This window comes from Tauraco erythrolophus, chromosome 27 (assembly GCF_009769465.1).
Source record: "Tauraco erythrolophus isolate bTauEry1 chromosome 27, bTauEry1.pri, whole genome shotgun sequence".
NCBI classification, from domain to species: Eukaryota; Metazoa; Chordata; class Aves; order Musophagiformes; family Musophagidae; genus Tauraco; species Tauraco erythrolophus.
The window spans coordinates 4,863,132-4,933,261 of NC_141491.1; the positions used below are offsets into that span (position 1 = coordinate 4,863,132).

General features: G+C 47.2%; 3 protein-coding genes across 5 annotated transcripts in view; all 3 read left to right on the forward strand.

Annotated features, from left to right (window-relative positions):
- Positions 1-254: 254 nt before the first annotated feature.
- On the forward strand, positions 255-26,388 carry MAPK14 (mitogen-activated protein kinase 14). The gene is given in 13 exon segments (XM_086627185.1): positions 255-530; positions 7,472-7,601; positions 11,082-11,140; positions 11,480-11,591; positions 12,460-12,489; positions 12,929-12,976; positions 13,423-13,495; positions 13,498-13,536; positions 14,558-14,629; positions 22,328-22,407; positions 22,954-23,032; positions 23,335-23,508; positions 23,961-26,388. Coding segments are annotated over 13 exon segments (1,080 nt in total). The 5' UTR covers positions 255-414; the 3' UTR covers positions 24,029-26,388.
- Positions 26,389-28,908: 2,520 nt separating this feature from the next.
- MAPK13 (mitogen-activated protein kinase 13) lies at positions 28,909-40,650 on the forward strand. The gene is given in 13 exon segments (XM_086627184.1): positions 28,909-28,930; positions 28,933-29,026; positions 32,705-32,834; positions 33,203-33,261; positions 34,327-34,435; positions 35,475-35,504; positions 35,932-35,979; positions 36,850-36,964; positions 37,314-37,385; positions 37,893-37,972; positions 38,461-38,539; positions 39,864-40,040; positions 40,391-40,650. Coding segments are annotated over 13 exon segments (1,095 nt in total). The 3' UTR covers positions 40,471-40,650.
- An 8,969-nt stretch (positions 40,651-49,619) lies between these two features.
- BRPF3 (bromodomain and PHD finger containing 3) overlaps positions 49,620-70,130 on the forward strand; it is a 26,578-nt gene continuing 6,067 nt past the window's right edge. The window contains exons 1-11 of one of the 3 annotated variants that reach the window (XM_086627403.1): positions 49,620-51,702; positions 54,065-55,467; positions 56,498-56,654; positions 58,093-58,224; positions 59,482-59,610; positions 59,983-60,295; positions 61,404-61,670; positions 61,831-62,334; positions 64,576-64,669; positions 67,087-67,184; positions 69,063-69,160. In XM_086627403.1, the coding sequence (XP_086483529.1) occupies positions 51,577-51,702; positions 54,065-55,467; positions 56,498-56,654; positions 58,093-58,224; positions 59,482-59,610; positions 59,983-60,295; positions 61,404-61,670; positions 61,831-62,334; positions 64,576-64,669; positions 67,087-67,184; positions 69,063-69,160 (3,321 nt within the window). In that variant the 5' untranslated portion in view covers positions 49,620-51,576. Of the gene's footprint in view, positions 53,121-54,064; positions 55,468-56,497; positions 56,655-58,092; positions 58,225-59,481; positions 59,611-59,982; positions 60,296-61,403; positions 61,671-61,830; positions 62,335-64,575; positions 64,670-67,086; positions 67,185-69,062; positions 69,161-70,130 lie in introns of all 3 variants that reach the window. The other 2 variants (XM_086627404.1, XM_086627405.1) reach the window with 2 other exon arrangements.

Consider the following 70,130-nt stretch of genomic DNA (forward strand, 5'->3'; position numbering starts at 1 on the left):
TCTCGCCATCCGGGGGAGGGACGCGGGGGGCCGGGAGAGAAGCGGTTGGGGTGGGGAAGGCGGTGACGGGGCCCCCGCGCGCCCCGCTGTTACCGCGGCTGCCCCGTGAGGGGAGGTGAGGGCGCGAGGGGGAACTGCCGCCGCCCGCGCGAGGGGGCGCGCGCGAGCGGGCGGGGCGGGGGCGGGGGCGGGGCGGGCGTTGCTGGTGCAGGGCCGCCCCCGGCCGCGGGAGAGGCGAGAGGAGAGGAGGAAGGAAGGAGGAGGAAGAAGAAGAAGAAGAAGCCGCCGCCGCTGCTGCTGCTGCTGTCGTTGTCGTTGCTGGTGCGGGAGGAGGAGGTGGCGGTGGGGCTGCTTCAGCCGCGGGCAGAGCCTTCCCCTCCCGCCGGGCCGGGCGGGGCGGGCTCCGGAGCCGACATGTCTCAGGAGCGGCCCAAGTTCTACCGGCAGGAGCTGAACAAGACGGTGTGGGAGGTGCCCGAGCGCTACCAGAACCTCTCCCCGGTCGGTTCCGGGGCCTACGGCTCCGTCTGGTGAGTGCCGGGAGGGGCCCGGGGCTGTAGATGCAGTGAGGGGGGGCGGGTCGCGACAGGTTGCGACCTGCGCCTGGAGACCGGCCCCGGCTGTAGGGACCCGCGGCGGGGGGGCTCGCTTGTCCTCCGGGGGTTCCTCTCCCCCGGCTTTTGACCAGTCTCCTGCAAGAAACACTTTTCCTCCCGGGTGCAGAGCGGTGCTGCCGGGAAGCCGCAGTCCTGTCTTTGGAATGCGCCGGGGATTGCACCACATGGCAGGTGGCACTAAAACATTTTTGCAGGGGAAGATAATCGTGTCCCACCCCCCCCCGGAATGATCTCATGTAGGCATATCTCACCGTGCCGCCGTGCAGTCAGGAGGTGGGGTGGAGAGGGATGGAGGCTGGCAAGGCCTCTTGTCCCAGTTTCCTTCTGGACTTGGAGGATAGATTATATTTGAGGCAATTATATTTTTAACTGGAATCTGTTGATAGGGGGGAGGGGAGTCCATGAGGCTGTTTTTGCATCCCTGACGTGTAACAGTGGGTTTACAGGTATGGATGGTTTTTTGGCAATAGTAGATCAACACCGGAAAACTTGTTTTATTGCTGTAGAACGACAGAATTACTGCAGTATGCACTGCCTGGGAGAGTAAAGTCCTGATATGAAACCTGCAGAAATACAGAGAGCTTGAAGATAAGAGTTTAGGTTTTGGTGCTTACCTAATAGGAGCAAAACATGCTGTGTTTCGTGTGTGTAGCCTGTCATACCTCCTGAATTTGTAGTTTCTCTGCTGAAGTGTGGTGGATCATTAAACATAAATTAATTGGACCGCATCCATTGTTTAATCTTAAAGACAAGGTTGCATTTGAATCAGTTTTGCTTCTAGACTTGAGCAGTCATATAGTAGAGCTGTATAAAAGTGTTCACAGATTGCTGTGTCCTCTTATCGAGAAATGGCTTCCACGTGAACATCGTGGGGTTTATTCTCTGTTCTTTGGCTCTGTCAAAGCGTGATCAGAATTTTCAGATACGGGTGCGTAATGATTACACGTCTGTTCTGCTGCTGTGTTTGAGCAGGCATGCATATTTTTTCATTAACATAATGTGCAAATTTACATCATGAATATCACAGATGTTATATCACAAGGAGGGATGCATGCTGCACTCTACCAGTAAAGACAAGGAGTTGCTTTGCACGTGCTGCAGTTTTAAAGAAAGAAGATTCTCAGGTGTTCTCAGTTGCAAAATTGTTGACAAGTTCAGCTTAAATAACATATATTTCTTAAAACTGCTGTGCCTCAATGCTTATATTTCTTAAAACACAAAGGCTGGACAATTCTAGTAGCAAGATTAGCCAATGTATGTGCAGAGTTTCTTTAAATTGAAGAGTATAGTTCTGGTGAAAGAAAGGCCTCGCTGCCGTGGCTGATAAATACCCCTGTAAGTGCCACGGACTTACGTAACTCCCCACATGTAATAGGAAATTAATTTGCTCAGTGCCTTGTCCATTGTATTTTTAAGGTTAGCCCTACACTGTCCAGTCTAGTCCTCTTGTTTTCCCCCTCCCCACAGTCTCCGTTGTGTGTGTAATACTTCCAAAGTTTTTTTTCACGACCGATAACTAAAAGAGTTTGCATCATGAATTTCCTGTTTTGCTGTGTCAAAACTTACAAAGATTGTGCAACTGTGTTCAGACCAGATGAAACAGTTTTGTATTGGAAGCGATTTCAGACATGTGACACACGAGTCCCAGGGCAGTCCCTGTTAGTGGTTTTCTCTATGTTCTTCTAATTTTCTGTATGTTCTTCTAAAAGTGTCTTTCAGAAAAGATACAGTTCGGAAAGGCTAGGCATAGGGAAAGTATGTCAGAATTAAAAAACCAAACCAAAACAAACCAGTAAAGAAAAAACCTTGCATATATATGTAATTTTATTAAGCTGTAAATGGCGACGCATTAGGATATTCCTGCAGTGACTCGTGCTATCTGTCCCTTCAGAGATTTTTCTCTCCAGTAAAACCAGTTACCTGGTTTCATTTGAGACTTTTGAGTTTGATGTACCTCTGTGCTGGGACAGTAAATCACAGGGTTTTAACCACCCTTAAACTGAATGATTAAATACACTTCTGTATATGCCTGCTGCATTATTACATTAGAATGTAATAAAATGCTCTGTTTATTTAGTTGTCAAGATGAGGCATTTAAAAATGAGGAATTTCTAGAAAGTGACGGGAAAAACTAATAAAAAAGAAAGAATTAAGCCAGCAGATGAATCATTTAGACTGTGGAGCTGTCTGCTGTAGGCTGCTTTAAATGTCTAATGCGAGTGTGACTCGGAACACCCTAATGTAAGAACCTGTCTTCATTTTGTAGTCAGTGGATGGAGAGAGGGAGGCGTTTTCTGCAGGCAGCTTAAGGCACCTGAGGCTTAAAGTCAGAGCAAATATTCCAGTGTTCTGAAGTATTGTGTTGGAAGAACGATGTTCAAATGACTGACTTGGGTATTTTTCAGGATCTGTTTTTAAAAACTGGAAGTGTACGGAGATGCAGGGAGGGATTCAGTTCCTAAACTTCGAGAGATGTCGATATGTATCCTCAGGTTGATTGTTACTAAGTCATTTAACAATTGCTGTGACATCTGTTGCGTGAAATGCAAGAATAAATGACATGGCAACAATTTTGTGTATTCATACGACATAGTCTTGTGCATGAAAAAGACTTTCTAACCAGGTCTGCACAAAAACACGTGAGGATTCCTGAAGTTATCAGCCTTGTAATCCTTCATGTAAGGAGAGGGGTCGGAGTCTCACATAAGCATTTTTTAGCTTTTTTTGTTTGTAGACTGTCAGGTTATATCGAAAACCTGTGATTTCGTCCCATTTTGACCCACAGTTGTACCAACACTGACTGAATTCCCTGGGTGTTACAAAGATACCTCTTTTTAAACTAACAGAGAAATGCGATGGATTTCAGAAATTTTAAAACATTAGGCTCCAGAGGAAAGAAAGTAACAACCCTAAATGTCACCTTTGTAGTAATAGTTGCTCTGTGGATTGTTTTTTTACCAGTATATGTCTTTAGGCTTACTAATCGCTTATCAAAGCGTGCAAGTGCCTCCAAAGTATGTGTGCATTTGGAGGGACAGGTGCCTGCTCCTCCAGGAAGGTGTGGTAGATATGGGAGGAGTGATATGAAAAGGACTATGGGACTGAGCGGGGCGAAGCAGCTGTACAGGTAGGATTAGCAGAACACGTATGAGGAAGGGGGATGGAGTAGGAGGTGGGCATGCACGGAAAAGCCATGAGCAGAGCTCTGAAAGCGAAGGCAAGTGGTTTGAATTGCATGGGATCTTCATCTGTTAAGAAACGAAATTAGTGTGAGCACATCTGCTCTATGGGGAGGTTTTTATCGCGACATTCTTAGAAGCAGAAGCCAACGTAGCAGAGGAGAAGTAAGATTTACAACTTGTTGTAGTGTGTTGAGAGGATAACTGATTGAAGTGCATGTATATACTGAGCTCAAAAGTGACTGCTTTTGTAATGCTTAAATAAATTGCACTCTTAAGAAATTCTGTGTGTACTTCAGTTCTTCAGACCACTTCATATGTTACTTCTAAGAAGATAAGTGGAATCAGTGGCTAGGTTCTCTAAAATAATTGTTTTATTCTAGCTCTTACGTTCTGGATGTAGTTCAGGTTGGCTCGGAATTGTGGTTTTAGCTCACTTAGGGCGAGGTGGATGCAGTTTGCGTGCCACAGCGCAGTGCTATGCAAGAGGTTAAAAAACGTGGAAGTGGTGAAAAATTCTGAATTTTGCTGATCTTGTTTTAAAAGGGATTTAAAACTGTGGATCGTGCAATTTTTTTCCCAGTTGGGCTTTTTTAGCTGAAATATGGTCAGTGTAACGCAGCTGTTTTACGGCTGTGATGAACGGCAGCTTTAAAAGGTTCTCCAACATGACAGCTGTTCCGTAGCTTTGTGTTCCGTACTCGTGAAGACCATTAGGCAGCTATCTGTACTGGCAGAAAATTACTCAGCATGCCTTGATCTGTAGGGAAATAGTCCTTAGGTCTCAAATATGACCGAACTCAGAATTCTTCTGACTTGAGGAGTAACTCTCCATTGCGAATGTGCAGTAATAGAAAACTTTTTTCCCTGGGCTTGTGCACAATCTCATTGTGCAGGTTGAACAGTTTCTCAGTTCTGCTGATGGCAGTTCTCCTTGGAGGTTGTACTTCTCCTATAGCGGAATGATGACTTGGTACCACCCCCAGAAACTTCCCTGGAAATACAGTGAAATTGAATTTCCTTTGGACTCTGAAATAGCCTCTGTTCTGTCTGGTGGCTTGGAAATCTTCTCTAGAGGGAATCTTGTGGAAACCAAGAGAGGAATCTGACTGTAGCTTTGAAGGTGATCGATACGCAGAGGGTCCTGTTCTTTTCAGAATGAGAGAAATGCTGATATATGCTGCCTTTTGTACCCGAAATGTTTGAAAGCTGGTAAGGATTCATGACTAATTCATAACAGCATGTGTTGAGTTGTGATGACTAATCTTATTCTTGCTCTAAGTCCTAGAAAACACCTTGAGTATCATTAAAATATTGTCATATAATTACAGCCTGAATTAGGCATGTTTGTGTATTGCAAAATGGTGTACGTGAAGCTTAAAAAAAAAAAAAAAAAAAAGGAATTCTATGTTTCCTGAAGTGTTGCTGCTTAAATATCGATGTTCTAGTGGTGTGTGAAAACTGGCTGATTTGCAATCAAGATGAAGAAATGAATGCTTACTGGCTTCCTTGTCCGCCCAGGCTGAGTGAGGTGTAAATAACTGGTGTGTGAACAGGGTTGGTGGTGGGCGTTCTTGAGGCAGTATGGTGCACCTTGAGGAATTCAGCTGTGGTGGTTTGGTGCTCCTGCCATCTATCTGGCTGTATTTTCGTGTCTTTTCCTGCTGTGTGGGTGCAGGTGCCCATTTAGAGAGGAGGAGATACTCTTCCATCGTGCACAGTGGTGTTTTCTTTTTCCATTCTCTTGCAGGACCTGGGGGAAGGGTCACTGTTCATAGAAACAAGCTTGTATTTTGTTTTCTATTTCTCATAAACCTCATAGCAAGTTTCTTGGAAACCTAGCAACTTTGAGATAAGGAGTATTTTTGCAAGTTAATTCCAGTTAGCTATAAAATAAATTATTTCAGATAGGTGCTCTGACTCGAGTGGAGGATGAGGGTTGTGTATGCAATTGTGGGTTTGTTTGAGGACAACTTTTGTGATTGGTTTGGAACTTTCTGTTAATTAAGCTGCCTCACATCTGTAAATGTATAGCTTTCCTTTTCACTTGATGTTTAGCAGAAACTGGTGCATATTCACTTTTAAATCAGGAGTTCACCCTGAATCAAGATGCAACAGGAAAATAAATGTTGTCCTTCTCTGTCTTTCTCCATGCCATACTTTCCTCTTGTTTGTTATATTGAATCAAATGTAACCTTGATTTCACGTCCCCTCTCTCTCTTCCTCCTTACTTTTTGACAAACCAGAGCTGTTCTAGATAAGAACATCAAAGAAGAGAAGAAAGAGGAGTAATTTAGTTCACAGTTAAATACCTACATTTCTTTAGTTCCTCGCATATAAGCCTTAAGCTCTGGAAGATTTTATGCAGTGTATCAGAAATGTAACATGGTTCTTCATGTGTTAAATACTCAGTTATTTCAAAAGTATCAGACTTTTGCTGCTCAATATTATAAATAAATAGGTCGTAATAGGACTTACCTCAAAAGATAATTTGTACAGTACAAAATAACAACTATATATATATATAAAGTTACCAAACAGGATGGAGTTAGTCTTCATGGGTTCCAAGAAGAAACATTATTAGATGTATAGGTTTTATGTGTAGGCTTCTGCTCAAGGGACGAGTTTTAGTACAGCTAAATATCAATTATTCACATGTATTTTTGCATAACAGGAGTTTTGTATTAGAAGTGGATTACCAAAGAGGTTTGATTTCAGCTCCAGTTGTGTTTGACAACCATCATAGTTGATTTTGTTAGACATAGGCCTTGGATTCTTGTGTGGAGGTGAACTGTAAGAGATAGTATCTTGAGCATAGCGTTTTGTGATGAAGTTGAAAACTTCAGGCTGAAAGAGTTGGGGCTGTTCAGCCTGGAGAAGAGGAGGCTCCGGGGTGACCTTATAGCGGTCTTCCAGTACCTCAAGGGGGCCTACAGGAAAGATGGGGAGAGGCTGTTCAGGAGGGCCAGTTATGATAGGACAAGGGGTAATGGTTTTAAAATAGAGGGAGGTAGGTTCAGGTTGGATATTAGAAAAAAATTTTTACTATGAGAGTGGTAGCACACTGGAACAGGTTGCCCAGAGAGGTGGTTGATGCTCCATCCCTGGAGACGTTCAAGGCCTGGTTGGATGAGGCCCTGAGCAACCTGATCTAGTTGGAGATATCCCTGTTCCTTGCAGGGGGGTTGGACTAGATGACCTTTGAAGGTCCCTTCCAGCCCTAACCATTCTATGATTCTATGATGAAGTGTGGTCTGTGAAAATAAGTTTAGGAATACAGGTAATATTTACAAATACTCTTCCTATGTCTAGGCTTTTATTGTCATATTTATGTTTAAGAGCACAACTGGTTTTACACAGAAAAATCATAAACGTTTCTTTTTGTCTACAAAATTTCCCTTTACTGTGTAAACAAGACTCATCTTCTAAACATTTTCTGTAGGAACCAGCAGTCATGTAAATAAAATACATGGGGATTTTTTTGGGGGGAGGGATGGCGGTGGGTGATGCAGGTTGTGGACCAGGATGCCTAGAAATTATTTTCATTGCAGAAATGGAGAAATGGGGTTGACCGTGACTCAGCGTCCAGATAGTTGCTATCTGGAGTTGCAAAGTGGGGATTTGAAGGTGTTGATAAAGAATTCATTTTGATAATTTGCTTACTTTTTATTGTAGTTCTGCTTTTGACACAAAAACGGGGTTGCGTGTGGCTGTAAAGAAGCTGTCCCGACCATTTCAGTCTATCATCCATGCCAAACGGACCTACCGAGAGCTGCGGCTACTTAAGCACATGAAACACGAAAACGTAAGTGGAAGGAGGTGGTACGAAAAGTTGGTCTGAAGTTGGGCTATCCAGTGAGCATCCAACATGATTGCCTTTGAGGATCTTGTTGCATAGGTTTTTCTAATACAAACACAAAGCTTGCAGTAGTCCAAGGGATTATGGTTGTAGAAAAGCATGCGGGTTAAAAAAAGGCAAACCCCACATAACCAATTTTGCATTAAAAAGTCGTAATATTTCCTAGAATAATCTGGAAATTACTGCGTAGTAGGTTCGTGCTGTCTCAAGGATTTAGGACACAGGTGATGTCATGTTCTCCTGCTTGCTTGCTGTAGTAAGGTGTAGTTTTTGTTATATTAAGAATTTATGTTAAAAAAGAAAATTTCCAAGTTTGTTTGTAGTGTCTTGTGGAGGGTTTTTCGTGTGTGTTTGTTTTGGCTTGCCAGTGTCAGAAGGGTGTGGAGTATATGTTCATGAGATTCCTGTAGGTAAAACAGGGAGGGAAAAGAGGGGGTGGAGGTGGAAATCGGGTGACTTTTCGTACAAGCTATGCCCTAAAATCATCAACAGGGAAACAACATAGGATGTGACAAATATTACGTTGAACTATTTTTTGGTATAACCTCCATTTGGTGTAGAAAAACAGTTGGTTGACCAGTTCTGTGTGTTTGTGGCATTAACACACCAAAGTATTTCTTATTGCCTGCTGTTTGGAGCAAATATTACATGCAATAGAGCAAAAAGACTCATAACCTGCCCTCTGTAAAGCTGTCAGAGTGTCAAGAGGAAAGGCAGGCACTCAATTTTTTTTTTTTTTTTTTTTTTTTTTTCTTTTCTGTTCAAGCAAACCCCAACTTAGCAGAAGGGAAATACTGTTTTGGAAGTGGGCTGAGCAAACCTAGGACCTTTATCTAGCTCAAAAAGCCAAGCAAGCCTAATTTCATTGGAAGGTTCTCCTTGGATGGTGTGTTCAGAACATCTTCTGTTGTGGTGGTTGTGTGTTGTGGCTTCTAACCACTGCAGCCAGCAGCTGGTACCCCATAAATCATCTCGGCGTTTTTAGCGTGGCTGACATAATTGGAACTCCTGATGCCCGTGGGTGCTATTGTCAGGAGCGCTTCCTCAGTGCCCCTACACGGTACCATTGTCTCAACAGCAGAGGTGGCATTTGATCCTGCTTAATATCCATCCTCTGGAGTTTTTTTCTGGACCTTTTCTCATAGCTGAGATATTCTCCAAACAGGAAAGCTTTGAATATCTGTTACCAGAGGGAGGGGGAATAAGTCAACACGTCAGTCTCTTTTGTCGAAGCTAATAAGATTAAGCAATGAAAATTAGATTGTGACTGGTGCTACAACAGTTCTACGTCTGGCATTCATTAATATTTTTGGATTAGTATTGCAAAGAGCCTCTACAGCTTCAAGAGTAAGAGATAAAAGGAAGTTAAGTTGTTTATATATAGAAATATTTATCAGTTCATCGTACCGTCATCTATCTGTGGGTAGTTTATCTAGGTTGTGGTTTAAAAATCCTGCAGAGGCAGAGATGTTCGGAGCCAGTTCAGATAGTGCTGCTGTCCTGACTAGTCAGATCTCGGTTCGGAAGCAAAACACTTGGTTTTGTGTGGCACAGAACCTACCAGCAAACCTGGCAGGCATGGCAGTTAAGGAGCTGGAGCATGGGGTGGTTTTCTCAATCCTGTATCCAGGCTGGTTCATCATTATCTTGAGCAAATAAATGGACCTGCAGAGCAGTCGAGTGTGTCTGCGTTATGTTTGCAAGTTCCAGGAGGCCTTGTTAGCTCACATAAAGTACAACACTGAGCAGATGGGAGAGCAAATGGGTTTGTTGTCAGGTGAAGAAATTAATAAGCTCTGTGACATCCTGAAATGCTGGGAGGGAAATGCAAAAAGGTTGTGCAGGTTGGGTTCTGAATCTGCTTCCGTAGAAGTGAGTCAGTGATGTGCTGCAGAATAACTGTATTTGAGCATTTGTGGAACTTGATGAAAGATATGGATAGCTTGATGCAGTGCTTTACAGTGTGGCAAGATAAAAATGATAAATCAAGAAAACCTGGAGTCTAGATAGCAAAGTCAGCTTTTGTCTTTCTGTGCTAAACTGGGTGGATAGTGTTGAATTTTTCTGTAAAAACTGATGCAGAAGAGTCTGCTGCAGAAAGAAACCGGAAGCATGAGAATTATTGCACAGGTTGGACGTGAATGTGAAGAGGTCTGTCTAGAAATGGAGTTGCTGCGAGGTGTATCGAGAGGCAAGAGAGCATTCTCTCCGTTTTCCTCAGTAAAATGTCATCTGCAATGTATAATACAATTTAGACACGAGGCTTTTCTTTCCTGCTCATTTGCTCTCTTTTCCAAAAACATAGTCTAGTTCCTTAAAGATTTTGTCTTTGGTTCTCTGCGTAGTGATAACTCAGCTGAGTTTGTCTTTGGCAAGTGTAAACAATGGGATAAAAAGGATGGTGGGACGGGGAACATGGGACTCCAGCTCTTGGTTCCGCTCGAACTGAAGTTGCTGAAACGTGTGTGATGCTTTTGTATCTGAGACAAGTGGGACGCTGACTTAAAAAGGGAAGAGGAGTTTTTTTGGAGGTGGATGAAGAGAACCTGTCCCTATTTCATATATTAAAAAAATAAAATATTATTTGTTATTATGAGAAGGAAAATAAGGTTTAAAAACACGTTTCAGTGAAAATTAGAACAGTCTTTGTCAACCAGATGGATTTTTTTTTTTTTAATGCTGTAAATGCCCTAGAAGATAATTAGGGGATAATGAGGTATGGTTATTCTTTTCCACAAGATAACACATGCACGTCCACTTGCTCTCTACTGATAGAATGGTTCAGCTGTAACATGAAAGGTGGAGTAGCAGCTCTTTGGGCAGAAAACACAGATGACAGTGTGAAGCTGTTTGTGAAAATTGGGTCTTTGTAGCGTTGCACTGTTTTCCTGACTTATTTACTAGTGTGGTCAGTATTGTTCACTGCTTGTGTTACAGATCCTTGAATTTTTCTAGCTGTTACTCAGTGCGAGTGAAACAGTCTCCCAATTCTGATTTTAATATGTAGTCACCAGCATAACTAATAATTGAGCAGGAAGGAAACAGTTTTGTCTGGTGTTCAGTTTTTTTGGTTTTCTCATCCATTTATTTCGTGAACAAACTCCTTAATTGGCTTTTTAAATAAGGTATCTAAACCAGTGTTTACACCTGCCTTTTCTACGACTCCCATTTGATGCTTTAAGTGGGTGGCTGGTGTGAAGAGCCAACTGTATATTTTTAACCTTTTTTTTTTTACACGAGAATTAAAACGTTTGTTTCTGATCATCTGTGAATACTAATTTGTCTACATCTGAGTGATTCAGATAGTTGGAAGTGAAACATCTACTGGAATGACTGGTTTCTTTTCCACAAAGGATCTTAGTAACTGTATCGTATTATAATATGAATGTATTTCTCAGCTGTTTCACTTTACTCTTTTCTTTCTAGGTGATTGGTTTGTTGGATGTGTTCACTCCTGCCAAGTCATTAGAAGAATTCAATGATGTGTAGGTAACTTCTCTAAACAACAAAACATCCTCTCTATCTTCCTTGCGTTTCCCAGATGATTATAGAAATATTTGCCACCTTAATTTGCCTGCCATCTTTCCTAAACACAAAAGATACCGGGACATCTTAAACTATTGGACTTTTCAAACTTGTTCACTTTATTGACCGGTACTGTAGGAGTCGGCATACTAATCCACTACGTTATTTCAAGTGTTGTGAACTATATTTCATTCAGCTTTGGGACAATCAGCCCTGCTACTGGAGCTTCATAGGGAATTTTTATCCTAATCCTGTGGAAGGGGTTGCTTCATAGTCTGTGTGTTTCCGTTTGTTCGTAGGTACTTGGTGACACACCTTATGGGAGCAGATCTGAACAACATTGTGAAGTGCCAGAAACTCACCGATGATCATGTGCAGTTCCTCATATACCAGATTCTTCGGGGACTGAAGGTACTTGCACTGTCCTACCTGGGTGTTGGTAGCTTGTCAACAGGAGGTGGAAGTTCTTGATGAATATTGTATCCTCAGAGATTCATAGGAGTACATAGTGGGGCTTCTGTGACTTTCCTAACATAGAATCATGGAACGGTTTGGGTTGGAAGGGACCTCAAAGATCATCCAGTTCCAACCCCCCTGCCATGGGCAGGGACACCCTCCACTACACCAGGTTGCCCAAAACCTCATCCAGCCTGGCCTGGAACACTTACAGAGATGGGGCAGCCACAGCTTCTCTGGGCAATCTGTGCCAGTGCCTCACCATCCTCAGAGCGAAAATTGCTTCCTTAGATCTAATCGTAATCTCCCCCCTTTCAGTTCAAAGCCATTGCCCCATGTCCTGTCACTACACGCCCTTGTAAAAAACCCCTCTCCAGCTTTCCTGTAGGCCCCCTTTAAGTACTGAAGGACCAGTATACCATACAATAACCTATTATTATTGTTCCTTCGTTTCATACCTCTTTGGAGCTCTGTATCAGTAAAGCTATGGATCATTTAAGAAGATATTCTATACTTTCCTATGGGTAGAGTCTGGAATATTATGGAATATGCTGCCCTCTCACCTGCTCTGACTCTGCATCTTCCATTTCTTCAGTTTTGTTTACTTGTGGTGTTCCACTCGTGGTGGCAGTGCTCCTGGGTGTTCCTGGGGAGAGACAAAGTGAAACACCTGCCTGCCTGAAACCCCTAGACACACTGGATTCCTTCTGCAGACAAGCTCTGGCATTGGAATTGTGTGGGGTGGGGTAGGGCAGTGATGTCTAGTGGAGAGATGAGGAGACTACTTGCACTGTTATATAAAACTTGTTGTCTTGCCTTACAGTACATCCATTCAGCTGACATAATACACAGGGTGAGTATTTACCCCGAGAGTATTCCTGTACTGAATCAATGTCTTTAAAAAATGTAACACAAAATCTTAGTGTAGCACCTATAGAAACAGGAACAAATATTGTGAGAATTATTTCGGTTAAACATGGCAAGTGTCTGTCAAGATCCATAGTTTCTGTTCTGCCTGTGCTTGACTTGTGTCTTTGTGAAATAGGTTCTCTATTATTTAAATACGCATCTACAGCACTGGTGTTGCAGTGAGCCTTTGTGTATTTTTGTTTATATGTGACATCTCTGAAGACCACAGAAGAGGCAGCCAATAAAATAATTTTCCCGAGTATGGAGATTTGATATTTACAGCCAGTCAGAATCTATTTCCTGGCTGCATTTACATTTTTCTTGACTTTAGACTTGTGAAACAACATATATACCACTGTTAATGCTGATGTTTCATTTTCTAGGATTTAAAACCTAGTAACCTAGCTGTAAATGAAGACTGCGAGCTAAAGGTAATGTAATCACAAGGTCTGATTCGTTCGACTGATTTGAATGAATGCCTGGTGGATGTCCCTTGGAATTAGAGACAAAATAATTCCTTACGGAAGTACTCTTGTGGCCCAAAGTAGTAGCGTTCTTTCTAGCTGTAGAGGGCTGTAAGGAAGGTTTTTCTGTATCTGTTTAAGGGTTTTTAATGAATCATCATGAAAGCGAAGAGTTAACAGGTTTAGTTTGGGTTTAGTTGTTTAAAGAGAAGATATCCAGATGTAATTCTGCTGTTGAGTCCCGTGCTGTTCTAGGCTAGTGTCTTTAACAGGTTGTGAAATTTCATTTCATAATCGGCTTTCGCAGTTGCACCACCTCTCCTCCACCCAATCCAATAACTCCTAGTTATTGCTCTAACTAGTTTGCATTGTTTCATTGCAGTAGTTGGGGGATGTCTTTTTCTGTTCTGCAGATCCTGGATTTTGGCTTGGCCCGACACACAGATGATGAGATGACCGGGTACGTGGCTACCCGGTGGTACAGGGCTCGGAGATCATGCTGAACTGGATGCATTACAACCAGACAGGTAATGCATTTAACTAACACGAGGCTTTTCAGCTCCTGAACTGTGGAAAAAAGAGGTTGTCCTTCGGTCATGCTCCTTTCCATTGATTGAGTAGTTGCCAGTCGTGGTAATTAGACTTAGTAGGGGTGATTAAGAGAAGGAAGGCATAGATTAGTGCTTGAACCACAGCCTGCCAGGTGTAACTTAAGAGTCACTGTGATAGCATACATGAGACTTCTTTGAACTTGAATGTTTGGAATTGCGATCAACAAAATATTGTCAGCACTTCGCCCTTAGTTTTCCTACACAGTGATTTTTAAAAGTGAGTAGAACGTGTCTGGATGAGGAGAGGTGTGTTTCTAGGAAGCTGCTGGGAATGTGCTGAAAAATGTCTGGAGTTATGGTGTGAAGAAATGCTAAAAAGTATATAAATTTCCCTTCCTCTCCTCTCCTCTCAGCCACTTCTAGACAGTTACATGTTCCTCACAGTTTCCAGTATCTTCTCAGCAGCACACCGTGCTTCCCTACAGTACTTCCAGATCAGGCACGGAGGAGAAAAACAAATTCTGAGAATAGTTCTTGTAGAGGAGAACATATGGGTCAAAGAAAATAATGTGTTACTCTGATTTCATACCTCACTGCTTTTTCTTCTTTTCTCTTCTTGCATGTATATGGACTCATTTGGTGCCTGTAGTGTAACAGTTGGTGGTTGGTTGGGTAGAATTTATTTAAGGCCATATGCAAATTCGTTCCTCAGAGTTGCCTTGAACAGGTTTCTTCGTCTTTGTGTAGATTCCTCCCCTGCTCTTTGGTGTTCAATGCATGTTTTGCTGTAGAAGGAAAATTTGCCTGATGGAGTATTGTTATTTGGACAAGTCTGAGGTGACTGGACAGTATCAGCTTGCCATGTATCTCTGATTGTTTCAACACCGTAAGACTATTTGAGGATGAAGTTGCTTGTACTTGTTGGATAGAGTGATTCTATTGAGACTTTATTTTTCTGCATTACGTTGTTTTGTTTTTTTTATTTTGTTTTGTTCAGTTGATATTTGGTCAGTGGGATGCATTATGGCTGAACTGTTGACTGGAAGAACGTTGTTCCCTGGTACAGACCGTATCCTTTAAAAGTAATATATTTTTGAAATGGAAGTTAAATATCTTCAGTTTCGTGTGCTTCAGAAGAAAAGAAGTTCTGAGTTTGGTTGTGGGGTTGCTTTGTTTTTAAATTAATGGCTTCTTTTACTCACAGTACGATGAGGTGAGTTCTTGATTTTGCTGCACATGAAACAATCACAATGTGCAAGAAGGCAAATCTGTTCCTCTTTGTTGTCTGTTAGTACCATTAGAATTACTCACATGTTGTTTGTTTCTGAGAGTTACTCTCCTTTACGTTTATTTAAATTCATTGCTCTTTGAGTTTGTAGAATATAACTGCATGGAGTAGGCTGACTCCTCTCACCCTTCAGGTTTCTAGCAAACATGAAACATCTTTTCTGGCCTCTCTTCTGGATCCTGGTGGCATGCTGTGAAAGCAGTGGGTTTGCAGATCCGTTAGGGCCAAGGATCTCATTCCAAATTGCTCTGAAATGTTTAGGTTCCGCTTCCATGCCCGAGCGTAAACAGACTGTGAGCCTCCTTTCACTGTGCGCTTGTATTGATGTGAAAAACCAAGTGTGAATAACATCTTTTGAAAATTTATGTTTTTTTGCTGCACCAAGTGGGCTGGACAGGACACTTGGACAGATTTGTGAGAGCGCACTTTGTGAGAGTTGGTCACGATTTCCCCCAGGAAATCAGAATTGAGACTTGATGCAAATTGTTATACTTAAAACTTGCGTTTATTCAGCCAAACAACATGTGGGGTAATTTACTGGCAAGATTTTTCATTGCCTAGGAATCAAACTTGATTTGCCCACCTTCTACCAAAGTTTATTCTTCCAACCATCGTTTATGTTAATACCTTTTGTTAATTTATTAGGATTTATATCCGTTAACTGAAATACTTTACGATTTGCTCAAAAGGAAACTCGTGTTGGAAGTGCTTGCCTTCTGTGCACGACACGACTTCTGGAAAGCATCTAGATTGTAAAACTCTTTTTGCTGAGGGGGAAGGCTTTCATTCACAGTTTCATCTCCCGTTTCAATGTGCTTTAACTTCATCATTTTTTCTCTTTTCCTGCCTGTCTCCATCTCATAATCTCTCTCCAAATTTGTTGAACTTGCTGTACTCTACTGTTTAGTCATCTCTGCCGGTTTTTTCCGTTGTCAGAAGCAGAACTAACACAAAAGTGGCTTAGAAGCTAGAAAAAAGTTGCCGTATTTCTCTCTGCTGATTTAGCATGTATAATTTGGCTGGGCAGTTTTTTCTTTTCTTTCAAGAAAAAAATGAGAAATCAAGAATTGTTGATTCAAACAAAGCAAAAGTCTTTAAGATGTTGCCATTATTTGACCCTGGTGACAGCGATTCTTCAGATCTTAAAAGTCTTGGTACATTTGCTAACAGGATTTGTAATACATGAGAAGTGCTTCACGATGTGTTCTTTATGGGAACAAACCAGTTATCTTCCAAGCCTGAGAAGTGTTTTTCTCCAACTGTATTCTTAGCTGTGAATAGCCAATATTATCCGCAATGCAAAATAAAGTTTGCTTTTAGGATCTGAATTGTTTGCTTTGTCACATTAAGATACTTTACTAATTTGTGTCTCCCAAAAGGTGCTTGTGATTATCTTAAATGCTCAATTTCTTTTGCAAACAGTAGTAATGCTTTTAAATTGAACACTCTTTCTGTTCTAAGTTGATCAGATTTTAAGAAAAATAAGGCCAAATCCTTTCCCATTGTAGATAAAACTTTGTAGTTCTGTAGTTCTTACAGCTTATGTGTGTGGTTCCCTGCTTTGAGTAATATATGTGCTGCTTGATCATGAGGTTAGAACTCTGAGGGGGGTAGGGTGTGTGGTTATCAATCTTGTTTGTGCATGTAGCGCTTATCCAAGGATCTAGAAAGGCACCAAACTGTCAGCTTTCACTCCAGTTTTGCTGACATCTAAAGACAGCAAGCAGAAGTAAGATAACGATGGGTTCTCACTTCTTCCTGTCTTGGAAGGCTCTGAAATCTTTATATATGCATGGTTTTGGGGAGAAAGTTTCAGGAATTTTCCAGATGTAGATCTTGTTGGGTACCTCTGAGCTCTTAATTTCTTTGTACCCACAGATTTGCTGAGATCTGTGTTCCTCCTGCAGTGTCACTGTTGCTGACTTACTGACTTTGCAGTTAATATTAACATGCATAATTCAAGGTTTATTTACCGTGCTTCTCCTAGCCGAGGATACAGTATATCCAAACCCACTGCAGTTCTGGGGAATTCACATTGCAGTTGGCAGCAATGTGCTTATGAGTTCTGTGTGTTCAGGAAGCTGAAAACTGGTCCTGTTGGACAACTGAAAAAATTGACGTTCTTCTTGCTTTTTTGTCTCAAGACCTTAATTTTCTGAAGTATATAGCTTCGTATTTCCAAAATGAAATAGCTAGTGACAGAATAGGTAATGCCTGTTCAGTATGTCCAGGATGATCACCCTCCTGTTCAGATGATTCTCTTCCTTGAAATATTGGTCCTGTTCAGCGGGGATTTAGCAGAAATGGTGTGATGTTATTTACAGTCCATCAAATATTTCTTTATATGGCCAGATGTGCATATATTACTTGTAAGAGGCTTCAGTTCAGGAAAGCTGTACAGTTAATTTAATCTGGTAAGTAATCAAATTGTATTCTGAGGTGATTATCTTTGATGATATGATGATTATGCCACTGATAAACTAATGCTGAATTTAGTTTTCAGTTCTGAAGAACCTAATCTATAGAGATTCTGAACATGTCTGTCATTGTCTTAAAGCAAGAACTGTAGGTACTCTTGGAATAAAAAAACATGATTATATGGGATTAGTTCTACAGGATTACAATATTTCCAACATAAACCTGAATGTAAGCTAATTGAATTTTTCCTGTTGTAATCTATGGGTGGAAATATTTGGCTGAAAGATGGATTTCTAATATTGGTAAAACCTCTGCTAGGAGGTGGAGAAGGGGAGCAAGATTGTGGGAAAGACTAGTCAGAGACACAAAATTGAGGTAATGAAAATGACAGTCCTTCAGGAATTTCGTGTGAGGCGTAGCTAGAGGTTTTTGTTTTGTTATTCTCATGTCTGTATCACGCCAAGATCTGTTTCTGTTAAAAATGTATATTCCTGTTTTTTTTACAGCTCTTGTAATACGAACGATTCATACAAATAAGTAGAAAAGTTGACTTTAAGTTTGACAGTTCATCTTGTATTAAAGTGGTATAAGGAACAAATAATATCTTGAATGTTTTGTACTCGCTTAGCCAATTTTCGTTTTCTGTACGTTTGAAGTTGACTGTATTCCCTTTAAACTCTGAAGAGCATTTTTATTTTTCAGTAGTGTGGTGCTTCCATGGTAACTAACCAGTCTGAAATTGCATATTCTTCTGATCCACTTACTCTTGCTCGTAGTGGCAGCTAAAACAACTTCGGAACGTGGCTTTGCCTGGATGAGCCCTGCTACTGATGGTGATGGCAGGGTGTCTTCTGAATTTTGGAATCACTGAGACTTGCCAGTCCTTGGGGGTTCATTGGTGGTGGCATTTGGGGTTTGCATGCTGCGCTTTCCTTCTCCATGCACATGTGGGTTTATTTTTTTGGCTTTTGCTTTGTATTTACTGAGTGTTTTTCCTGTCTTTAATTGCTTATGGCTCGTTTCTCTGGGACGTGGTAGGCCCTGTAGTTAAATGAAAGCTGAGATTCAGCAGGTTATAGATGGCAGACCTAAAACTAGAGGCAGGGCTTGGGTTTGGGCATGCCTGTGGCAGTGCCAGTTAGGCATCCTGTGTTTTCTCTTATCTGAGAAGATGCTGGAGTGTGTTACACAAGTACGCTGTTCCCTGGGAAAAGAGCTGACAGCAAACTGGGCATCAGTATTGCTGGCACACCTGCTGCACGTGATCTCAAATGCCTTTAAAAGAACTGAAATATTTAAACTGAGGCATGGCCTGTGACTTCTGAGGCACGTTAGCACTCCGAAATTTGCACAACTGCTTCTTGCACAAGAATGAGTGAAAGGTGTGAGGGCTGTTTTGAATGGCACTGAAGAAAAGGCAACTTAAATGAGCCAGTTGTGGTTAGTGTGGCACCCTTTGCTTGTTCTCCTACACCAGCAGATACACTGACTTCATTTTAAGCATTAAGAGTTGGCAGTTCAGCAGCTAAGCCAAATCCAACTAGGGACCTTGGATTTTCCAGGGCTTTTAATTCATTTCATCTGTAAAACTTTTACCTAAAGTTTACACCAAAAGATAAATGTTTCAGCAAAGTATTGGTGATTTCCTTCATGCACACCTTGCCAGTGCCATAGGAACTCTAGGCTTTTTTTTAAAAAAAAAAAGACAATATTTGAAGTTCTTAACAGTATTTGAATTAAAAGATGTTCTAACAAGGAATTGTAACTGTATCTTAAAACATCAGGATGACATTGATCCCAGAAAAAACATTGTCTAGTAAGTAGATGACTCCTGTTGAAAGGAATATGTGGAAGTAGTTTGGAATAATTCAAAGGGCAAATAAAAACTTTACACAGTCTGAAATCGCTAGTTGGTTTTGAAGGGCAGCCTGGAGGATAATTCAGAGAAGAAGGGAGATTATTCTTTTAATGGTTTTAAAAAGATACCTGTGTCTCCTTACTATTTTGAGTTTTAGACATAAAACTATGTCTTCAGTGGATTTTTTCCCCTCAAGCGTATGTTTTGTCACTTACGCCAAACATTTAATTTTTCTGCCTTGTTGAAGAGGACACCTCGCACTGGCACATGGCCTGGTGGAAGCTCTTTTCTGGGTAAAACACTTTTTGCATCTGCAGTGTTACGTCACGAGAGCTTTCTACGTAGAGATTTTAAATCTGAGCCCGTATCCTGCTCTCTCTGGTGCTGGGCAGCGGGGAGGTGCAGGGGGCGAGCACCCTCTGCCCCTGCAGCACCCCGGCTGCTCCAGGCCTGAGCAAGGTGCACCCCATGGTCAGGGTTAGGGATGTGCTGTAGGTCACCAGCAGGGTCCAGTTGGTTTCTAGCTAAGTTTTAGAAGTGGCTGAATTACCTTGGAAGGTGTTCACAAAAGGCCTTGACTTTTTTAATATTAGTGCCTACACTTTCCAACCTTCCACTTTATTTCCGTCTGTCACTAACATAACCTAATCCTGCTAACTGCTGCTGCCTTGGTGTGGGGCCTGAAAGGGTGAAGTGAGCATGTAAACTGGTCCTCTGCCAGTGGGGTGAAAGCTTTGACTCCTCCTCCTCCATAGACAAGGATGCAGCGACCCACTCAGTGCATGTGCTGTGTTCCCAGGCAAGCCCTTCAATCTGCCGGATGCAGACAGAGCTGTGTTACAAGGGGATGTTCAATTGTAAACGAGAGGAATGAACGTGGTTTGCTTAAAATTAGCTTTTCAGTCGAGGCCTTGGCAGGCATCAACTTTCGACGTTACCAGGCTGATATGTCGCGCTTTTCATTTTGATTTGTCCCAGCATTTTCCTTTATGGTCCATCATTAGATATTGATCAGTTGAAGCTCATTTTGAGACTCGTTGGAACCCCAGGGCCTGAGCTTTTGAAGAAAATCTCCTCAGAGTCTGTGAGTTTACACTTTGATTGTAATATCTGCCCTTTTGGAAGTCCCAAGCTTGTGTGTTGCCCTCCTGTAGTCTATCTGTAGTATGTGTTGGGATTTATTTTCTGTTATTTTTCTCCCTTTGTCATTCTTTGCTCTTGGATGGCTTTGAGTTCTTATGCTGCGTGTATCTGATCTTTATTCCTCTTACCTCTGCCTGTGGTATGATTTCTTGCTTCCATGTTCTCATTTTACTGCTTCGTGACTTTTCTTTCAGTTTGTGGGTTTATACTTCGTGATATATTGTATGATCAGATGCTGCTGGAGAAGTATTTTTCACAGCTAAGAGCTTGAGGCTCATCCCAATTATTGTTTCTCCAGATTGCCTACCCAAGGATCTTTCTTACCAGGAGCAAGTGTGTTATCCCCTAAACACACACACAGTCCCTGTGTAGCATGATTAATTTCTGAAACACTGCTGCCACCATTTTTTTTTTTTGTAGCAAAAAATCCAACATGCCTTTTAGGTGCTTTATGTAGCAGCTGTTTCTGGGGCACTCAGTGTGTGTATATATAAATATATATATATAAAAAATATAACTAGCTATGCAAAGTATTTAAAGGGAATTGCTGTATGGAGCCCTTTTAACAAGGTAATAGCAAAAAACGTTCCACAGTCTCCTTTTTAAAGGGTGACCTCTATTTTCAGCCATACTGCCATTTCTGCGTTGTCCTCAGCTTGAGTTGTGAACTTCTGCAAAAATAGTATTAAATGGCATTTAATTGTACCCGTTTCTGAAGGTGAAGGGCATGAAGTTAGAGCAAGAGACGCCGTAACAGTACGGATTAACAAGCACAGTGAGCAGTGAGCACGCATGGAGGTAACTCACAGCATACCTCAGCGAGGCACTCCGCTGTTTCTGATCCGTGATGGAGGATCAGCGTGGTGGAGAGTGATGAAAAGGTTCTTTTGTGCTGCAGCTGATGTTCTTTTTCATGTAGCAGTGATGGGGAATGTGAAATGTCAGGTTAGCTTTGAGTTACGTGCGATGTGGTGCAGGTTGGAATCAATTGGTCAACTTGCTGAGTATCACACCTGTTTAAAAAGCCCTGGGATGTGCCACCCTTGGAAAGGGCAGAACTGGATAATGCAGGTGGCTTCGGGTGCCCTGTGAACTGACCTTAAGGGTAGTCTGGTATTTGAAGTACGGGGGATCAGCAGGAGAGAGAGGCTTAAAGGTTGACTAGGTTAAGCAAAAGATTAGTTTGCATACGTAAGATTGAAGTGGGTCTCTTCTTTTACTGTGCAATGTTTAAAAAAAAACCCAAACATAATTGCTCTTAGCCAGGTCCAAATCAAGAGTCTGTTTAAAAAAAGAATGCAGTAAAGTACTGTTGCTACTAATTTTTTCCATTGTATGGAGATAGAAAAGCTATTAAGTGTTTGAGGGCCTTCAGTGTGTCACTGTCATGAATTCTGACTTTCTACTGCATTCCTTTACTTGCTTTACTTTCTCTGTCTGTTCACTGACATCAGCTAATTCTGTCTTATGCAATGCTAATGCTTTTCTAATTTTGCATTTATTGCCTTCTGTCACCTCGCCCACATCTCAAAGTGCATCCAAAGCTGTTTTGAAGGAGGTGTCAGTTGTGAGCTGATTTCACTTTGCACCACAAGGACTTCAGTACGTTCTGTGCAGCAAGAAAAAAAGCTGGTAACCAGTGCAGAGGATACAGTTTTTGTTTCTGTGTTAATTTTTGTTCATTTTCCTGAGGCTGTTTGTAGCTGCAGCAGCCTAGGAAAATTTTTGAGGAGTAGCTTCAGCCAAAGGAAACGTCTCCTGTGGTGGCTTAAAACTGTTGGGAAATGTGAGCGCAGCCGTGTTGTAGTGTAATGCCACTCATGGCAGACAGAAATACTTTCTGTACTGACCCCGTTACCAACTGATCAGTAATTCTCCATCGGTTCAAGTGTTCACTAGTGCAACTGCTGAACTTTTCACAAGCGTTTGGAAAAGCAGCGGACCCTGCCTGTTTGGCTTTTGCCTTGTGGTTTGCAGAAGAGATGCTTTGTGTGCAGCTGTTCTCTGTTTAAAATGGTTTTTGCACTGTGTTTAACAAAGCCCTTGACGAGGCACTTAAGATATTAACCAGCTTCAGCAGATCATGCGTCTGACGGGAACACCCCCTGCATATCTCATTAACAGGATGCCCAGTCACGAGGTGAGGCCTGAGCAGAGGAGGGGGGGGTTGCAGGGCAGGTCTTCACTTGCAGCGCTCGCTGCTTCCATAAATGATACCCTCGCATGTGGCATGGGGGGGGCAATGAACTGCCTGCTCTTCAGCAAGATTTTTTGGACTAAATGAAGACTTGAGATGTGGACAGTGCGTACTCAGCCACAGACTTCTGAGACTCAGGAGAGCCTGGGTGTGAGTGGGTTTTGCGTTGTGTGCCACGTTGTGCAGCTTACCAGCAGACACCGTACGGCATGCAGCCTTACTGGGACTCCGAGGCAGCCAGCTCTCGCAGCACCTCTTTGCTTTTCAGTCTTGCATGAACCCCCAGTAATGTCAGCTCTTCCTCTGCTGTCTCCAGTGGCCTTTAGTTGGGAAGGGATAATGCTGATGGGCTTATAAGTATCGGAATAAGTAACAAGAAGGCAAAGCAAGGAGGCAGACCATAATAACTGGTGCTTCAGGATGGTTGAAATGTACTTTGTCTTGATGACTGGGTTGTATTGTACTTCAACAGAACATTTATTTCCACAGGCAAGAAACTACATTCAGTCTTTGTCTTACATGCCGAAAATGAACTTTGAAAATGTGTTTATTGGTGCCAATCCACTAGGTAAGGCTTGTTTTTCAAATGTGCTCCTTCTGAAGCTGAAACTAGCATGTCCTGGGATACCAAGGCTTTTCCCAAAGCTTTGTTGTGACTGCAGAACTAGTTCAGAACAGAGCTACATACCATTTTCAAAGTTTACAAAGCATCTGTGGAGTGTAAGAGGAAGAAATTGTGGATGATGGGGTGGGTCCTGAGAAACTACAGATTCCTCATATACATGGGGCTTTTATGAGCTTACGTTCCAGAACAGCGTCACACAGCTCACGGTGTGAAATCCTGCCTTTTCTCTTGTGGTGCTTTTGCAGCTGTGGACTTGCTGGAGAAGATGTTGGTACTGGATACTGACAAACGAATTACTGCAGCAGAAGCGTTGGCTCATGCCTACTTTGCCCAGTATCACGACCCTGACGATGAACCAGTGGCAGACCCCTATGACCAGTCTTTTGAAAGCAGAGAACTTGAGATTGAAGAATGGAAAAGTGAGTTTGGGGGACAGGAGAGAGGGAGCCAGCCTGCTTCCTTTGTGGTCCGTTCCACAAGCTGCGGTTCAAAAGGAGGCACAAAAGAAACCGACAAAAACACGGGCATTCTTTTCCTTCTGAGGTCCTTACTCTGAACGAATCTACCACGTGCTGTGCACGTAATTAACATAATTCCTGGTAACTAATTAACACTGCGAGCATACAAACGTGTAGGTGACCTAGCTGCTCATGTCTTTGGGTTTTCAAACTTATTCACGTCTCCTCAACACTCTGGAAGTATCTCTTGTTGTGTGTGTTAGTCTCAGAATGGTGTAGTCATTCTTTTCTTAATTGAACTTTGTTTTTGATTTAAAATAGTGTTAGAAGCTTTAAGATTGTCGCAGGTTTTCTTGCATGAGGGATGTCTTTAGTGCTGCCCATTAAGTTTCCGTCACGCTTTTTCCCACCAGGTCTGACTTACGATGAAGTCATCAGCTTTGTGCCACCACCGCTTGACCAAGAGGAGATGGAGTCCTGAGAAACGGCGCTCTCCTGTTTGTCCCACTTCACTGTGAGGGGAAGGCCTGTTCCTAGGGACTCTCCAAATATCGTTCAAGTGCCTCGTCACAACAATATTCTCCTTGGTGGAGGGGTTTTGTGTGTGTTGAGTTGGGGAGGGTGGGGGGAGGGAAGGAAGCTGAGTCTGTGTAAACATGCTGCATGCTCTCTTGTGTTCTGTGTACAGCCCGGGGCGAGCCTCTGAAGACCTGTTCTGACTGCTCTTCAGTCCTCCCACAGCAACAGTGCTCAACCAGTTTGCACTGCTGGGGCGAGGTGGGGAAGTTGACGTTTAGAGTTTTGGTTACAATCGTTGCCGTTTATCAATTCTTCTACAATTAAGGAACCTCAAAATAATGGAAGTCGTTTTGTAGGCTGAGTGTCCTCTGTTTTCTTTAGGACTGAAGGTGGGATTGAGGGATGTCCTTGTTCGATGCCAGTTGGCTGATTTACACCCAGATCTTCCTGGTACAGCAGAATGTACAGGCCTCCTAATGTCTGATTTTTTTGGAACATGAAAAGGTTTTGTTTGAAACTGTAAATATGTTTGTGCCTTAAATTGAATGGGGAGAGAGGGGAAAGGAAGTCTGGAGTGGAAATCTTTGACCCCGCTGGTTTTCAGGGGGAAGGCTCCCAGATAGCCAGGCACGAACTCGATGTAATCAGGAAATAACTTTCTGAGGCAACAGCCTCTACCCCTGGATTGGTATTCCTGTATTTTTCCCTTTTCCCCTCCTCTCCTTCTGAGGCTTCCCAGCATTAGCTCCCAGGAGATGGAGGCTGGAGAAGATTCTTGCTAGCCACACGTTTTGTGTGTTTTGTTCCTTAAAAGGTGGAGTGTTTTTGCATGTCATAGCTGTATGTGCATGTAGAGCTGCCCGATTTCTGTCGTTACTTTTTTGGGGATGGCACTGGGGCAGTTAAATCATCAGTGAACTATTTCACCGAGTACCTCAGCCAGTGCCATGAAATCACAGCGTCCTTCCTCTTGTGCTGCAGCTCCTTGGGAAACACCTGCTGTTCTGGAGGCTTTGAGGAAAGGATAAAATAGATGGCGTAGAAACATGCACCTTTTTTCTTTGTGTTCTGACCTTCTGGCTGTAGAGGAGGAGAACTTGGGACGGAGGGGTTCTTGTGAGATCAAATGTAAAAAATGTTTGTCAAAGAAACAACTACGGCATCTTGTGCCAGAACTTAAGTTATTTCCTGAAAAGAAGTTTTTTAGAAGTATTGGAATCCAAAGCAAAGAAATAAGCATGCATAAAACCACAATCCCCCTTTCACTGTCTATATCTATAAATAGAAATATTTATATATGTATAAAAAAATAACATTAACTAGGGTTGGTTTTTTGCCCTCTCAGATAAGAGCTGCTTGGCTGTTTTTTAGCAGGTTGATCTCTGCCTGAGGAAACACAGAAAGGGAGTATGTTTGAATACAAACATGGTTCAAGTATTTTGTATTTTCCAGGACTCTGCGTGAACGGAAGGCCCAGAGTCAGAGCCTGGCAGCGGGGAGGTTTCTCAGCGTGTTTGGGTGCTAGAGCTGTACCTGGGCAGCTCAGGAGCCCGGCTTCAGGACTTGTGGAGGAGATGTTTTTAGGAATTTATTTGTTGCAGGCATCCTGTGTGGGCAACGTTACCTGTGTATGTGAGGAGAAAGGCTTTTGCAGTATTTTGTATTCTTGTTACCTAGGGGACGAAGAGGAGCTGTTTGTAGTGTTTTTACCCCGTGTTTGAAGAGGCAGCACAAAGGGACGGGACACGGATGACAAAGCCATTGATTCTTCCTAGGCTACTTTCCAGTGATCTCTTCAGGTCCAACGCTTACAATAAAGGTCTGGGGTGAGATGAAGAGAGCAGTTATTTCATGCTCTGGGATAAAACTCTCCTCAGCCCAACAGAATCAAGACAGAAAACCTCCCTTTTCTGCTGGACCAGCAGTCCAGGTGTTCAAATGAAAATGTAGATATACTGTGTAAACCTCCAGCAAGATTATTTTTATTAGCCATTTTACGTGTAGATGCTACAGTGTGATTTCATGCAGAAATATTGCTAAAGATTTTTAAAAATATAGACGTTGTGAGTGCCTGTGTGTGTCCGTGTGTGTGTGAGTGGGAATGTTCCATTCGGAGGCCGTGCTCCGTCGGGAGCCGTGTGGCATGCACTCCCTGCCCTCGGTGCCATGCTGCTCAGCTGCCCGCAGCCTGAGCAGGACACCGCACTTCAAAGAAGAGCTCTGCTAGTTTGTTTCTATCCATGAATTTTGCTGTAATTGGTTATGCCAGATAAAATGTCACAATACCACTGGTTAAAAATAAAACCTATTTTTCAGATTTACTGCGCTGATGGTGCTTAGAAACCTCTTGCACTAAACAGTTGGTTTTACCACAGTGTGAGTTTCTCCCTCGTGTCGTATGGGATCCGTATGGGATCCATCTGGGAGGGGTGGGCAGGGCCGGGTGACTCATTGACTGACTCTGCTGACACTGGACTTGTGTCCTTACGTGTCCCCAGCGAATTCTTTGCTACAAAACCAGCTTAGAGTCTGACCGTAAGTACTGGACGCAGGAAAAAATACTTTTATTTTCTGTTCGGTATAGGAAAGCGCTTGTTCAACACAATGGACCAGCGTTCTGCTGCTTGCCCAGACCTGGGGCCCTTCCCCAGTAGTACTGGTTTGTGTGTGTTTGCTACTTAAAAGTGATTTAGGTTTTTTTTTTTTTTTCCCTTCTTCAGCTGCCACTTGGTTGGTGGGGGAAGGGTGTTTGTGGGAGCAGGAGCATCAGTGGAGATTCTCTGACTGCTGCTGTGTCGGTGCCATTCACTCAGCAGCACGATGGAACGGAGCTGTGTTCCTCACGCTGCCAAAAGCCTCTAACTGAAGTTCCCAGGCCCTGGTAAAGCCAGGTGGCTCGTGCTGATCCGAGTCAGGTAGCCAATACCCACAAGGTGTACGCTCCCGTCGCGGGGCTGTGCCGCAGCTCGTTTGAGAAAGAAGAAGGAGAAGCGTGGGGGTGTTCTCTCAGCTGTGTGGGAGCTGCCTCCCTGTTCTCACCTTCTGCCTGCCTTGGTACAAATTTAGAGGAGAGGGAGAGGAAAAAAAAAAACAGGGCTTGTTGTTTATTGTTTTCTAGAAGAAAAAACCCACACAAACATTCAAAAACCCCAAGATACACAATTCCTGAATGTGCTTAGTTACAATATATCCTGGTGAGCAAGAAAAAAATACCAAAATCAATGAGAACTGAATTGGGGGGAAAAAAACAAACTACAGCTACAAAATGAAGTTACTTAACTTGAGGTTTCCTATTTGATTCGAATCGCTCACTCGAATTAATTCACCTCTCTACAGCCAAGACGTGCCCTACATATTCAGAGTCCGGAATCGCGTGCTGATGACCTGCGTGTGCACGCGTGGTTGAGCAAGAACTGTGTTCCTGGTGACAAAGGAGTTGCACGTCTGCTTCGGCACCGGGAGCTGTTGCTGCAACACCTCTTGCTCACAGGTGTATTTATAGAACCAAGCCCATCCTTGGTTTATTTTCTGCCTCGGCTGCTGCTGGAGCCAGGGCTTATGTACACGCGTGTGCGTAAGGGTGAAAAATTGCCGTAGCCTTGTCCCTGCTCTTGTGTTCCACAAACCCCAGACCCTACCAGAGCCGTTTGAAGAACGGAAGGGCCACCACTAACCCCAGTGGCAGGAAAAACGAGTCTTTCCTAAAACCCTGATGGTGCATTTTCAGCAATTCCTATTTATTAGGTAACCTGGCTCTTGTCCTGCCGCACAGCTGTGCTCGGAGCAGGGCCACCTTTGCAGATGACATGGATGGAAGGAGCAGGGGCTGTGGGCAGGGTTGGGGCCAGTGGGGGAAAGCACAGCGTAAGCAGCTGGGCCGGCTCGGGAAGGCTCAGCTTAGTCACTTCCTTCGGAAAGTATGTAGGATGCACCCACCTCCTGCACGGGAGCCCCACCTGAGCCTCCTAAAGTTGGAGCAAAATGTCGAGGTGTTCTCTGCTTACCAGGAACGGACCTTCTCGTAGGCTGGGTTTGCTGGTCTGGCGTGGTCCCTGCAGGCACAGCGGTGAACTTGGGCTTCGCACTGTCCAAGAAGACCTGAGAAGGGAGTTAGACCTGCTGCAGGAAACGAAACCAAGAGCCGGCAAAGCCTGGGGCACCAGCAGCTCTCAGGATGGTCCCACCTCACAGCTGCTCCTGAGCCTCTGTGCAGCCACCTGGATGAAGCTGGAGAACCTCAGCTGTTTCACCACACCCCTGCCCTGCTGGGGAGCCGGGCTCGGGAGAAAATCCCTATGGCTTCCTTTTCCTTCTGGGGATGTAACACCCGGGTGTCCTTCGTCAAGAGCCTGGAGCTGTGTCCTCCACCAGCCAGGAAGAAGAATGTCCCCGCTTGCCTGACGAGGCGCTGTGGCTTGTCCCCCGGATTCCCCGGCTCCACAAGTCCTTACTCATCCGCTTGTTCAGAGCAGGGATTTCACGAGACCCCTCGCTCCGAGCCCCATGAGGACATTTCTGGGCCGGTGGCCCCGTGGATGCAGGAGAGCAGGAGCTGTGGGTGCCAGCCGGGCAGCCGGAGGTGTGCCTGCCCTGGGGAGGGTGCTCAGCTCCAGGAGCACCTGTCCAAGTCCGAGGCGTGTCGGGAAACCGATGCCTCACCTCCACCGATGTGGAGGCGGAGGGAGGAGGGCCCAAAGACATGTCCCTTCACGCTCGCCACAGCTGAAAACAGAGAAGAACCTTTTTCACCCGCGCAGGAGGCTTCGCTGTCCCTGTCTCACCCCAAGAGCCCTCCCGCGCGCCAGTACTCTGGGGGGGTGGCAGTCCCGCACCCGCCGGGCGATGAACATCGCAAGGAGAAGAGGCTTTACAGACAGGAGGTGAACAAAACCCTCTGGGAGCTGCCCAGGAGATACACGTCCCTCCACCCCGTGGGGTCCGGAGCCTACGGCTCAGTGTGGTGAGTGGGGCCGCGGGGCGAGTTGGGGGTGTTGAAAGCATCGCGCCGGGGGGGGAAACGAGGAGGTGCTTGTTGGCACCCCTCCATTAGGAAAGACCGTTCGCGTGGGTGATGAAGGTGGTTTGCCTCCTGCTCTGGCAGCAGGCAGCGGGTTGGAGCCTTGGAGATGTTTCCTCCTGTGGTCACCCCAGGTGGGCAGAGAGGGGAGAGTGTCCCATCCGAGCTCGTCTCGGCGGGCATCCTCGGGCAGCGGCTCGAGGACCAGGTGGGTGTAGGGCTGCTGGGTGCAGCCAGGCAGCTTGGGGTGTCACACCCCCGTCAGGGGTCAGGCAGCTTCCGAGCTGCCTTGGTCCCAAGCTTGTGTTGAGGTTTGTGTCTGGCAGCAAAGGACGAGGGGGAAACATCTGGGTGTCTGAAAGCAATTTGTAGGTAACAGGGGTGGCTGCAGCGTGTTCTTGCTGCTTTGTCCGAGGCAGGTGATGCTGGGCTGCCCGGGGAAAGCAGCTGGACAAGGTGACCCCCACCTTGATACTGCTTCCAGCTTGAAATCATCAAATAGATAGAAATTCTTGTAACCAGGATCAGCAACAGACTGACACTTCCTCCCTGGCTAATGATAAACCTCAACTTACGAGAAAGCAGCGAGAGCTGCTGGTAATTAATCAGCTGGGCAAAGGTGCCCGCAGCGGGAGCAAGCAGGAGGCAGATCTTGCCTGGTTTACGGTGGTGAACTGGAGGAGACGGGTGACTTTTGGTACCATCTGAAGGGAGCCCTTGCTTCGTAACACTTGGAGCTAAAAAAAAAAAAAAAAAAAAAAAAAAAGGGAAGGTGTGTCCCGTTTTTTAGGAGACGGGCAAAGTCTCTCTGCCAGCTGTCATGGCACATATCCCGGAACCCTGGGGCCCAGGTTCTGTCCTTGTCCCCTGGCTGCTTGTTTACAAAGAGGGAGTGGTGTTTCCTTGTCCCACTCTGCTGTCCAGGTGCGTTGGAGCTTTTGAGATGTTTAAATGAGTCCTGCAAAATCAGGCAAGACTAAACTTGACTTTTTTTTTTTATATCTGTGCAGTGTTTTCTGGGTTTTATCATAAAAGAAAGCAGGAAGACTAAAAGGAAATAAAGGCAGGACAAAATGGAAGGGAGAAATCCTTCCAAAGTTTCCTTGCCCCCACCAGAAAAAAAAAAAACAACACAACAATAAGACAAATCTTTTGCTGGTCCCAGGGAAAGTTTCGGCTGCTCTGGAGATCCCAGAGGGAGGGATGGGTGTTAGAAGAGCCCCAGGGTGCGGAGGGGGCTGGTGGTATATCGCAGGGAGGGTTTGGTGGCGATGTGGAGTTAGGATTTGGTGTCCTCTGCTGGGAATTGCTGGGAAACTTTCCTGGTTCAGCATTATTCGGAGCCGCCGGCTTTTAACAGCTCCTTGAGCAGCTGACAAACTAACTCAGGCAAAACAGCAAAGACGTGTTTCTTCCCTCGTTAATTTTGCCAAAATCTGCAGTGATTTGGCTTCCAGCTGAACGCAAATGTGGAAGAAGAGTCTTGGGACCCCTCCTACACCGGTCCTGCTGATCTCTGCCCGCCGAGGCAGGGACACGGCTCTGCCCGCCTGGTGTCATCCCAAAATTCAGCCGTTCATTAAATCTGTGCTGGGAAGAGCGTGGGAGGCTCTCCTGGCTGCATCGACTGAATTAACTCTTAGCTTAGGCAAGGGCTGTCTGTGCTGGGTTGGGTGGGCTGAAGCTCCACCACCCCGCTCTCCTGTGCCGAGCGGTGGGGTTCGATGCTCTGCAGGCCAGCAGCTGGGGAGGCAGGTAAGAACATGCACCTTCAGATTAGGAAATCTGCCTTAAGTTCTGCTGAAGCTGTTTGACTACCTGGTCGCAGTCCCTTCCTCTTACTTCCCCGGCTCCTCAGAAAACTTTCCGCTGTGCTGTCCCCTCTGCCGACACCTGCCGAAGTCCTGAAACTGAGACGACCCTTCGCTGTCCGCCTAAGATATCCCACGGCATCTTCAGCGCTGAAGCTGCTGCGTGGAGCTGCTCCTGAAGGATGTTTTTTGCTCTCATCATGCACAACTTGGAGCAACTGGAAGGGAACTTAGCGGCCGAGAGCCCGGAGATTGCCTGATGGTGTCAGGGAGGTTGATGAGAGCTGCTGATAGCCCAGACCGCTGGAGGACACACCTCAGCTGATCACTTGTTGCTGATGATCGGAGAAGACCGTGCAGAAGACTTCCAATATTTGGAGAAGAAACTGATAACCCCTCCTTGGCATTGAACTAAAGGGAAAAGCCACGCGGAGTGGGATATTCCCACCTCTCCTATTGCAATCAGCAAAATGGACCATTTGATTGCATCATCATAGATGGCATTTCCCTGCTTATTCCATTTATGAAGCCTTGCCTCTGAGTGACGGCCCTGGAGGTCACGGTAACATTGTTTTACAGCTTTATGGTACCTGCCCCTCCTCGTCTTGGGTCCTCCAAGAGCCTGGAGGAAGGAGTGGTGCTGGAGTCTGGCAGCCAGGCACCGTGGCGGGGTGAATCACGAGCCCCTTCGGAGAAGGAAGCAGGAAAACTGTGTCTGTGCGAGGCTGGAGGACACACACGAAGCACTAGCGCCTGCGTTCCCGTGGGCTCGGTTACCCTGTGCAGCTAAAAGCCGTGGGGCTAAAGACGCCGATTTATGGCCCCTCCGTTTCCCCGGGAGATGAGATCAGGATTTACAAAGCGGCGGGGAAAACTGCTCTGGAACCCCACAGCATGATTTGGCAGGGAAAACCCTTTCTTCATCTGTTTGCCTCTCGGAGGGGTCAAGGAAGGGCTGAGGCACCGATGTGTAAGGGGGTGTACAGACACCCCCCTGGAAAACACCTCCGAGAATCCCGAATTACAGCTCTCTCTGCCCTGAGGACCTCCCTCGCCGCTTCTTATCTGGTGGAACCTGGGGCCTCCTTTGATCAACGAGCCTCCAGAAGCAGGGAAAGTGTCACGGATGGCCCCGTCCAGCCCCAATCAGTGAACGTGACCGGAGGGAATAACGCCACGTCCCCAGCGAGGGCTGTCGTACCACGTTTTCGTGAGCTTTGCAAAAGACTCTCGTTTTCAGCCGGAGCTGCTTTGAGGCAGAAGCACACGTAGAGCATCGAAGATCCCAGACACTGGAGAATTCATTCCAGCAGCCCGTATTTCCAGTGCGTGACATCCACTGTCTGCTCCAGAACACAGCGAAGGTGGCTGATGCACCTTAAAAGACAACACCCTCCAAGCAGATGGCAAAGCAGAAATTGCTTTATTCCCTTATCTCCATGCGTTAGGGAAGGAGAAGGCAGGGTCAGAACTAATCCTGACCTTTAACCGTTTGTTTCCCTCTTCTCACAGCTCTGTAAGCCCCAGCTCGTCTCTACAGGTTAAGGGGAGTAAAGACAAGCCACTCATGCTTTGCTCAGTGTCCCACCTAATCCTCCAAAGAGCTCCACGGGCTGTGGTCTGCTGCCCAAAGTCATGCAGGGTAACATCTAGGTGCGTGGAGCTCTGCTGGGAAAGGATCAAGGGGCCTTTCTTTGCTGCTGTTGTAGAAAAGAGCTCATTCTGGAGCTTGCAGAAGACCTTTGGCATTGCAAAATTTGTTAGAACATACTGCCCACGTTCAGAACTGGTTTTCCTTTGTCCACCGCAGCTCAGCCATAGACAAGAAGACGGGGGAGAAAGTGGCTATCAAGAAGCTCTGCCGCCCGTTCCAGTCGGAGATCTTTGCCAAGAGGGCGTACAGAGAGCTCATGCTGCTGAAGCACATGCAACACGAGAACGTGAGTACTCGTTTCTCTCCGCTCCTGATGAAACGAGGGGAATTTTCCTGCCACCTGCAATCAAGTCCTTTCTAGTGGCATCACCCTAATTTTAGTTGAGAGGTCCCGATGTTTGGCACAGGCAGGCAGTCTCGGGGTTTAACTGCTACCTGCCTGCTGTGCCCAGCTGGCACCAGGCTGAAGCAGACGTGTCATGGGTGCTCCCGTGTATTAGTAAGAGGAAAAGTAGCTGTGCAGCATAGCGAGGAGTCCTCGGATTCCTCTCGGTGCTCACCCATGTGCCTGTGCCCATGGAGAGCTGCCGCCCGAGTCCCACGTGCACAGCAAATGCTTTCCAGGTTTAAGTTTGGACTTCTCTTCTCCTTCAGGTCATTGGGCTGCTTGACGTCTTCACCTCCGCCCCCTCCTACCAGGGATTCCAGGACTTGTAAGTCTGGAGTTTGTGTTCACTCTGTCCAGCCTCAGTCGCTGCCCAAGACACCTGGGGTCAGGCTGAGGACCAGTCCAACAGACGGGGTGGGAAAGGGGCCAGACCAAAGCCAGACATCCCCGAATAAAAAGGAGAATCGAAAGCACAGGCCAGTTCCCACAGCTGAGACACCCAGAACACGTGAACGGTTCCCAGGCCATGGCCGCTGGGAGGACACGATGTGCGCAGACCAACGTGTCTAACGACGTGTTGCAGCCCGTGGCGTGTCACGTGTAGCGTGATCCACGCTAAGGCGCTGCCTGGGCGACTGCTGAGCTGGGAGCCCGAGCGCAGAGCAGGAGCAGGATTGTCCATCAGGCCCTGGGGAAATTACACCGAGAATTCTAAAGACCTGGCTTTCTTTTCACCCTGATTCCGACTCTTCTTTTATTTTTTTGGTGTTTCTCTCAGTGTTGACGGTCAGGTTGGACGAGTCGTTTTCCCTTCCCCATCCTTGGGCACGAGCAGCGCCTGGGTTGGGGTTTTCGGCTGACGGCTGGGTATTTAGCAGCCTGCAGGAAGAGCGTTTGAAGGTTCTCAGAGCAGTTCCTGCTGGAAGACCGTCAGCTAATTAGCAGTCTCAGCAGGCAGGCCAAAGACTGAAGGAAGCTAGATGTTGTCTCCAGGGCTGGAGGATGTTACAAAGATAAATTTGGGAGCTAACGCAGCAGTTTTGCCAAGACTCTTCAAAGCTGCGCAAGATGTTCCAGCTCCCAGATGGCGTAAGGCCATCCGGAACTGAGCATCACTTGAGGTCTGAAGTGAAACTAACTCGGGATCGCTGAAGTTTGGAAGATCCTTGTTCTTACTTGACGTCAGATATCTGATTTGAGGGGAGGAGAAAGGGCGATTTTCAGAGCGGGTCGAAATCCCACTGTGCTCGTTAGCCAGGAGCATTGTCGCAACAACTCCTCTTAGTTCCATAAGTTACACAGGCACAGGAAAAAGAACAAGTGAGAAGAAAGCTACCCTGGTTCCCTGTTTTTTCTTCTAGACTCAGGGCCTTGTCTTACTGCCTTTTAGCTACCTGGTGATGCCATACATGCGGACAGACTTACAAAAGATCATGGGACATGAATTCAGTGACGAAAAGATCCAGTACCTGGTCTACCAAATGCTGAAAGGGCTGAAGGTAGGTGGGTCTGGAGGAGTTTAGTGACTCTCTGTGTCTCCTCTACACGTCACTCTGGGTTGACCATAACTAAACCCCCTTCCAACACCGCGCAGGAAGATTTGGGGGTTTAGGGCATCCCCTGAGAACAGATCTTTGCAGTTGAGCTACTCTTGTTCCAGCACATCATTAAAAGTCAGTCGCGTATCGAAGCCACCAGCGGTCACAGACCTTGTGATGGGTTTTCCATGACAGTGGTTGCGTCGCTCTTTGACTCACCCAAACCCCTGGCAAAATTCTGCATAGAGAGGAGGAGGCTGGCTGCAACGGGAGCTTCTGCTGAATTCCTAATGGAGGGAAGACACGGGGAATGATGTTCTGTTCAGTAGGATAAGGACGGAACATGCTGCTTCCACTGGCTTTGAGAGAGCAGAAAGCAATCACTGCGAGCCCGGAGACACGGAGCCCGTGCCGTAGTGCTGCCCTCGGTAATATCCGCCACCCGGAGGCAGAGCAGTGGTTAAGGGAATTCATGGGTTCACCTTAATAACCCCCTTCCCAGATCACTGTTATCTTGAGTTAAAGTAGAGAGGGAGGAGCACACCGAAGGTTTACCTGCTGTGACAAAAGCCACGTTTTTGCAACTCGAATCTGATTTCCAATTTTGTGGTTTAATGATGAGATTTATTTTTTTTGTCCACATAGTTTAACACCCAAACCAACAAAAAGCGTTCATGTCATCTACTGCCCATGTTCCTACCAGTAACCCTGATGCCTTGGACTGTTTAAAGTTATTGGTTTAGTTGCTAGGAGGAACTTTGGCTCCGTATCTCCTCTTCTGCTCTACGCCTCCCCTTGAGACGGGCAACAGAATCACAAACACTGTCAGAAATTCCGAGCAGAGATTTCTTTTCAAACTGCTGCCCTGGGGTTGGGGACCCGCAGCGGGTGCAGAGTTGTTGTTCTCAGCAAGTTCTTGTTCGTAGCTCTCGTTTCTCTGCTGGAGAACAGAAAATCTCGTCTGTTGGTGATCACATTGTGGCTCTTCTTTTTGTTGCAGTATATTCATTCCGCCGGAATCGTCCACAGGGTAAGTTCATGTGCGCTCTTACTCTGAGTTTCGGCTGTTTAGGAGACACACAGCTTGGTCATAAAGTTAATACGTTCCCAAACATTGTTTCACTAATAGCCTTGTCTGCTCTTAAGGTCTCGCTGGGGCTCTCCTACACCCTGTACATGTTTGGATTTGCTCATTTGTGCAGCATTTTGAGGAAATGCTGTATTTTCTGATGAGCTGAGAAGCATTTTATGATGCTTTTTGAATGAAAGCTGGTTCAGGAAAAATAAAATAGTAACGTAAAGCTGTACAGTATAGCAGGCACGGTGTCTTTGCCGTGTCAGTCCTGGACTTGGCACGTTACGGGACCCCATCAAAGACGAGCAGAGGTTTGGCTGAGGCTCGTGTTGATGCGTTGCAACTCAAAACATCCTTATTATTCTGCTCTTGTCTGTTGTAGGACCTGAAGCCAGGAAACCTGGCTGTGAACGAAGACTGTCAGCTAAAGGTAGGTAGAAATGCACCACTCTGTAGCCTGTAGCATATCGGATCGTGGAGGAACTGCTCCACCAGCATCGTCATGTTTCCTCTTGCCTTCTGAGACTCGATTCGAGGCGTTTCGTCACACGGCGGTTGCAGGAGGTGGGAAATACTCACCTGCTGATGTAACTTGCTGAGTCAGGGCCCAAGACTTGGAATGAACATCCTGTCGCCGTAATTCCTGCGGCACGGCCGTTCGTAACGACTTCCTAAACAAATTCAATGCTGCTGAGGTGGACGATCGCGTCCACCTCATACTGCCCATGTTCCTACCAGTAACCCTGATGCCTTGGACTGTTTAAAGTTATTGGTTTAGTTTAGTTATTAGTTTAGTTTATTCAACTCGCGTTAGGTGGACGATCCCTGAAGGATAACTGGGTTCAACCACGGTCACCCTTTGGTTCTCATTGACACGACGGTTGTGATTCCAGACAAAGTTCTTCTCAATATTGCTCCGAAGGGTTTGCTTGCAGCTCGCTGGTGCGGTGCTCTAGCACGCGTTTTCTGAAATGTATGTTACAGGGAATGGCTCTGTTGCTCATAAAGGTTGGGCCAAGCCATTTTCATCTCTGGTATCGAGGGAGAGGCTGTCCCCTGTCAGCTGCAGGGTGGTTTATAGGAAAGGATGAGTCGTTTTGCAGCCGGCTTGCAATTTACAGTGGAATTAAGCCAAACCTGTTAGTTCTTTGAACTGTTCCGTGGGTAGCTATGGTGTAGTTGGAGCTTCATTATTATCTAATTGGATCTGCTTCATTTCCTCTTAAAAGTAGATTCCCACTTGCCTGTAGGATTTCTCTTTCCTGCCCTTCCTTCTCCCTTTTCCTTTGGTGAACTGCAGATCTTGGATTTCGGCTTGGCCAGACACGCCGATGCTGAAATGACCGGTTACGTGGTTACGCGCTGGTACAGAGCCCCAGAAGTCATGCTGAACTGGATGCATTACAACCAGACAGGTGAGCCACCTCACTCCAGTGGTGTGACCGGCCGGTGACGGGCCCGGGGATCCCGCTGTCACACCCGGGTCAGGTCTCACGTAATCCTCCAGATGTTTTTCCTCTTTGTCATCAGTGTCCCTGGAGCTGTTGCCTGACTCCCAGCGCTGCTGCCTGCGGGGAAGTGATGAAAGTGGAGATTTTAGCAGCAGAGAAAAAGAGCAGGGGAGGGTGGAAAACGGGAGTGAAGTTTAAATTGGTGCCTGCTGCAAGCAATAAAGCCAGCAACAGCCCCAGCAATCTCTGCTGCCTTTTAACTACCCTTTTTTTTCTTTTTTTTTTCCCCCCTCTCCTTTTTCTCTCTGAACAGTGGATATCTGGTCTATTGGCTGTATCATGGCAGAAATGCTCACCGGGAAAACGCTGTTTAAAGGAAAAGACTGTATCCTTTCAAGCTGAACCTTTTCCTTGGGAGGGGTGAATAATTCTTGGTGTGTGTGAAAGGGCTTTTATGAATGAGGCTGCTGAGAGAAATTGGTGTCGGTCTGGTTTCCCAAGAGGTAATCACAGGCACCAGCGGGTCTTTTTGGTTTGAGAGGAGATAGGAAGGGGCCAAGCCACCTTAGAAATACGCCTCTGTGCTGGCCATGTGCGCTGTGCATCAGCAATCTAACGTCGTGTGGCCACAGCTTCATCCCCAACCCTAAGTTTGGGGATCTCAATCCTAAAGTTATCCCTTGATGAAAATGACATTCTGGGAAGGGAGAGCCTTGGAGCTCTTTTTGCCAGTCTAATGAGTCTCCCCTTGCATGGCTCTGTTGGGTTTGTATTGTAACCGACTCGTAGCTCCTGTGGGTCCTGGGGCTCTCGGCACCCAGCCCGCAGGCTGAGCTCTTGGGGGTGTCCAGGGCTCGCTCCCAGATGGGTGATCTTTAACGCAGCTGGCCAGACCTAGATCAACTGACTCAGATCCTGAAAGTAATGGGGCATCCAGGAGAAGACTTCGTGGAGAAGCTGGAGGACAAAGCAGTAAGGAAGTTGGCTGTGGATTCGGGTCTTGCTGGCGGAGGTGTGGTGGGGAGAGGGTGACTTGGCCGTGTCTTTGAGATGGGAGAGGTGCTGCTTCTACAGCAGCAGCGAAGGGGAGCGCCGGCAGCCTTTTCCCCTTGGCGAGGTGGACGTTCCTCTTTGCTGGTGGCACAGCTGATGCATTTGGCGTTGCGTTGGGACCCGGTGTGGATTGCAGGGACTCCCGGTGAGGTGCCTGTCGCCCCAGCAGAGCACCGACCCTCTCTGTTCTCCAGTCTGGCCCTTCTTAAAGCAGGACTAGTTCTGTACCTCAATTGGTAAAAGCAGTTCCTTGCAAACCGGTCGCTGGAACGTGACATCTGGGATGATTTGCTGTTCTCCTCGTGTGCCTTCGCCCATCCGAGCCGTGAGACCCGAGAGCTGTGTTCCACAGCCCCCTCGCACGCGTCCACGTGCACTAAATGGCTCTGCTTTCCTTCTTCTTTCAGGCTAAGAACTACATCAAGTCCCTTCCTAAAATCCCCAAGAAGGATTTGTCCGTGCTTTTCCCCAAAGCCAACCCTCAGGGTAAGGCATCTCCAGCGTTTCTCCTGAGTTTTCACAGCCGGAGGCGGCTGGGTGCCACTGCTGCCGTTTTCTTTCTCCTCTTTCTCGTAACTCGTTGCTACTTCTTCCCTTGCGGGTTGTGCCTCTGCCCCTCCCCAGGGCAAATACGTATAAATTAAAAGCAAAATTATTCTTTCTTGGCATTAGAATGGCAATGTTCTGCTGTTCTTGGCCATTTACTTGATAATTTTTTTATTTAATTTTAAAATTACACAGCCTGTAACATACTATATTTAAGGAAGAAATAAACTGCTGACTCTTGTATGAACAAGCCAGACGAGAGCGGGTGTTGGGTATGATCTTTAAGGTCCCTTCTGACCCAAACCATTCTATGATACAATGGGATATCTCAGTTGTGGGATGCAAGTGACAGGATTAGGACAGTTGCAAATATCAGCTGCACTTATGAGAGTTTGGAGGAATTTTGGCTGATATTGGCTTCCAGAGGTTGTTGCTTGTAGCCAAGCAGGCAATATCACGATCAGCAGCATCTGGATAAATGAACCAGCTCTTTTTTCATTATTATTTCCCAGCCCCACATCTAAGGCATCACAGGTTTTGATAAAGTACAAGGAGAGCCCCACAGTCCACGATGGTAATTTTTTTAATAATTTTTTTTTTAGAGTACAGTTTGGATTCTAACTGTTTGTTGAACACCTGAGTCTATCGATACTTAACAGGCAGATGAGATGTGCAATTTTGAGGGTAAAAATTGATCTTTTACAAAGGAGCTCTTTTTCCAAGGAGATTAGAGGTGAGAGCGAGCAAAACTTCTGAAAGCTGAACGGAAGAAAGCGTTAAGATGCTAAAACCGAGGGGGAATGGTGCTGACAGACTAGTCGGCGTCTGAGTTTCTTGCCTTCCTGTTTACCAGGGATGTATAGATTGCTGTATAGATTGCACATGTCAAGACTACTTTGAGTTGCGGTGGTCAGAGTGAAAGCAAATGATTAAAACTGAAAACCACCTCGAAGTCACTGGCTCGCTGTTTGTTCTTGCAGCCCCATCTCTGCAGCGAGGCTTACCCAAGCCTAATTTGTGATTTCTGCACAATTTACACCTCTGCTCTCGTTAGCGAGAGCTCCCTGGGGCTGCTGTCGGGCAGATTTTGCAGCCCCGCTGCCGGGAGCTCCACGCTACCTCGGTTGGGTTGAGGAATCTCTTTTGTTTTCAGGTCTGGAGATGTAGTACTGGAAACACGCGTCCCATCACTCGCAGGGTTCATGCATGGGATGCCTGTTCTCCATCGCACCTTGCTTAGCCCTGTTCCCGTCTTCTCCCGCAGCAGTGGACCTGCTTGACAAGATGTTGCAGCTGGACGTGGAAAAGCGCCTTACGGCGACGGAGGCGTTGGCTCACCCCTACTTCGACCAGTTCCGAGACATCGAGGAGGAGACAGAAGCTCAACAGTCCTATGATGACTCTCTGGAACGTGAAAAGCTTTCGATAGATGAATGGAGAAGTAAGAAGTTTGATCTTCTTTGAGGTTCCTGTCTCACACGGGACTTTCCTGCCTCTTCTCTCATTCCTGTGCACATGCTGAGTAGGGCTGCGGTTGCCCACTGATGCCTCGATGATTGTTAGCATCTCCCTTGCTTTGCTCTTGCTTTTATGCATTCAGCAAAGATCCTTCCATCTCCTCAGACTCTTTTTTTTCTCTCTAATTTCTGTCTCTTCCTCTCAGCTTGTACCTGCCATATCCTCTCCACTAAATACCTCCTCTCTGCACACGTAACAGTCAAACTTTCATTTCTGTCCTCTAAAATCACACGTACTCATGATCCCCGTGATTATTTTGTTCTGTTTTCCAAGGGCATATTTACAAGGAGATCTTGTCCTTCAGTCCCATCGCACGGAAGGACTCAAAGAAGCGAAGTGGGATGTCGTTATAGCGACCGGTGCGGCTGTGACCGGGATTCACTTCTTCTGGATGCCCGATGGGTTTACTCCACGCCGCCTTGCTGGTGGCCACCTCTGGCCCATGGGACTTCTCTGTGTGCCAACACAAGGATGACACCATGCAGTGGGCATTGGACTTGGTTCTGCTAAAGGGGAAAGCACCCCAAACGGTTTTCAACACAAAACATAAATATATTCTCATTGAAACTTTAAGCAGGAGAATCTTACCGGGTGTTTCTTTTTATTTTTTAATATTCATCAACGTGAGAGAGCAGGGGTTTCATTGCTCTCCCCTCATTAGTCTTTCCAAGCATAAGTTTTAGTACGTTAATTATGGATAAGGTAAAGAAAAAGGTAAAATTATCTGGGAAGCAAGTCCCAAGCCAAATAATCAGAAATAGTGAGACTCAGCGTAACAAGACTTTCTCCGATCCACACTCTGAGCGCGGCGCCTTTCCCTGGGCAGCAAACAGCATCCAGCACAGCGAGGCTGCTGGGACGGTGTCGGCTCCAGGACGCCATGGGAATCCGGTCAATCTTGGGATCGCTCTGTGCTCTGAGCAGCTCCAAACTCTTGCTATACACACAACTCCCTGCCCCCAGGGTTCTTCTCCCTCTGGACAGCTGCTGCCTCCTCTTTTTTTTTTTTTCTTTTTTTTCTCTGCTGATTTGATTCCCTGGGTTTTGACCAGTGCCAGCTCCTCCTTCCCACCGGCTGCAAACCCATCCTGGGAATTCAAGGCCACTTTCCCACATTGATAGACCAGGTATCCCAAGGAGAGCTGGGTCATAATCTAACGATCCTGCTGCCCGTTCCTTTCTGCTCAGCCCGCTGTCCCCAGCGGTTCCCTCTTCACCACACTTATCTCTCGCTGAGCACCCTCTCCCTGCAGTCACCCTCCCTGCTCCCGGCTGCCGTTATCTCTCCGCAGGGCCGGTGTTTCCCTCCGCAGCCCGGAGATGTGACCCTGTATATTCTCCTTCCTTCTGCTCTGCAGGGTCAGTTAAACCAAGGGGCTCTCTGCTTCGCTTCTCTTTCACGCTGCTCATTCCTCAATTTGAAGAAATGTTTAAACTGATCGTTTGGAAAATAGTCAGTTGTCAGTCCTAAGGGTTGGCTCTCAAAGTAACTAAAAAAAAGTTCAAAGTAACTAAAAAAAGTTCATATATTGGGGGGGTGAAAGCAGAAAAGTATAACGCGTGAACAACGTAGCATGAGCAAAAAGAGGAACACAATAATTCAGCTCGGTGAGCACAGAAAATAAGTTCAGATATCTTAGTTTCTTGGTATCGGATTGGCTCGTTATAAATTGCACCTAAGATAAGATTATTAAATGGAATATCTCACAAAACCCACGACAGGCTGGAAAACATCCTGGTGAATAAGAGCTTCACAGATTCCCTTTACTGCACTTTCGCTGAGGGTTTGCATTTCTTATTTGTCGATGCAAGTTTTAATTTGTTCCCTTATTTAGTGAGTAATTCTTGGCAGCTACGAGAATTGCCTTCTCGAGGTGCTCAGAGTCCCGGAGTGTGGTGGGGTGGGACGGTGCAGAGCTGCTGGCACTCGGCTGGGTAGTGCCCACGTCCCAGCCGGCTGCACCCAGCCCTGCTCTAACACCCTGTTCCTTTGGAGTTTTTTGTGAGATGAAAACCAACACAATAATCTCTTTTTTTTTTTTTGCCCCCGGATGAGGACAAGAAAAGATGTAGGATGATGTGAGAAAATCCAGACAACTTGCCTGGATTTAATTGCTTTGGAAAGGTGTTCAGATAGCATCGTGATAAGAAGAGTAGGATAAACATAAACAGAGGGAGGTTGTTTTATGAACCCAGATCAACCAGGCAGTCATCTGCGTCCTCCCTCCAGGGAAAGTTTGTTCCATCTTTTTGTTCTACGATACGCTAAATAGTTGGTTCGAATTTAAAAGTCTGTTTTGATCTTTAAAGTAAGTTGATGTACTGGAGGTTCACTGATACCATCTGACGCCTGGCGTTTTTTGATGCCTGTGCATCGGTACGTCCCAAGCCACCGCTCGAGTACGTGGGTGTTTGCTATAAATGTTTTTCCTGTTAGAACAGAGGAGAGATGGAAAATAATTACGAGACCAGAAGAAACAAATGGGATCTGAAAGTGGCTGCGGTGTTATTACAACGGTGTCTGCAGGTTCTTGCCTCGGTGAGTTTGGATCTCACACCAGCAGCTAAATACTCGTGCTCAGAGGAAACCAAGTTATCTCAGGGTGTGGGATACTTAGAATCGTGGAACGGTTTGGGTTGGAAGGGACCTCAAAGATCATCCAGTTCCAACCCCCCTGCCATGGGCAGGGACACCTTCCACTACACCAGGTTGCCCAAAGCCTCATCCAACCTGGCCTGGAACACTGCCAGGGATGGGGCAGCCACAACCTCTCTGGGCAACCTGTGCCAGTGCCTCAGCACCCTCAGAGTGAAAAATTTCTTCCTTAGATCTAATCTAAATCTCCCCTCTTCCAGTTTAAATCCATTGCCCCTTGTCCTGTCACTACATGCCCTTGTAAAAAGCCCCTCTCCAACTTTCCTGTAGGCCCCCTTTAGGTACTGGAAGGCTGCTACTTCAGGATAGAGAACGTGGAAGCGCTGTGTTCTGAAGAGCTGGTCTGACTCGGCTGCCACGTCCTCTGCGTAATCTTCAGCGGAGGGCAGAGGGGAGCTCTCTGCTGCTGCCATGAACATCTCGGAGAGCTGCAGGTGTTTAAAGCTGCCTGTGCCCTGGTAAAATGAGGCCTGGGGTGTAGCAGCGGAGGGTCATCACCCAGGTGAGCGTGTGTGGACGCACAGGGAGATGCCTCAGGACGGGTGGTAGGGCAGGCTGTCCTGACTTTACGTAGCTATGGCCATGGAGAGGTCGAGAAGAGTCTTAAAAGCTCAATCTTGTAGAGAAAATTTGAGTAAATCTACTGAGATTTTCGGAGTACAGAACTAACTTTCAGAAAGTCATCCGTTAAGGAAAAGAACCTGTGCAGACAAAACACATAAATCACTTTTAATGGGAACTTAGAGTGTGATTTAATTGTCTTGCTGGCTCTGTGTAACGATGGCTGAGGGAGAAAACATCCTCCTGATAGTGTCACGTAGTGAGCAACCTACTGGTAGGAAAAGGAACCTCCACAGCTTTAGAGAAAAACTTGAGATGCCCTTCGGGAACTGCATCTGACCAGAGGATGAGCACGGAACAGGCACTGGGGACTCCAGATATGAACAGGTCCAAGAAGAACAGGCGTGAACACAACAGAGCGGGGTGCGTAGATTAGATTTTGCTGTTAGTGAGAGAAAACATTAGTCCTGCTTGTTTTGGGGATAGCATGTAAAGACTCTTCAGTATCGGTCTTTCTGCTGAATGTACTTCCAGAAAATATTTTCTGTTTCAGGGACTGGGTTTCTCTTTTCAGAGCTGACGTTGAACGCTCTGAAACTGCGAGAGCAACCTCAACAGCTGCTGTGTGGGCTCCACGCTCTGGTTTCATTCATTCACCCCCCGACCCCGTACGGTGACAGCACGCTGTCCAAGAGCCAAACACTCTTGCTCCCGCAATTCCCAAAAGCCTGACACATGCAGGTTGGTGCTCTGCAAGCCCAGGAACCCTGGAAGTGTGCACGTATTTGGATTTTCGTGGTATCTACCAGCCAGCAACTCAAAATAGATAGCAGGAACCGTGGCAGGTTGGTAGTAGAAAGACCATCCATCTCAGCATTTGTACGGCATCTGAGGACGTGTCTCAATGAAGAGAAAGGAGCTACTTGAAGGGGAGAAAAAAAAATCATATTCACATTTCATGAAAGGAGTTTGGGAAACACCCATGCGACAGAGCCAGTGACTCAGGCCAAGGTTGAAACCACTTCAAAATCAGCACAAGAAGCAAAGGGGGGGTGACCCCAACAGACACCGTTGGTCGGAGAAGAAAGGATCTCACGTGCACCTGCTGGATGACCCACACTGACACATAATGGATGTACGTTCCTTTCATTACCTTTTTTCCCCCTTTGGGTAGTTTACACACTTAAAAATACAAAATGGAGTTATAAAAATCACTTGGCCATTAAGTGAACATCCAAAATTCCATAAAGTACACCAGCCAGAAATGTTTGCTGGTTATAGTAAGGATGTGTGATAAAAATTTATATAATTTATATAATTTCTTTGTGCCTACCTCACATAACATACAGATGCTCACCTTGAAATACTATTTACTTGTTCTTTCTGCATTTATTTCTGAGCTTATTACCTATTTATGTAGAACGTGAAGCCTTTGTCGTAAACAATCTTTGCCTGTAAGTTTTGACAGCTAATTAGGTCTGTGAAGTTGCAACTTTATGGGACATATTTATTAGGTACTTCCAGATTTAAGTGGGAAAGAAAAAAGCAGATGAAGCATTGATTTTATTTTTTCTTATTTATTTATTTTTTCTGAAGAGACCCTTATCAGGATTTTTTTATCAGAGACACAATACTTGCCATGTTTTGGACACCACTTAGAAACCTCTCTGTGCAGAACTTTGAAAACATCTACAGCCTCTCAGAAAACCTTACACTTCTTTTCTCCTATAGCAAAGAGAATCTGTTTTGGGATCTAACCTTTTCACGCTCCAGGTAGCAGACTAAAATAATTTTCAGGGTTTAAATATGTGATAACGGGAGGGAAGAAAACCACAGAAAATTATAAACACATCTGAGAACTCTAGTGAGGTACTGTTCAAAGGATGGTGATACCTTTCCATATTTCCATGTCTTGCTCTTGCCTAAGCAACCAGGGAAAGCGTTCCTAACCCTCCGCAGTTTCCCATCTCACGGGTCAGTGGCGTGTTGGCTGCTAACATGACGATGGCTCGTTTTCTTTTCCCAGCTAAGAGAAACAAGACACGAAAGAGAAGGATGGAATGAAGACTGAAATAGCCAGTACTAATTCATTTTTCCCCCAAATGGCTGAGCACTCGCTGCTCTAATTGCAGTTATGCTCAAGGCCATCAGCATTACCGTGCTGGGAAAACGCTGGAATTTCCAGGTGAAGATGGTATTTGGGCTGTTTTGCCCCATTTCTCTCTACAAGGCCATTTTCTGAGCGCATGCAATGAATGTTCAGCCAAAGTGCTGCTTCACGACCGATTCAGTCAGCACTTTGGCTGATTGATAACTCCTTTTTTGTTGGAATGCACTCTATTAAATAATACTGAAAGGCTGGTATATATCTTCAGCCCTCATTGATTTTCTGTTAAACGAGTTAACTCCTTTCAGCCAAGTTTGGTTGGAAAAATTAAAAATTCTTCCAGCGTCAACTATCATTTCAGATCTGGCTTCAGAATGCTTCGCCTGAAAAAGGGGTTTAAAACTGTGATTTGCATTTTAAGATTAAAAAAAGAACATCACCGAGGTGATAGTGCTCTCTGAAGTTCGCGGGTCTGAGCAGCGTTACGCGTGCTCCACGCAAAACCAGGGGCTCAGAAAGTGCAGCTGAGCGCTTGCAAACCCAGGCCAAACAAACTGGAGTTGAGGCTAATTGTTCTGAGATTTTTTTTTTTAACCTTGAATGCACACAAGTCCTTTTCAGCAGTTGCAATAATTCCAATAATCCTGAAGAAAATGGTCACAGAACAGCCAAAGCACAGATACAAACGTTACTCATTTCCGAGGCTTAACAAATCAACAAAAAAGGTCAGTTCTCAATTCCAAATGGTAATTTTGGCCCCTTTTTAAGTATGTTTTATATACTTGAATAAATATGAAGAAAATTACACTATGACTGAAGGTGCCCAGCTCTCATTGAGCTGTCTCTGCTGCTGCTTTCACTCGAAGCGACGTGGCTGGTTTTGAACTCGCACCCTTTAAAAACTGGGAGAGGAAGAAACCGAGTTAAGTTGTGCCTCTGGGATCTGAGATAACTTCAGAATGCTTTTTCAAAGAACACATTAGTTCCACAGCTCTATTTTTTAAAATCAAACGATGGATATAACTTGTTTTGATGTTGCAACGCGTGGCCCCCAATCTTTGGAGATGTCTGTACATCCCTTGGTGCAAAAGTCATCCCACCGCACTTACTGGGGCTGCTCACGCGCTTGACATTAAGCGTGTATGCAAATCTTTGCAAGACTGGAACCTAATTTGATTATAAGAAGCCAATTCCAGTGCAAATCTAAGAGTACAGAGTTTCAAAACTGAGGGCAAAATGAAAGAGTTTGCAGAAGTTTGTCGTATTTGAAAAAAGACAGACACCAAAAACACTCGGAAAAAACTGCAAGTGAAACCTGCTGTTAAAATCAAAGCTAAATCCTCCTATAAAGAAGGAAAATGAGGCAGTGAAGTTGCACATCAGTTACTGAAATGATTTTATTTACTGTTTAACTGTCTTGCCAACACTCAGCGTGAAAGCAGAAACAACTATAGATTTTTTTTTTTTTTAATCCTTCATGGATAGGACTGTGCTGTTGCACAGCTGTTCTTCCGGGGTTAGGCGAGATCCTACGTAAAACAGTGAGAGTATTGAAACTTTAATTCTAAATCTTTGATGAAGTTATTTTTCATGCACAACAAGAACAGATTATTATTTATTTTTGAGTTCTGGTATGTTAACAATAGATCCTTTAAAAAGTATACACAGAAAGGAGTACTTAGAGGTTGACATGTAAGTCTGTTCAGCATTAATAACATGTTTTTCTCTGCTTTTAAGGCTTCAACAAACTCCGGCCCAACCTGAGGACTTTGCAAAACAGACTTGTCACAGGCTGGTTGGCTGCTCTGTGATTCCATGGTTAACATACGTTAAGAGACGAAAGATCTATAGTTGGACTGTAAATGAGGGAAAATAGCATTCATTTTTTCCTTTGAAAACAATTCAGAGAATTCTATAAATTCAGATGGTGATATTATGCAATACGCTGCACGATCTGAGTGGGAGGCGGAGCATACATATGCCAAAGTATGTGGTACGCTCTACAAAAAATAAGTGTAGGAGCCTCTGCAGTTCCTATCTCACCACTTATCCCAGCTGCAAATGCTTCTTCCTTGCTCGTTGCTCTCAGTCCCTCTCGCTGTCCTTCCACCCCATCACACCTCCGCATGTTGGGAGGCCATCTGGATCTGAAGTATTGGACTGGAAAATAAATACAGGCTCTTATGATTCCCATCGTTTGGTTGATGCTGCTTGTTTGGGCTAACGGTGGCAGAGACAAGGCTAGCGGCTCTCTGGGAGCGCAGCCGGGTTGGACTCCGGTGCCTGGTGATGGGACCCCACGCCTCCTGGAAAAAAGCGAGTGCAGGATGAAGGCGCTCCAACGAGCCCGGGGCAAAAAATCCAAGCTGCCCATTCGAGTGGCCTGGGGGCTCCCGGGGACCAGGCACCGTCCTAGGAAGGGACCCCCACGGCTGTACCGGAGCCCCCAGGCCAACCCCACCCCCGGGAACGGGGAGGGGACAGTTTCCCCCCGGCCGCCCGCAGCCCCGCTGACACCCGCTCCCCGCCGCGCCAGGCACGGAGCGGGGGGGACACGGCAGCCGCCACCCCCGCAGCCATGAGGCCATCGCGGAGGGCCACCCCCCTCCCTGCCGTCACCCCGCAGCCCCCGGGGGCCTCCAGCTCGGCGCGGCCCGGGGGTGGGAAGGGAGCGGGGAGGGGCGGGCGGTCCCTGCCCGCGGGGGGGGGGGAGCGAAGCGCGGCAGCCCCCTCCCCCGCCTGCCCGCTGGCTGCCGCCTTTCCTCGCCGCTCGGCCGGGCTACGCCGCTGCCGCCACCACCACCGCCGCCGCCTCCATCTTGTACGTGTGTCCCCGGCTCCCCCCGCTTCGCCTCCGCGCAGCACCGGGAGCGGCGGGGGCGCTGGAGCGAGCGCGGCCCCGGGGAACGGGGAGGGGGGGAAGGTGAGGGTGGTGGGGGGCGAAGCGGCACCGGGGCCGGAGCGGCAGCGGCGGGAGCAGCGGTGGCAGCGGCATGAGGAGGCGGCGCTGAGCAGGAGGCGGTAGCCGGAGCGGACGGAGCCGACATCTTGTGCCCTCCCCTCCCGCCGCCGGCTGGGTGAGCCCGTCCGCCCCAGGGGGGAGGGGAGGGGGAGGCGGAAAGAGAGGATTTAAAAAAAAAAAAAAAAAAAAAAAAAAAAAAGGGAGAAAAAAAAAAAAAGGAAAAAAAAAATCCCCAAAAAGGAGGCGGCGGCAACGGTGGAGAGCGCCGCGGCGGCGGCGGCACGCTGAGGCGGCCAGGTAAAGCGCTGCGCGGGAGCCCGCGACACCCTTCCCTCAGGGGGTCTCTCCTCCCTCACGCACCCCCGCGCCGGGGTCGCGGGAAGGTGACCGGGCGAGCGGGAAGGAGCCGGGGGAGGCCGGTGCGCCGCAGCCCGCGGGCCCCCGCTCGATTCCCGCGCGGCGGGAGCGGCCCGCGGCCCCTCGCCGAGGAGGGGGTGGCGGCGGCGAGCGCTCGGGGAGTGCGAACGGGGAGCGCCGTGTCAGCCCGGCCCCCCCCCTTGTCGCCATCTTGGCCCCCCCTCTTCGCGGCGCCGGTGGGGGCCCCGCCCACCTTCCCCCACGCTATTGGCCCAGGCGGGGCCCAGCGCACCCCCTTTTAGACCTACAGCGTCTTGCTTTGCTATTGGTGGTGGAGCTGGGATGGACGGCGGCAACAGCCAATAGCCGCCTGGCGCTGCTTGCGCCCTCTCTCGCTCTCCCCCGGCCGAGTCCCTCTCGCTTTAGGGATTTTTTTCGCTCCGTGGCGGCGGTGGTTCCGCCTGGGCCGGGCCGGGTGCTGAGGCCCGGCGTACCTCATCGCAGCACCCGCCGCGCCGCCTTGTCCTCTCCCGGGGGCGGCTTTATTTTTGTCCCTGCTGTGTCTTGACCCAGATCGTCGGTGGGGCTCGCTGCAGGGATCCCGTGGCCTTAGCTGCGCAGGGGAGCTCCTGAGAGGAGCTCCCAGCTGGTACCTGACACAGCTCGTGGCGTGTCATGGTTCCCTCAGAGCACTGCTGAGGCCATACACAGCTCGTGGCGTGTCATGGTTCCCTCAGAGCACTGCTGAGGCCATACACAGCTCGTGGCGTGTCATGGTTCCCTCAGAGCACTGCTGAGGCCATACACAGCTCGTGGCGTGTCATGGTTCCCTCAGAGCGCTGCTGAGGCCATACACAGCTCGTGGCGTGTCATGGTTCCCTCAGAGCACTGCTGAGGCCATACACAGCTCGTGGCGTGTCATGGTTCCCTCAGAGTGCTGCTGAGGCCATACACAGCTCGTGGCACACACTATCTGTTCCTGAGCCCAGACTTTACCTTAAACTTCATCCGCAGCTTGATGCAGCGTGGGCTGCAGCTCAACTTGATTTCAGAAATACCAGGGGGTCGATGGAGGTCTGTGTCCGTGCCAGGGCAGGTGCTGGTTTGGCAGCTCTCTGCAACTTCTGCAGAGCACTGGCACGCTTCATTGTAGGCATCACCGCAGCCGTGAGGAGCGTAAACCCTCAGCAGACCCGTGGGGTGAATATGGGCCTGTGGAAAGCACGGCCGCGGCGGGAACATGGAGGGACATCAGTGAGGAGCATTGCCTGGCATTTTTGGTTGGCAAAAGGAAGGTGAAAAGGGAGCTACGACTTTCCAGGCTGTTTCTTTCCTCTGGCATCCATTGCATTTATTTTACAGACGTGTTTCTTAAACAGCTCCATAGGTGTCTGTCCCCCGCTGCGCAGGAAGGAGTTTAAATCCCAGCAAACAGCAATGAGTGGCTGCCCGCAGCTGCGTGGCTGCCAGCACATGATGGCAGTGAGGGGGCACGTCTCCAGACCTCGCTTTTGACTTGGTGCCCCAGAGACAGGCAGTCTCCAGTGACACTGGAACCTGAACTTTTTGGGGCTGTATGAGCTGTAGCCACTGCTGGTAATCGCGATGCACTAGAGTGGAACCAGAACCGCTGTGTTCCCGTCTGCTGCTGCCCACCGAGGTCCAGGTGGCCATCTCCTCACTGCAGATCATTGAAGGTCTTCATCGTCGAGGGACCTGGCTCTTTACTGGGATGCCCAAGCCATGCTGGAAAGGGATGGGAAACTCCTCCAGCAGCACTGCCGTGAGCTCCAGTCTTGTGTGCTCTGCAGGTTAGCAAAGAAACCTGGTGCTGGAAAGGAAATCCTTGGTTGCTCATCGTGGGAGTCTGGAAGGGCAGGAAGGAGACTGAGATCTTCTGCAGTGTGAGTGCCTCTGCCTCTCAGAAATGGGCCAACGCGGTGGTGCATGGGTGCACATCCTGGCAACGTTTAGCCCTTCCTTTAGAGGATCCACTTTCCCTGGATTTTGTAAGGCTGTGTGTGCAATAGGGGCCTGTATTATGACATTATTTGATACGTGGATCTCCATTTTTTTTTCAGTGGAGCTTTCAACCCCTTTGTAGAAAATTTAAGTCTCCCGATGATGGGCTTGTGCTTCTTGTTCACCTTTTGCAGCCCCCGGGAATCCCTGGCCCGCAGCTGTGGAAGCTGCTGCTTGGGAGAATTGAAGCATTCCTGAGTGAGCTGAGAAATAAGTTCATGCCTGGTGGCTTTGTGCATTGTAGCCGCATTGTTTGCTCAGTTATGCTCTCTAGGAACCTCACCCCCTGCTCCTGGCGCGGTACCCAGCGGAAATGGATGATGGGAGGTTTTTGGAAAGCCTCGAGCACGCTGCAGTCACGGCGAGAGGACGGCTGCTTGAACTTTCTGCTTCCACATCAGCAACCTTTGTCCATGGTGGGACAGAAGCAGCGTGGGCTGAAATAGCGTTTAACCCTGTTGAAGTCAAGTGTTTGGCATTTCAGTGTGCACGGGTGCTGTTTGCAGAGGGATTCTGTTTTTATCCGTGGCTGGGAGGTGTTTTCAAGTGCGCCAAGAAGTTCAAAACATTCCTAGATTGCTGCTTCGAAGTTTCTGTGCTGCAGACAAGGTCACAGTGTTCAGCTCAGTGTGTCGAGTTCATTTTGTTGCTGCTTTCAAGGTATTTTGGAGGTGGTAGCTGTCTCTCCCAATATCCAGGTGCATGCCTTACTCCAGGCACTCAGCTCTCGCCGGCAGCAATTTCCATGCTGTTTTAGACGCTTCTGCCTGGCACTAAGTAATTGTGTTTTACAAATGGGTTGGTTCATGGCAGTCGGTTGCTGTGGTGGAAAGCCCACGTTGAGTAATTTCTCTAGACGATATTCTGATTGTTTCACTGGAGCAACGGGAACACCGGACCCTTGTTTTTCCCGTCAACAGGTGAAATAACCCTTCTTTGAGGTGCTTGTTTTGCTGAAATTTGCTCGTCCCTCAGCACTCCCAGCAATCAGCTGATGCCTTGTTTTTTCCTGAACACAATATTAAATATGAGGGTGGTCAGCTCATGCTAATTACTTGATCCTCCAATATCTTTTTCCTCAAATGTCTTTTTGCCTCCAATATCTTCTTTGCTTATAACTCACCTGAGTTGTAAGAGAGCTGTTTGTCAGCAGGATTTTCTAGTTTTTTCATTTGATGATCAAGTTGCTTTTATACCCTTATTTTAAAACTCTTTTTTCCTACTGATTGAAGCTGTTGGAGCTCAGCTGGGACAAGCGCGGTTGGATCTCTGCAGTCTGCTGATCAAGTGGCTGATGAGAGTTTTATGGCAAAGGTCCTGAAATTCGTGGTACCTACGTTTGCAGGTGGAAATTGTCATCTGAAATTAAAGTGTGCCTACAGGCTCTGTCATTGTGGGTGGGTGTGCTGAAACTGGCACCTGCGGCTTCTTTCTGTGGATGCAGAGTTTGGAAACTTTTCCCAAAGCTGGTTTGTTTCTTCTTTTTTATCATGGTTTAGTCTTGTGGTTCACAGAGCCAGTACTTTCAAGGGAAACGTGTCACTCTTGGAATTTGTTACATCTTTCTGGAATAAACTCGGGACTTCTTGTAGGTCCTGGTCCTGCCAGGTGCTGCTTGCTCTGACTCACACGATTGAGGGTTTCTGGAGCTTTGTCCTTCACGGAGCAGCAATAATGCAACAGCTAAATACAAATTCTGGGCTTGCAGTGTGTTTTCTTGTCTGTGAGTTCCACGGAAAGGGGCTGAAAGTGTGGACTGCTCTAAATAAGGGTGAGGTGCTTATTCATGCATCTGTGTAGCAACAGATAAGCTCTAGGCTGACTTATCTTCTCGGGAAGATTTTGTGTTTGCTTTTCTTTGTCTCCTCTCTGGCTTGTTTCAGCCTCAGCCCGTTTCATCCCATAACTCATGTTCCCATCCCTGACACTGCCCTTCTCGCTTGCATTACTCACTGGGCTTCCTCTCGGCTTCCCTTCTTTGCTGCCTCCCTCCTTTGTCCTCAGATCACCGGGCTTCTGCCACCACGTCTCTATCTTCCGCCAGCTCATTTCCCCGGCTCCCGGCTTCTCCTCTGCTCCCCCTTGGTGGGCACCTCCTTAATGTCAGGAGCCGACTCCCAAAAAATTATCTGGGTTGCTGATTAGCAGTTTGCGAGGGCAGAGCTGCTTTGGGCTTTTCGTTAAGGCTCTGAGCAAATACCACTGCACAGCCTGGTGCGGTCTAGAAGTTGTCTTGCTGCTTTCCTGCCTGTATCCCTGTGGACCTTCTATGCAGAACCAGCTCAGGTGCCTGAACACGGATCATGGCTCCGGAGGGACTAATGCTGAGCCAGAGCTAGTAAGTCCATCTGGATCCATGCTGCTTGTTCCCATGCTTGTTCTCCTTCTCTTCCTCATGGATCCCACCAAAGAGCAGAAGAGAGGCACATCTAGCACCTGCTACGTTGCTCAGTTCATACTCTGGTTCTGTTTGGGCTTTTCTGATCCGTTTTGCATGTTGGGAAGGACACGGTCATTTCAGTGCACGCGTATCGAGAGAGGTATAAGGAACAGCTATGTCTGCCAGAGAGGGAAAGCAAAGCTGGAGAGTGATTTTTCATTACGGGACTTTTTGTATCCGCAGTGTGGGAAGGGAAGAAGTGGTAGTGTCAGCCCTGACGTGGGAAACTTGGAGGAGTTCCCTCCTGGACTGAGGGAGCACTGCTAGTTTTCTCATATGGAGCTCAGTGACAATAAAAAATTGGGAACTGCCTTCACAGGGCAGGAACAGTGCTTTCCTCTCCGTCTGGTAAGCATCCAGCACATTTTGTTTGCTATTGGGAATATAAAAGAAAAGCCACAGGCAGAAGAACGGAGAACTCCTTGGCTTGTGTGAACTTAGTATGTGAACAGCGCAAGCAGATGTGCCAAGTCCTGTTTGAATTTTGGGGGGATCTGAATGGTTTGGTGAGCTGAATGCACAGCAGGCTGTTTGGATGCTATGCTGTAAAATTCATTCGAGTTCTTCTCATCTGGTGGTATGGGGGTATATACACCTCCTGGCATGCAAGTAGAGAACTTTGGAGGGTGCTGTGCATTGCTGTGGTGCACATTGCAAGAAACAGTTGATATATCCATTACCTGCTTGTATGTAAGACGGTGAAGAGGCCTCAGCAAGCCTGAAATTGCTGGAGTTTTTAGGAGAAACGTTGCTCTGTTGCAACGCTGAGTGAGTTTTTGAATCTGTGCTGCTCCTTGCTTGTCTCCTTGGCTTACACTGTCCTCTGTCCTGTTTTGTTACAGGGTTTCTGGGCTGCAGCGATGAGGAAGCCTCGGAGAAGGTCCAGGCAGAACTTGGAGGGGAGGCGTTCTCCCTCGCCCTACAGCCTCAAGTGCTCACCGACTCGGGAGACCCTGACGTACGCTCAGGCCCAGCGGATCGTGGAGGTAGACATCGATGGGCGGCTTCATCGCATCAGCATCTACGATCCCTTAAAAATCATCACAGAGGACGAGCTGACTGCCCAGGACATCACAGAGTGCAACAGCAACAAGGAAAACAGTGAGCAGCCCCTTTTCCCTTCCAAATCTAAGAAAACCCCTTCCAAAGGCAAGAAGAAGGAGCCCTGCTCCAAACATGCACCAGGGACATCTTTACACTTGCCCCAGCCCAACTTCCGTGTGGTGAACTCCTTCAGCCAGCCAGATGCCCCTCCTCTCCCCCCTGCCTACTACCGGTACATTGAAAAGCCTCCTGAGGACCTTGATGTAGAGGTGGAATATGACATGGATGAGGAGGATCTGGCGTGGCTGGAAATGGTCAACGAGAAGAGAAGGGATGATGGTTATGGGACAGTTTCTGCTGACACTTTCGAGCTGCTGGTGGATCGGTTGGAAAAGGAGTCGTACCTTGAGAGCCGGAACAACGGGGCTCAGCAATCCCTCATCGATGAGGATGCCTTCTGCTGTGTCTGCATGGACGATGAGTGTCACAACAGCAATGTCATCCTGTTTTGTGATATCTGCAATCTGGCTGTGCACCAGGAGTGTTACGGCGTGCCCTATATCCCCGAGGGGCAGTGGCTTTGCCGCTGCTGCTTGCAGTCCCCTTCTCGCCCTGTGGATTGTGTTCTTTGCCCAAACAAAGGTGGAGCCTTCAAGCAGACCAGCGATGGCCGCTGGGCTCACGTGGTTTGTGCCATCTGGATCCCAGAGGTCTGCTTTGCAAACACTGTGTTCTTGGAGCCCATTGAAGGGATAAATAACATCCCCCCGGCTCGGTGGAAGCTCACATGCTATATCTGCAAGCAGAAGGGCATGGGAGCTGCTATCCAGTGCCACAAGGTGAACTGTTACACTGCCTTCCACGTCACCTGTGCCCAGCGGGCTGGGCTCTTCATGAAGATCGAACCCATGAGGGAGACCAGCATCAACGGCACGACGTTCACCGTGCGCAAGACTGCCTATTGTGAGAGTCATTCCCCACCTGGGATGGTGAAAAAAGGGTCTAGAGCTGCTAGCAGTGAGGGGCAGGAGGACACTGTGAAGGAGGAGGGAGAGGAGGAAGCCAATTCTGGCCCTCCCAAAGCGTCTCTGAAAAAGAACCAGGTGAAATTGAAGCAAAAGATCAAAAAGGAGCCTGGTGATGTGGCCAGTGGGCGTTCATCTGTGCCTATGGTGACGGTCACACAAATCCCCTCTTACAGGTGAGTGTCGCAGGTTTAGGAAGGAGCTGAACAGCTGGAGCTGGACAGGGTCTGTTTTGAGGACTCGGTCTCTGTCGTTGTTGACCTTGGAAGCTCTGTCTCCAGTCAAGACCTTGCAATAACCATGTTCAGAGCAGAATCAGCCTGACCAGTGTTCTTCCACGTGAGTGTCGCTGGCACACTGTGGTTTCCCTGATTTGCTGAGCAGCTGTCCCAGACTGTCATGCAACTCAGAATCCGTGGTGGTCCCTAACAGCAAACACCCTTTGAGCATCCACGTTTACATAGATGGCCGTGAAGGTGTTTTTAAAGAAACTTCAAGTTGGCAGGCAGATAGGGGTCATCCTGCTATTAATTTTTTTTAATCTCCTCATTTCATAGTTTCTTAATTCCTCTTTTGTTACAGAGCATGTCAAACCTGCCAGTGGTGCAAGCAGCTTTGCTTTGGCTGTGTATTTTTCTCTCCCAGCTCTCTCTCATCTCATGCAGGACTAGGTAGTGCTGGATTTTCGTTCGGTGCCTGAGGAAGTGTGGTGATGTGTTGCTGGTATTTTAACGGATAAGCTTTGGAAAACTGCTGATAAGGCACCATGTATAATCTAATGAATGGTTCGAAAAGGTTAATATAGGTGCTGTATTATTCTTGGACTCCTGTCACATTAGTTTCCCAGACTTCAGCTTAATAACATCAGACTTAAATGGCCCCCAGGAAAGTTCTTGACACTGAAAGTAGTTTTGAAATTAAGACTGGGAGCCCAGTTGGTGGTTGCATACTTCAACCGTGCTGTGGCAAGTGCTTGGTGAGAACCTCCAGCCCAGCTGCTTCTAAAACAGGGATATATTGTGAAAAGTAGGCATATATGTCTTCGTGATGGGGAGATCCCAGATTGTACCAGTTGCATGTGTAGTTCAGAGTGCGCACTGACACCACACCGCAAAGCTTTGTTGGGAAACCTGATGGTATCCCCAGGGTCTGCAGAGTCACAGTTGCTTTGCAGTTGACTCCATGACACCTCTTTGCTTCCTTCAGGCTGAACAAGATCTGCAGCGGCCTCTCCCTCCAGAGGAAGAACCAGTTCATGCAGAGGCTCCACAACTACTGGCTGCTGAAGCGGCAGGCAAGGAACGGGGTGCCCCTGATCCGGCGCCTGCACTCACACCTCCAGTCCCAGCGGAACGCGGAGCAGGTACTGGTCCTCAGCTGAACCCACACTGGAGGACGGAGAGCTTGCGTTCTGGTGGGAGATGCACTTGATGCATGGCTGGGAGGGGGAGCGGAGGTGTAAGGATCAGAGGGTGACCTGATTTAAGTCTCTTTTGGTCTCCTCTTTGTGTGCCTATGCCTGAAGAGCTGTTAGTGTATCAGTGGGGTATCTGTTGTGCCGGTGGAATTGATGTTGATGAGCCAGCAGGTAAGAGTTTTTCCCCCGAGTCAGGATTGTGCAAGGGCGCAATGAGCCCTTGGTGGACTGATCTTTTAGATGAATCATAAACCCACATTCCTCATGAGTGATTAAAGATCCCCTCCTCAGGAAAATGGGTGGTAGCTCCAGAGTCCTGGACAAATTCCAGTTCGGGTCATTCTTCCTGCAGCTTCAATTTCCGACCCTCCCGTGCACATTCATATGGAAGTTCAGACATAATCATCAGCTCTGGACTCCTTTGCATCCTCTTCTGAGCTGGCGTCCAGAGTCACTGGATCTCGATGCTGTTACACAGTTGGCACAAGAAGTAGTTGGTGAAGTAATGAGGCAGTGGACTCTGTCCTTTAACATAGCCCGTCGGTAGGAATGTGCAAGTTGTGTATAGTTTTGCTGTAGTTGGAGGGATTTATAGGCTTTTGGTTTACAAGAAGACTGCTCTGGGTGATTCATAAAAACAGATATTTCCCACTCATCAGTCTGGAGCTTGGGAAGTGCGGTATTTCCCTGGTGTATGAAGTTGGCAATTTACCATAAGTAAGTTCTTAAAAACAAACGTCCTATAAATATAAACCATCAAGATATTGTGAAGCAGTTGTCCTCTCTTGGCCAGCATGCAAAAGTGTGTGCACTTCAGCCATATCCTCAAAACCATTTAAAAAGCTCCAGATTTAGGAGAGGAGGGAGGATTGCATTGCGAAGCCACTGAACTGTGTCTTGGAAGGTGTGAGCTCATCTCCCAGCCTTGGCTGTTCCTTTGTGTTTTGGTGGACCTTTCCATGACTCTCTTTCTTATTGGTTACAGAGAGGATAATAATAACTCTTTCTCCCATGCTTTTGCTCACTTTGCCTTTATGCTGTAAACGCTTTGAGCCGCCTCTTCGATGCACAGCAGCCAACAGAAAAATTTCCAACCTCCGTAACGAACTCGGACATAAAACCAGGGAGGGTGTAAACAAACTTGCATTGGAGCATGCTTCCAGAGCGTAGCCAGGTATGATTTAGGCTTACCTCCACAGGTGACGTGATGATGTTGTGTTTGTTAGGCAGCTCAGTGCTGCAGGAAGGAGGGGACATAGACTAAACAAGTGACAAGTAGACAGGAGGAAGACTATGAGAGCAATTCACGGGAGATGCCTAGAAAGAGGAGGAAACGCAGGAAGCCAGTCGTGTTTTTCATCTCACCCACTGCTATGTTTTACAGAAGGAGCAGGATGAGAAGACCAGTGCAGTGAAGGAAGAGCTGAAGTACTGGCAAAAACTGCGACATGACTTGGAGCGGGCACGGCTGCTCATCGAGCTGATCCGGAAGAGGGAAAAACTCAAACGGGAGCAGGTCAGTAGTTTTGGCAAGTTACTTTTTTCATGGCCAGAAACTGCCCACAGCTTTTCTGGAGTCCTTTTGATGCCAGTACTGGTTTGTTTGCTGCATTGTCCTTGATTTATAGCAGTGGCTCAGTCCTGCTTGCGGTGTGGACATATTTTAGGTAGGACGATCCAAAAAAAAATCAGTCTTGGGCTTTGTTTGCTTTTGATATCTTGATAGATCCCTATCACAGTTGGATAAATCTGTGAAAACTTGCTGAAACTGTGGTGTGCTTTATAAAAGGAGGTCACAGAAAAATGTATCTCGTTGGAGCTCTATCCCAGCCCAGCTTTTAGCTGAGTGGAGAAGGATGCTCCAGAGTCCTGACTCTTTGTTGGGCTTCTTTCCTGTTTCGAGGGAAGAGTGTGGTCTTTATATCCATCCTCATTCATTCTCTTGTTGATGCTCTCTTGTTGCTTAGCACCTCAAGGACAGTTTGCTTTGTGTGAGCAGGCTTGCTTGCCTTTGCAACTGAAGCGATTGATTTAATGGCATAATGAGGAATTACAAGATCAAAGAAATGAAAACGTTAAAGGAGAAATAAACACTTCTGTCCTGTAGCAATCTCCTTTGAATAGAATTTCAGTGTCAGAGGTCAAACCGGTGCTACAACTTGTTTGCTTGAAATTAAACAGTATTAAGAGACTTCATAAAGGGTGTAAGAAACTAGGAATTTGCAAACATCTCACCACTGTTGTTGCTTGCCTTCTGCCTTGAAGTGTGAGAGCTTGTACCTTACACTTTGTTTATGCTCTCTAGTCTGATTCTGGATGTCGTCGTTCATGTAAACGCCTACGTGCTTCTACCTTTTGTATAATGTTGCTAATTGGCATAATAATATCTTGAGGCAGGGAGTTCTACGGAATAATTTACCAGGCATGATGAGAAGTTTCTTCCTGTTTTCATTTTCAGTTGTATTATCTTTTAATTTTATGGGGTTTTCTCTTGTTTTGGATTGGATAAACAGGAATTCCCTGTACAAAAGGAGCGGACTGTGCAGTTAGACTCTGCAAAGCGCTGTCTGCCAACGTGCATCCTGCACATGGAGGGGACAAGGTGTTTGCCAGAAATTCTTCAGCAGTGAGTGTCCCAGGCTGTCAGTATGATGACCTGAGGTTTCCACCACTGAGTAGAGCTGGGGTGATGGTTCAGGAGAAACCAGAGGGAGGCCCCACAAACATAGCCTGTCCTTGACAGCTGTGCTCATCGCTGTTTTCCTGTTCCTAGGTCAAGGTTCAGCAGGCTGCTATGGAGCTACAGCTGACCCCTTTCAATGTACTGCTACGCACAACACTGGACCTGCTGCAGGAGAAGGATGCTGCCCAGATTTTCGCAGAGCCTGTTAACCTGAACGAGGCAAGTCTCTTTCCTAGAGGTGTCTAACGGGTTGTAGATGAGGTATGGCTGGGCAGAAGCTCGTGTGCTGCCATAACCCTGGAAGCACAAACCACCTTGTCCCAAGCTGCTGGTGCACTAAAGAATATCTCAAAGAGGATTCACAATGTGGGAATACTTCCAGGCCAAAAAAGGGAAGCTGGAAGCTTCTGCACGTCTCAGACAAGTAAAGTTTTGCAGAGCCAGGATGTGTCTGCCTTGACTGGGTGACACAGAAGTGAACTGCTGGCACTGCCCCTTGCCAGTGGAAAGGGCATTAAGAGTGCTTGTGATGGATGCGCTCTAGTTGGCTAGTAAATGGTTTTTGTAATTGTACAGGTTTTATATGTTTAGGTTCCAGATTACCTGGAATTCATTTCCAACCCAATGGATTTTTCCACCATGAGGCGGAAGCTGGAGTCTCACCTGTACCGAACATTGGATGAGTTTGAGGAAGACTTTAACCTTATAGTTACCAACTGCATGAGGTATAATGCTAAAGACACGATTTTCCACCGAGCAGCTGTCCGGCTCAGAGACCTCGGAGGAGCGATATTGCGTCACGCGCGGCGGCAGGCTGAAAACATCGGCTTTGACACTGATGTGGGGATTCACCTGCCCGAGTCACCCAAAACCGAGGACTTTTACCGCTTTTCTTGGGAGGATGGTGAGTCTTTATTAACCCTTCTTTTTTCAGGCAGATCATAACTGTGGTCTTTGTTCTGAGCACGTCACTCAGCCTGCGTGAAAACCATAGCCATCATTCAGCATACAAGAATTTTCCTGTCCATCTATTTACCTAAGCATATATCTGACTCCTTTAGAGCCTCAGAGAGCAGGATTTCAGGTGAGCTGGGCGCTCGGAGTAGGTGCTGCTCAGCTCCAGCTCTCCTAGTGCTTGTCTGCCTCCGAAGAGCCTTGTGACTGCCCATACTGCTTGATTTGTGCTATGGCTGTGCTACAAACTTGATATTTTAAAGAAGGTGGATCTAGGATTTTTTGCTCCGAGGAAAGCTCATACATTTCATTGTAAATTGGCAAGGTGTAGAGCAACTGGGTTAAATGGAGCACTGAGGGCTGGGAGGGGGTGGTGTGGGTTTAGGGTACTGGGACCGGAGGAGTCCTCCTAGCCCAGACTTTCCATTCTCAATGTGACTGCATCCATTCCCACAGCCGTCTTGAGGTGCAGCTCCAAAGCGTTGGCTGAATAACTTGGCAAAACTCAGTACAGAACACGGCTGCCATCCCACATGCAGAGCTCACAGTCTGCTGTCCAATTCCTGAATGTTGCAGCCTTCTTGGATGCAGACGGACTGTCTGTTATGAAATTCGTGTTGGTGTACGATAGCCCAGCCCTCGGCGGTCTGCCCTGCCCCGTCGGATGCCAGCCCTGAAGGGAAACCAGAGGAATGGCAATCGTGTTATGTTTTGGCCAGTTCTGTTTGTGGTCTGATTTTGTCATTTAATCTGGCAATGAAATAGGTTTCTGCCAAGGACCTGGACTGTGAGCTGTCTTGTGTGGGGTGCGGACACATGCCCTTTCACTGTTGCCCCTGGGACAGGAACGGGAAGTGGAGGGCAGTGCAAGTTAAATCAGCTGCTCTTCACCCAAAGGAAGGAGGTCCAAGCTTCAAGGTTAACAATTCCTAAATCTCTGAACTAAAGCAGTTGGTTCATGAGTAGCAGCAGTGGAAAAGAGGCATGGCAGTGGTCTCAAATGCTTCTTCAAGAGGCCTTGCTCCTTCCCTTCACTGTTAAACTCTCTTTTGATGCAGTGGATAACATCCTCCTCCCAGAGAACCGGGCTCACCTCTCCTTGGAGGCCCAGCTGAAGGAGCTGCTGGAGAAGCTAGACATGGTGAGCACCATGCGGTCCAGCGGCGCCCGGACGCGACGCATCCGGCTGCTGAGACGGGAGATCAACTCCATTCGGCAGAAGCTGGCCCAGCAGCAGAACAAGACCATGCCCAATGGGGAACCTGTGCCACAGGAAGAAGGGCTGGATAAAACATCGAGGGAAGGGGACGAGGAAGGTGATAAAGGTGAGAGGTTGCAACAGGATTTTAGCTCCAGCTCGTAGTGCGTGTCAACGCTCAACACCTGCTGTTTCTCCTGTCTGTGGCCCTAGTGAAGGATGGGAATGGCTGTTGGTAGTTTTGGGAATAACTCTAAAATATTCAAGCAGATTCTTTATTCCTTTAGCAGATGATGCCAAGCCCCCACACCCTCCCACCCTGGAGCCCACAGGACCTGCACCCTCCCTCTCAGAGCTGGAGTCTCTGCAGGACCCTCCAACGCTCAAACCCATCAGTGAAAGCAAGCCTTTGAATCAGCTGCAGAAGAGGGTGATGTCAGACAGAGAACTCTTCGACACGAAGGCGCTGCAGCGGGAGAGCCAGGCCTTCCAGCGCCTGCTCAGCGACAACGGCCTCAACGGACTGACCTTGCCGCCTGCAGACACCCCTGCCAGCCCCCCCTTCGGCGGCGTGGGCCGACGGACATCTGTCCTTTTTAAAAAAGCCAAGAATGGGGTGAAGCTGCAAAGAGGCCTGGACTGCTCCCTCGAGAACGGGGAGGACCACGGGCAGAGCGGGCAGCTTTCGCCCTCCCGCCCGGACGGCGAGCGGCAAGCTCGGAAGCGGCCGCAGAGCAGGACCTGCAGCGAGAGCGATGGAGAGAAGTCGCCCAGGCAGGCAGGACAGAGAGGTAATTCCTTGGGATTTCTCTTCCTTCTGTACCCTTGGAAACTGTGAGATGGGGCTGAGGGAGTGAGAACCCTGGGGCCAAGCAGAGACGTCTGCATCCACACTCATCACCTGGAACTCACTTTATGCCTGGGGGAGACATCCTCACCATAGCCAGAGGTGCCTGATGAAAGCTTCATCTCTTCCACGCAGTTCTAAAATAGGGCAGACATAAGCCCAGAGAGGTCACAAGTGATTCTTCTCTTTGCCAGTCTGCAGGGCTGCTGTAAGAGAGAGTTTGCCATTTTTCGTAGGGCAAGCCAACATGCCCAGTTGCTTGCAAAGCTGTTCAGTGGCCTCGCTGGAGACTCTGGGGTCTCCAGGAAGGGCCGAGAGGTGTTGGCATTCCTGCCTTCGTGGAATGGTTTGTGTTGGCTTGGCCACTCCTAGGAGGGAGAGTTTCCTGCCGCAGAAATGGTGCATTCGGCTGGAAGCGTACAGTGGACCAGTAACACAGCATCTATGTAAGATGAGATGTTAAAACATTACTTTTACATCAGCTGTACTCTCAGTTCTGAGGTTTAAATAAAATTAGTGGGAATGCTGAGTAGGTTCCTTTTCAAATTAGATCTGCAAACAACAATAAGGAGCCGAGATCAAATTTGGAAAGACACAAGGTGAAAAGGAACATCTGAGTGACAGCAATGGGATTTCTTTTTAATTCTGTGTTAACAGCCGTCGTGGGACAGTTCCCATCTGCAAGGCTTGATTTAGCCCATACCTCAAATACTATCTTAAAGTTATTTGGCTGCCAGAAGGTCAAATCAAGAGTGGGAGGAAAGTAATGGAATATGGGGATTGACTTACCAGGATAGGTTAAAGGAAACACAAATGACTTCTCCAAAGAAAGGCATCTGGTTGAGGGACTCAGCATCATCATCTGCCGGTACTTAAAGCAGAGAAGAGTTGCCCACAAATGGGTGCAGGTCAGAATGAGAGGTTGAAATTAAAAAAGAGAAAATACAGGCAGGGTGTTGGGAGCTCACTGTTCACGAGGCAGTGACATTTTTCCTCTGCTGAAGCAGCACTGGTGTTTTTTTCCTATGAGCTCTGCTTTCGTGATTCTCCTTCCACTGTTTCGAGCACAATTGATTTCTCCTAACTGGAGGGAGTGTCTGCTGTGCGGAGTCTGTTACCGCAGGAGCAGGTCAGCGTGATCGGGATTGTCAGAACAAGGTGTTTCCTAGAAATGTGCTCCTTGTGGCCCTTCCATAGTTACAGCTGGAAAAACAATAGTGGCCTTGGCATGAATTTGCCCTTTGTATGGCTGATGGGCTTTTCATGAGCCACAGGGAGCTTGAGGGTGATGGGTCCCTGGATGGGGGAAGGCAATGGTCATCTGTTTTCTTGTGCCTGCTCTGGGCTGGGGGATGCTCTCAGGGCTCATCCCCTGTCCTCCCGTGCTTGTCTCCGGTTGTGAGATCTTGTCTAGGCTCAAAGGTGATCCCAGCTCTGTTGTAGGTATCCCTCCAGTGCACACAGCAGGAAACCTGGCAGCGAAGGGAAGATTTCCAGCACTGTTGGCATCTGGGGCAAAGTAGTGAAATATTCCACTTACGGCTGCAGTGACATTTGTACTGGCCGGAGAGGAAGGTGGTGGGGAGCCACCTTCTACCATGGGGGAAATTTGCTTCCTCAGTGCCTGCTCTGTCCACTGGAAAATCTCATTGCCAGAAACTGAAGCAACAAGTTTTTCCTAGAGTGGTTTTCTCTCAGCAAGGAACCTGTAACCAAATTGGCTATGGTTCATGTGCCCGCTTCCCTGGGCACGGACCAGCCTGGCAGCCGGGCCCAGGGTGACGCAGGGAGAAGTCCGTGGCAGTCAGTGTGAAACCTCTGTGTCTTTTCCAAACGACACTTGAAGCCAGATGAGCAAGTGGTTCATTTCCTGGCCTCTGGCCTTGCCCTGTGAGCTGGGTGCTGCCTGGATCTCTCCTGTACCATCCCCAGGCACTTCTCCAGCACTCGCTTCTTCAGAGACAACCTAATTTTTCACGTGTTGGGGCTAGAAATACCTTTTATTAGTCACCTTTTGGTCGCAGCTGAGTCTGAGGAACTCAGGGCAGAATTTCCCTCTCTGGTTGAAGTACTCAGCGTCTTTGTGGCTGGCAGTCATGGCACAGTGACCTTACTTGAGTCTTGGTAGCATCTCCCTGTGTTGCTGCCACTTCTTTGGGCTGATTCCCATTTGTCTCCTCGGCAGGAGTGACGAACGGCTTTGCGAAGCACACGGAAAGCGGCTCTGACACTGAGTGCAGCTCTGGCCTGGGTGGTGGGCTGGTGTTGGAAGCCTGCAGGTAAGTGCCATGTGTGAAACTGTTCCTCAGAAGACCTGATCTCTGGATTAATCTGCCTGGTTTTATCATTTGACTTCTCTGTTTAAAACCCAGCCCTTACTCTTATCTTGCGTGTTGACCCTGAAAACAAAAAGCTTCTCAGGTTCCACCCCATCCTCTTAAGCTATAGGTCTCAAAAGCAAATGGGTATCTGCCACACTTCTGTTTCTCAGTGCGTACATGTCCTGTCTGCTGGTGTCCTTCTTGCAATTCTCGAGAGCCAAAGCTACAAAACCTTGAACTCAAACATCCAGTTCAGCACTGCAGGTGAAGTTGAGCGTCTACCACCTACTGAATTGCTGCTTTCTTCCTCTCAGAGGTTTGAAAGCAGAACTAGGCACTTCAGATAGGGCTGAACAGACTCAAAGCAAACCTCTGTCATCTTTTGGTCAGATGCAGTAGATATTTTAGGTCCATTTTCTGATCTTATCTACCTATCCAGCCCTCCTGACACCAACTCAGTTCATTTCACAGCCCTTTCGCTGCACAGTAACACCCGTGTTATGCCAGAATCATGTTTGTGTGAGTTGTGAGTGACAGGCTGAGAGCTTCTGACCTTGATGGCTGAGATCACCCAGGACAGGCAGAAGCAAGGCTTTCTGAGTTGATATTCTTAGTAATATTTTCAGTGCTTGAGCATGTCATTGCCCTCTGCTTGTCCTTGATGACCCATCACTAGAGCAATACGTTCAGACATTTTGCTCTTCCTCCAAATGCATGTGCTCAGTCAGTCCTGGAAGACCTCAAGCTTGCCATGTCAGTTGGGCACTTAAAATCATAAAGCCCCCATGCACGCCTGTTCTCAGGGTTGAGGCTACAGTTTAGGTCTAACAGCTGTGTAACAAATTATTCTGCGGCAGGGTTGAATCTCAGGAGCATTTTTTAAGTGAAAACTTTCCTCTGCTATGCAGAGTGATCCTAAATGTTGGCTGTCAAAAGAGGTGTATGTTTTTGCAGTTGTAGCTAACGTTTGATTAATGTTTCCATTATAAATCTGTTTGCAAAGGCTTTCCTGCCCATGACAAGGGGCAAGACCCTGGGTTTGGAGGAGCAATTTTGGTGTGAGGGCTTTTTTCTGCAGCACTGATCCCACCTCAGCCATCAGGTGCTGGGCAGCCCAAGGGAAGCACGTGACACCCCAGTAAATCATTTCTCTTAGCACAGGCTGAGCCCCTTGGAGGCATAGGACCTCCAGCTCTTCTCTGAGATGGGACACCCACCCACCTCTTCCTCTCTCCTCTCTTCTCTGGGCTGTGTGCTCAGATCTTCAGCTCAGTCGTTGCCTGTTCTGTAAGCTGGGTACTACCACGACCCCTGTGCAGATCTCACGAGAAGCTGCTGCCATAAACTATTGCAAGGTGAGGAGCCGCATCGAAGGGCACAAAAAGGAGAGACGTGGGTTTGTGCGTAGTTGTCGTGTCATTTAAATGAGGGCCCTTGAGTCATGCAGAAATCCTTCATGGAGTGAGGATGCTCTTAGAACAGGACCAGGAGCCAGAAACACCTTTTCAAACCTTGTCTGGGCCTTATGGCCCCACCGTATTTGCCTCCCTTTCCTCATCTGTAAGTGAGGGGCAAAAATCCGAATTCACAGGGGAGCGTGGAGACTTGTTAGTTGATGTTTGTATAGTGCTTTGAAGATGAAAAGTATGTAAGTGCTTATTGCAATAATTGCAAGCAATTCACGTAGCAAAAATTACAGTAGAGCTATGTGACACTCACCAAACAAGGAATTAAAACCAAGCTGGTGTCTCATGGATACCTCGTACAATTATTCTATTTAGGAACAGCTCTGCTAACTGCTTTTTCTTCAGTCTTTCTTTTGAGTACCAAATTATCAGAATGAGTTGCTTATTGGAAAATTATAAAAGAAAAAAAAAAAGAGTTACAATGAGTGGAAAAAATGTGATGGCTTGAGGTAGAGATAGTCCATTTTCTAAAATGTTGTGGTCTTGAGGTGAAAGGACGTTCAGGACATGGGCTGGTAGAGTCCGATTGCATATGGAGTCATGTTGGAGTGCTGCTCTACCGTCTCTGAAGTCTGTACACAGCTGGGTGAGCTCATGCAAGCTCCAGCCATCACTGCATCAGCTCTCCAGTCTTTGCTGGGTTTCTTCCTCGTGTTCATTGCTTGGTTTCTGTTAGGCCCCTTTCATTGCTGATGGCAAAGCTGGGATGATACCCAGTGTACTTGCACCAAAAGAGATGGATTGATGACATTTTGTTGAAGTAACCAGTGTTCTTTTCATGTCAGTGATGCACCAGCACAGTAATTTTTCCAGTATTTTAAACAGAGATGGAGTATCCATTTATTTGGCTTTGTTTTCAAGGGCAATCTGTTTTCTCTTAATACCTGCTTTTCCCTGTCTTTCTACCAGTGGTTTGATGCCTCCCAAGCGAAGCCGAGGGAAGCCAGCTCTTTCTCGGGTGCCCTTCTTAGAAGGTGTGAACGGAGACTCCGATTACAGCAGCTCAGGTGAGAACGGCTGCACAGCAGCCCCGCTTTGGGGACCGCCCTGCTCTGGTCCCATGGCACCATAGGGCTGACATCCCTCTGAACCAGGGGGAGCAGGAACCCGTCCTGCATGAACACCCAGGTTGTACCACCAGGCTGCTGACCTGCCTGTGCATTATCACCTGCTTTGTTATGAATTTGGGTTAGTGCCTAGAAGGTTTTTCCTGCTTTCACTTTTACCGATTGCCTGTGCCCTGTGTTCTCCTCGGGTGGATGCTTTCTGTAGGTCTGGTGTGTGTAATGTCCCTGGCACTGTCTTCTCCTGGTATGGGACTAGTTCTCTTTAATGATGCTGCAGTACAAGCAGTAAGTCGTAATTATAAGAGAGGTCTCTCTGGAGATGACTTCATAGCTGTTCCCTCTTGTGTTGCTATCGTTGCTGTCAAGGTCTTTGGAACGAAGTCATCTTTGTCAGGCTGTGCTGTACATCAGTATAATTAAGTCACACTCCTCTGATGCTACCCAAGGCACTGCACCAATTTGCCAGCGCTCACACGACCAGATTCTTGTCTTTTCTTACGGTGCATCAGTGGTAGAGTTACTGCAGGCTTGTGCTGAAATCAGAATTCAGCTTGGAGTCCCTGGTACGCCTGTGCCCTTCTGTACGTCTCCCGTGCACTGGCTTCTGTCTCCCTGGGAACTGTTATTATCATGGACCCCATGTGCTCAGCAGTCTGCTTTGGAGATAAGCTTACAGAGCAGGGCTGGAACCGGGAGAACTGGAATCAGTGGGCCAATTGGTGTTTTAGAACACCATTTCACTAATGGAAGAATACATCTGGAATGCAATAGTGGAGAAGCACATCAGATCCGTCTTGGCAGGGCACTCGTTTGGGTTGTACTCAGCATTTTCTAGACTTTGCTTAACTTGTGGTAAAGCCAGTGTTCAACTATTCCTCCCCAGCTCAAGCACTACTTGCTATAAAATTCACATTAATGAAGATTACTCCTTTTCCAGGACCAGGAGCTGGCAGATTAGTTATTCACGTCTTGAATGGATCAGTTGCAATGCTTCTGACTTAAGTTTGAAAAAATTGATGGCTAACAGACTTCTGTCAACTAGAACCAGGTGTTTCCTGCAGAGATCAAATAGTCCCAAAGTATATGGGATCAGAATAGTCAGGATATTTGTATTTAGGAGGAATAAAAAGGAGCTCTCTCAACAGTTGTCCAAATTAATCTCAGATACAGCTTCATCATTTCTACTGAGGATGGATTAGCTTGGTGGAGCCTAATGGACCAAATTAATCTCTTGTATACCCATTTGATTTCAGTGGTATAGCAGCTCTTCACTCCAGAACTGAATTTGATTCATATTTCCATATTGAAGAGTTCATCTGAAGCTACATGCATGGCTTAAACCCATGATTTAGGAGTCTGTGGCTGGATCTCACTGCACGTTAAATTTTATCATAAACTTACTGCAGATGAGATGCGTGTCTTATCACCTGTGGTTTGCATACGCAATGCATATGGATGAAAACAGTCAGGGACTTTCCCTTTTGCTCTAGATCTTGATGAAGAGAAATCATCTGGAATTACACGTGTGCACACAGTAATGATTACGTGTGTGCTCTTGTTTGTCAAATAGCGGGACAATAGTTTTGTTGTGGGAAAAAAAAGTGAATTTCCAACTTTCTGCTTGCTGCAGAAGCAAATAGGTTAAAAAACTAAAACAAGCACTGTCAGTATGTTGTAAGTACAACAGTAGTTGATCTGTTTTAGCTGAGACGATGCAGACCATCGTGCCTGGGTTAGATGACGGTGTGGTTTCTGGTGCTATCATAACTCCTCTGCTAGTAATCGCCCTCCTAAGCCATGTCCCCTTCCGTCCCTTAGGCAGGACTCTCCTGATGTCCTTTGAGAGTCAGGCTGAGCTGGAGCCCTTGGAGCTTGTGTGGGCCAAGTGCCGTGGCTATCCCTCCTACCCTGCCTTGGTAAGTACCCCCGTTGCCCTCTCGCAGCCTGTACCCACAGCGCAGGTAGCCCAGAACACAGTGCTGATGTGCAGTGCAAGCAGATAGAAAAGGAAAACTTCCCAAAATCATGCAATATTGTGCTTTTTTTTTTTTCCCTTTCCCCTTTGCACAGTTAATTTTCCCTGTGCTCATTGTTTCAGAGCATTGCAGAGGATTCATAAAACATTGGTCTCTCGGTGCCAGGGATGGGAGGAGATCTTTCCTCTCCTCTCCTGTTCACTCTGCAGGTATGGGGAAAGTAATCAGTACTGTTGGCATGAGAAGACCTAAATTTTATAAAGGCAGTTCCACTGGTGTCTAACTGCCCGCACGTTTTCCCGTAGAGTGAGTACGACTCCATGTGTAGGTGCCCAGCTGGCCTTGTGATGTATGTGTCCTCTTGCAATAACCGTTTGTTTGATCCAAACGTGAGACAATATGCATGTGTTTGCACCTAGAACTTTGGACGATATTCCCTTATTATTTATCCATCTTTGGATATTTGACTATTAACGTGAAATCCACAAACCTGGCTTCGGCGAGCGCCACGCTCGGTTCCAGAGCAGGCCATGACATTGGGCTGTTGCTACGAGGTGCCAGTACCACTGCAGGCTTCCAAGGGCTTGTCAAGTTATCAGCAGAGATTGCTGAAGTCAGAATCTGCGTAAGAACACGAGGCAGGCTGACTGTGTTGTGTTATTTCTGCCACTTTTAAATGTATCCCTCGAGATGTGGCTCTTCCTGCGCCGGGTAATTTCTGCATGGCTGCAGCCACCCCCTGAAATACCTTTATGGTTGGGATCACTCCGACAGGCAGCGCCTGTGGCTGCTGAGAACTTGCAGGGGGTGAAAGCGAGTGTAGGTGTCACGGAAATCACACAGGGCTCTACATCCAAGCGGCAGAGCTGTGAGACACAGCGTGTGTGCCTGGCTGTGGCTGAGCACAGCT